General features: G+C 47.1%; 2 protein-coding genes across 6 annotated transcripts in view; both read right to left on the reverse strand.

The window, feature by feature from the left end:
- Positions 1-13,612: 13,612 nt before the first annotated feature.
- LOC127587025 (sorting nexin-32-like) lies at positions 13,613-56,645 on the reverse strand. 4 transcript variants are annotated; one of them, XM_052045157.1, is made up of 14 exons: positions 55,886-56,645; positions 53,943-54,007; positions 40,503-40,607; positions 39,175-39,285; positions 37,853-37,974; positions 33,616-33,739; positions 32,239-32,343; positions 31,457-31,562; positions 27,827-27,902; positions 25,765-25,804; positions 25,479-25,565; positions 20,816-20,975; positions 17,773-17,858; positions 13,613-15,021 (listed from the first exon to the last, which is right to left on the reverse strand). In XM_052045157.1, exons 2-14 carry the CDS (start codon positions 53,949-53,951, stop codon positions 14,968-14,970), a joined length of 1,185 nt encoding a protein of 394 aa, XP_051901117.1. In that variant the 5' UTR covers positions 53,952-54,007; positions 55,886-56,645; the 3' UTR covers positions 13,613-14,967. The 4 variants fall into 4 exon arrangements, with proteins under 4 accessions (XP_051901117.1, XP_051901115.1, XP_051901118.1 ...); XM_052045155.1 differs by lacking the exon at positions 53,943-54,007; XM_052045158.1 differs by lacking the exons at positions 53,943-54,007; positions 55,886-56,645 and adding an exon at positions 53,742-53,886.
- Positions 56,646-70,029: 13,384 nt separating this feature from the next.
- The window catches only part of LOC127587028 (putative transcription factor Ovo-like 1), an 18,291-nt gene continuing 16,231 nt past the window's right edge, over positions 70,030-72,089 (reverse strand). For both annotated transcript variants that reach the window (XM_052045162.1, XM_052045161.1), the window contains exon 4: positions 70,030-72,089. This exon is cut by the window's right edge and continues 251 nt beyond it. In XM_052045162.1, coding sequence (XP_051901122.1) covers positions 72,066-72,089 — 24 coding nt within the window. In that variant the 3' untranslated portion in view covers positions 70,030-72,065.

Here is a 72,089-nt window from a genome sequence, read left to right on the forward strand (position 1 = left end):
CCCTAATTTCATATTTCCATTGAATCCACTGAGACGTTGACTGCTCTCAGAGCAATCCCAGCTGTCCATTGCCCCCACCTCAGTTGTGTTGTTTGTAATATTAACTGATCTATGTTTAAATGAAATGCCAGCATGGGATTTAAGGCTAAACCCCTGGAGCCACTTCATAATTCGTGGCTTATCTGAGTTTTAACTCAACCTGATTGGCATTGAGCTCTGGTAACCATTCATCCTTGCCAAGAATCTATCAGTCTCAAAACATACTCAAAGCTTTCTGGAGACACAGGAGACGGCAGATGCTGGAGCGTGGAGCAGCCGACAAAATGCTGGATGAACTCAGCGGGTCGGGCAGCATCTGTGGAGGGAAATGGACGGTCGACGTTTTGGGTCGAGACCCCTCATCAGGACTGGATGAGTCCAGATCAAGTCCAGGTTCATTGTCACGGGCACACATACCCAGGGTATAAATATCACGAGGATTAGCTCTTTGCAGCACAGTACATTACAAACATGACAAAACATGAATTGCATAACTTAAATTTACATAAATTAGTCACAACTTGCACAACAAAAAAAAATAAACACAGAAACGTAGAAAACCTACAGCACAATTCAGGCCCTTCGCCCACAAAGCTGTGCCAAACATGTCCCTACCTTAGAAATTACTAGGCTTACCCATAGCCCTCTATTTTTCTCAGCTCCATGTACCTATCCAGAAGTGTCTTAAAAGACCCTATTGTATCCACCTCCACCACCGTTGCTGGCAGCCCATTCCACGCACTCACCACTCTCTGAGTAAAAAACTTACCCCTGACGTCTCCTCTGTACCCACTCCCCAGCACCTTAAACCTATGTCCTCTTGTGGCAACCATTTCAGCCCTGGGAAAAGCCTCTGACTATCCACATGATCAATGCCTCTCATCATCTTATACACCTCTATCAGGTCCCCCCTCATCCTCCGTCGCTCCAAGGAGAAAAGGCCGAGTTCAATCAACCTGTTTTCAAAGGCCTGATCCCCAATCAAGGCAATATCCTTGTAAATCTCCTCTGTACCCTTTCTATGGCTTCCACAGCCTTCCTGTAGTGAGGCGACCAGAACTGAGCACAGTACTCCAAGTGGGGTCTGACCAGGGTCCTATATAACTGCAACATTACCTCTTGGCTCCTAAATTCAATTCCACGATTGATGAAGGACAATACACCATATGCCTTCTTAACCACAGAGTCAACCTGTGCAGCTGCTTTGAATGTCTATGAGCATAATGACATTCGTGCAAGTTGAGGGAAATACAGTCCAAGGCAGTGTTGGGGATTTTCAGGTGGGTTCAGGAACCTGACAGCAGTGGGGAAGAAGCTGTTGTTGAAGGTGAAGGGTCTCAACCCGAAACGTTGGCTGTCCATCTCCCTCCACAGATGCTGCCTGACCCGCTGAGTTCCTCCAGCATCTTGTGTGTTGCAACTTAAACCTGTGCCCTCCAGTTCTTGATTCCCCAACCCTGGGAAAAAGTGCATTCACCCTGTCTATGCCCCTTGCGATTTTATTGGTGATGAACAGCGACCGTCAGTGTTGTTCTGACTTGCTGCATTATGATCCGATAACACCAGAGCAAATATTGTGTTCTGCTACTATTCAGGGTCTGCCTCTGAATTCTTCCTTTCTGGGCAGTTCAGGTCTTGACTGAAATGGTTCCTGCTTCAACACGGAGAAGCAACAGATGTGTACACTGCCTTCAGCATCTGCTCACCTGGGGCAAACTCCCTTACGGCAACCTCTCACAGATACTGTATATGCACACATGTACACTGCTCATTCCACCTCGAATCATTGCCTTCTGGTGTACTAATGGGGGGGGGGGGGAGTCAAACACTGGTTGGGGCCCCATTGGTGTGCTGTGGCAGTGTTCTCATAGAGCAGGGAAACAGGCCCTTCGGCCCAACTAGTCCATGCCGACTGTTTTGCCCAGTGAGCTGGTCCCATCTGCCCACGTTTGGTTCATAGCCCTCTAAGCCCCTCCTATCCATGGACTTATCTAGATGGCTTTTAAATGTTGCTAAATAGATGCAACTATTTCTGGCAGCTCATTCCGAGTACGCACCACCCTTTGCCTGAAGAAGCTGCCCCTGATATCCCTTTCAAATCTCTCGCCTCTGATCTTAATCCTATGCCCTCTTGTTTTTAGCACCCTCTCCCTGCAGAAAAAGACTGTGTGCTTTCACCCTGTCTATGCCCCTCATGATCTAAAGATAAGATTTCTTTATTAGTCACACGTACATCGAAACACACAGTGAAATGCATCTTTGCATAGAATGTTCTGGGGGCAGCCCGCAAGTGTCGCTACGCTTCCGGCGCAAACATAGCATGCCCACAACTTCCTAACCCGTACGTCTTTGGAATATGGGAGGAAACCGGAGTACCCGGAGGAAACCCACACAGATGCGGGGAGAACGTACAAACTCCTTACAGACAGTGGCCAGAATTGAACCTGGGCCGTTGGCACTGTAATAGTGTTATGCTAACCGCTACACTACTGTGCCTGCCTCTATCAGGTCACCCCTCCACCTCCCACATTTCAGGGAATGAAGTCCTATTCTACACAACCTCTCCTTGTAACTCAGGCCCCCAAGTCCAGGCAACATCCTGGTAAATCTTTTATGCACTCTTTCCAGTTTAATAACGCATCGGTACAGAGGAGGTTGACTAGAACGTTAATTATTTCGCCCGTCGAGTGCAGGTTTGCTTCTGGCCGAGCATTTAATTCTGGTTAGACTGCAACCGGAGTACTGCGTTCAGTTCTGGTTGCTCCATTACAGGAAGGATGTGGAGGCTTTGGAGAGGGTGCAGAAGAGGTTCACCAGGATGCTGTCTGGATTAGAGGGCGTGAGCTATAAGGAGAGGTTGGACAAACTTGGGTTGTTTTCTCTAGAGCGGCAGAGGCTGAGGGGAGACCTGATAGAAGTTTCTAAGATTGTGAGAGGCACAGATAGAATAGACAGCCTGTGGTCGAAATGTCTAATACTAGGGGGCATGCATTTAACGTTAGAGGGGGAAAGTTCAGAGGAATTGTACAGGGCGAGTTTTTCTTTTACACAGAGAGCAGTGGGTGCCTGGAATGTGCTGCCAGGGGTGGGGGTAGAGGCAGATACAATAGAGGCATTAAAGAGGCTCTTGGATAGGCACATGGATGTGCAGAGAATGGTGGCATGTGGACATTGTGCAGGCAGAAGGGATTAGTTTAATTAGGTGTCATTGGCTTAATTAGTTCGGCACAGCATTGTGGGTTGAAGGACCTGTTCCTGTGCTGTACTGTTCTATGTGCTATCCATTCGGCTTCACTGCACTCTTTCTCAGTAAATTATTTTTGTACTTGTCCAATCTTGTCTCCTTTGTAGTGAGTTCCAGGTAATAATCAGTTGATGTGGAAAAGCTGGAGAACTAGAAATGGTTCTCCTCAGGGGTTTGCCTGGGGCAGTTGAAGTCATGAGCAGTTTGAGGTGTTCACACTATGTAGGTGAACTTCACCAACAGCCTGTCCTGGTCCAACCACGTAGACGCCCATGGACAAAAAAGCGCACTGGCACCTCTACTTCCTCAGGACGCTAAGGAAATTCGGCATGTCCCCATTGACCCTCACCAATTTCTATAGATGCACCATAGAAAGCATCCCATCCAGATGCAGCACGGCTTGGTACGGCAACTGCTCTGCCTGGGACCACGAGAAATTGTGAATGCAGCCCAGCGCATCACAGAAACCAGCCTCCCCTCCATGGACTCTGTCTACACTTCCGGCTGCCTCGGGAAAGCAGCCAGCATAATCAAGGAGCCTTCCCACCCCGGACATTCTCTCTTCTGCCGTCTTTGCAGAAGATACAAAAGCCTGAAAGCACGTAACACCAGGCTCAAGGACAGCTTCTACCCCGCTGTTTTAAGACTCTTGAATGAACCTCTTGTACGATGAGATGGACTCTTGACCTCACAATCTATCTCGTCATGGCCCTTGCACCTTATTGTCTGCCTGCACTGCACTTTCTCTGTAACTGTAACACTTTATTCTGCATTCTGTTATTGCTTTTCCCTTAGTACCAGGCACTGATATGGTGGGATGATCTGTATGGATGGCATGTAACAAAAACATTTTTCACTGTATCTTGGTACATGTGACAATAATAAACCAACTACCAATTCGACAGAAACTATTTCCAGTGGCAGGAGGGCTAATAACGAGAGTGGAACAGATTTAGCACAGTGCCTCACAGCTCCAGAGACCCAGATTCGGTTCTGACCTCTGGTGCTGTCTGTCTGTATGTTCTTTCTGTGACCACATGGGTCTCCCCCGGGTGCTCTGATTTCCTACCACATCCCAACCATGCGCAGGTTGGTAGGTTAAGTAGCCGCTGTAGATTACTGTAGGGGTGAGCTGTAGACCCTCAGGGAGGTAAATGGGAAGTCGGGTAGGGGAATAATGAAGGAATGGGATTTCTCTGAGAGCTGGTCGAGACTCGATGGGGCTGAAATGACCTTCTCTGTCGTAATGAAGTATGAAAAGAATTTCACTCATCTTTTTCAGCCAGATGCAGTGGGAAGTGGTCCGTATCTGGAACGAGCTGCCAGAGGAAGTGGTTGAGGCAGGTACATTAACAACATTTAAATGGCACTTGGACAGGTACAGGGATAGGAAAGGTTTAGAGGAACGTTGTTGGTCAGACGGCAATTGGAATATTGAGAGCAATTTTGGGCCCCGGAAAGATGTGTTGGCCAGGGAGAGGGTCCAGAGGAGGTTCACTAGAATGATCCCAGGAATAAAAGGCTTAACGTATGAGGAGTGTTTGATGTCTCTGGGTCTGGAGTTCAGAAGGATGAGGGGGGGATCTCATTGAAACCTACCGGATATTGAAAGGCCTGGATCGAGCGGACATGGAGAGGATGTTTCCATCAGTGGGAGAGTCCGGGATCCGAGGGCACAGCCTCAGAATGAAGGGACGTCCCTTTAGGACTGAGATGAGGAGGAGTTTCTTCAGCCAGAGGGTGGTGAATCTGTGGGATTCGTTGCCACAGACGGCTGTGGAGGCCAAGTCATTGGGTGCATTTAAGGCAGAGGTTGACGGGTTCTTGATTGGTAAGGGGGTGAAGGGTTACAGGGAGAAGGCGGGAAAATGGGGTTGAGAAAAATTGAGTGGCAGTGCAGACTCGATGGGCCGAATGGCCTATTTCTGCCCCCCGTATCTTATGGTCATGGGCCAAACACGGGCACGATGGGAATCTTGGTCAGCATGGACCAGTTGGGCTGAAGGGCCTGTTTCCCTGCTGTGTGACTCTAGCAGGTCTTTGAGATTCGGACTCTGCTGTCTCAAGGGGTGGTTGAAGCAGTCATCTTTCGTAAGCTGATTTCATGATGCTTGGTTTAAAGTTTGGATTTCTGTGTGGGGAGGAGTGGAATCGATTGGAGAGATCCTCCAAAGCTGGCACTGATGTGATAGGTCACGTTGTGTATGCGTGCCAGTCATGAGACTTAAGAGACCATATTCACAAGCTTTGAGTGTGTGAGCTTTAATACTATGCATGTCCTGTAGAACGTGAGTCTACAGTGTTCTTGATCCAAACTCCTGCCTTAAATCCCAGTGATAATCTGTGCAAAACCATAAACGAGTCTTGGTTGCATGCACTTCCTGTTGATTACGAGGAACTGATTGTGGACTTCAGGAAGGGGAAGTTCAGCGAACACACACCAGCCCTCATTGACGGGTCAGCGGTGGAAAGGGTGAGCAGCTTCAAGTTCCTGGGTGTCAACACCTCGGAGGATCTATCCTGGGCCCAGCACACATATGCAACCACAAAGAAGGCTCGCCAGTGGCACGATTTCCTCCAAGACTGACAAACTTCTACAGATGTACGGTGGGGACCATTCTGACTGGTGTGGATGCTCCAACACACAGGAACACAAGAGGCTACAGAGAGCGGTGGGACCCAACCGGTTCCATCACGGGTACAGCTCTCCCCACCATTGAGGGACATCCACAAGAGGCGACGTCTCAGGAAGGTGACAGCCACCATCAGGGACCCCCACCGTCCGGGCCGTGCCCTCTTCTCGATGCTGCCATCAGGCAGGAGGTACAGCAGCCTGAAGACCCCACACCTCACGGTTCAACGACAGCTTCTTCCCCACTGCCGTCAGGTTCTTGAACCCACCTGAAAAACCCCAATTCTAATTCTTTTTCTCTCTCTCTCAACTTGCACTAATGTTGTTATATTGATTTTGTTGTGGAAGTTATGTGTAATTTATATTAAACTTAGGCATATGTTAACTTATGTTTGTCAAGTCCGTAACGTACTGTGCTACTGCTGCAAAAAGCTCGTTTTCATGGCCTTTATACTCTGGGTATGTGTGCCCATGATAATAAACTTAAAACAAATGGAATTATTTCAGCCCATTGTGCCTCTGCTTCAGAGAACTCTCTCCTTACAACCCCCTTCCTCTGACCTTGCCTCCAGAGCCTGCTAAATCTTTCCCTTCGAGCATTTACCTAATTCCCTGTTGAAAGTCCTTGTAGAATCACTTTTAGTCAGCATGTTCCAGATCATAGGAGCTGAGGGGTATTATTCTCATTCCTGGTCCTGTCCTGGTCTAACCACGTAGACGCCACAGCCAAGAAAGCTCACCAGTGCCTCTACTTCCTCAGGAGGCTAAAGAAATTTGGCATATCCCCGTCGATACTCACCAATTTTTATCGATGCACCATAGAAACCATCCCATCTGGATGCATCACAGCTTGGCACGGCAACTGCTCTGTCATGATGGTAAAAAACTGCAGAGAGTTGTGGACACAGGCCAGCACATCACGGACACCAGCCTCCCCTCCATGGACTCCGTGAACACTTCTCGCTGTTTTTGGAAAGCAGCCAACATAATCAAAGACCCCACCCACCCCGGATATTCTCTCTCCTGCCCCATCCCATCGGGCAGAAGGTACAAAAGCCTCAAAGCATGTACCACTGGGCTCAAGGACAGCTTCTATCCTGCTGTTATAAGACTATCAAACGGTCCCCTAGTACGGTAAAATAGACTCTTGACGTCACAATCTACCTCGTTATGGCCTTGCACCTTATTGTCTACCTGCACTGCACTTTCTCTGTAACGGTAACACTTTATTCTGCATTCTGCTACCCCAGTACACTGTTGTAATGAATTGACCTGTATGGATGGTATGCAAGCCAAGTTTTTCACTGTACCTCAGTACTGTGACAATAATAAACCAATTTACAATGGTATCTTCTGAATCTTTTGTTTTAATCCTGTGTCCTCTGAATTATCTGGGGTGGGGCAATGGTAACGTTGGTAGTTATTTTACTCCCTTTTAGATTTGATAAATTAGCCCTATCTCTGCATTTCTAAGTGCAGTCTGTACTCTCAATGCATTATCTGTCCAAGATGACTCCCAGCTTAGGAACGTTCTGTTTTTGTTCCTGTAACACAGATTGTGAGAGCATTCCTCCATTTACCCAAGTGTAGTCGGGAATGTGTCTTAAATGTCTTTCTACAGAGTCCACGAGCACATCGCTGCGCCCTTCAATAAAATGAAGGTTTTGTGAGACTCGCAACAAAGAGGAGATGGAGAGTGGGAAGGAAGCCGTTCTGTTTACAACGAACAGCAGGAGAGGAGAGCTTCGAGGGACCTGCAATGGGAAGGAGATTCGTTGTGGGCCAGGTTCTGGAAGGGAGAGCTGAAGGTCTGCCCAAGGAGAACTGCTGCCATTGCAATGATGCAGCCTTTGAAACAAAGGGGGCCAGGAAGGAGGAGCTGATCTTCATTTATTGGTAGGTGCTTTTGAATTTGTGACTAGAAATTTGTGCAGGTAAGAGATAGTGATAGGCAAGTGTGGGGGAGGAGGGAAGAACAGATCCACTGGGGGATGGGTCAAAGGTAAGGAGAGAAAGGGAAAAAGGCTAGGAAAGGGAAGAAGGGGAGAAGCATGAGGGGTGGGGTGTTACTTAAAGTGGGAGAATCCAATGTTCATGCCATTAGGCTGCAAGGTTCCAAGATGGAAAATGAGGTGCTGTTCCTCCAGTTTGTGCTTGGACTTCTCCTGGCAGTGGAGGAGGCCGAGGACTGACATATCAGTGATGGAGTGGGAGGGGGAGTTGAAGTGACTGGCAACGGGGAGATGCAGATTGTAGTTACGGACACTACCTCTTACCTGCGTCTACCTATCACCACCCTGCGCCCACCCCGCCTCCCCTCTTTTGTCCACCTGTCACTGCTCTGCTTTTCCCTCCTATATATCGGGCTTCCCCTTTATCTTCAGTCCTGACCTGAAACGTTGACCACTTGCTTTTCTCCACAGATGCTGCCCAGCCTGCTGAGTTCCTCCAGCATCGTGTTTTTCATCTAGATTGTGTTACTGATCAAAATTCACTGAGGCGATCAAGCAAGATTCTTGAAATCTCTGTTGACAGTTCAGTTGTTGGTCTGGTCTCTCCTTTTATATCGGGGTTCCATTATTTTCCCCTACCACCTGATGCTAAACTGACTGGTCTACAATCCCCTTAGCACTTTCTACCTTACTACTTAGGTTATATGTATTGGCTGGATTAGCAACTAGACAACCACTCTCTAATGATTATGAAGTTCATATTAATTGATTGTGTCATCTCTTCTGCAGGTTCAAGTCATTGGCGTAGGTTGTTGTTGTTTCTCCTCCTGGGTTTGAATGGCTCACTTAACATCCAGTCTTTGAGCCTTGCGCTTGTTTTATTTTAATCAGGGATCCAGACGGAGTATGCATCAGGGAAAAGATGATCTTTGCCAGTTGCAAAGATGCAGCAGGAAGAAATTTAAGGGAGATATCAGAGGAAGTTTTTTTTTTAAAACCCAGAGAGTGATGGGGGCATGGAATGCACTGCCTGGGGCAGTGGTAGAGGCAGGTTTAAAGGTCGGCACAACATTGTGGGCCGAAGGGCCTGTATTGTACTCTATTGTTCTATGGTTCTTGGTAAAATGCTTTACTCTTGCCTCTCATTTCCTTTTGACTTAGGAGGCCACTCAGGCTTTGAGTCTCTACTAGCTCTTGAGCAATCACATGTTCTAATCATTTTTCTGCAATCAACTGCCTCCTCTCACCTTATATACACGAGGGACAATTTACATCCAAAAGTGAGTCTCCCAACCTGCATGTCGGTGGGACGTGGGGGAGAAACCTTTGTAGGCACAGGGAGAATGTGCAAACTCCACTGCACAGGAGCCGTGAAACGGCTTCAACTACCTGCTGCACCCCCCTGGAATATTTCATTCCCTTGGGGCCTTTGCTTGCACCAATGTGAGCTCAGCTGGTAAGTACAGTGCAGACAGGCAGAGTATCTTTGAGCAGGGGTGAGCACTAGAGGTGGGGGTAGCTCACAGACTTGATGTTGGGTCACTGGTTGTAGAGAGTTGGGGCTTATACAGCACAGAAACTGGCCCAACCCATCCACACTGACCAAGATGTCCATCTGGGCTAGTCCAGTTTGGCCCAGATCCCACTAGGTCTTTCTATCTAAGTGACTTCTAAAATGTTGTAATTGTATCCCCCCACTACTTCCTCTGTTAAAGAATTGCCCCAAAACCAGGACTTTAAACATTTACCTATTCGAACAACAGAAGAAAAAAAAAATAGGGCACAGAATGTGAAAGGAACCCTCCTACTTAGCCCGAGAGTGGCTGAGCTGAATTCTTGCTGCCTCGTTCATTGGGAATACAACAGCCTGAGCTTTAATTCAAGACCGACCGATGCCAACAACTCGTTCCCCACACCCACCATCCTGTGTGTGAAGAAGTTGGCCCCAAAGACCCCTTAAACCTTCCCCTTCTCACCTTATAGTTATGTCCTCTAGTTTTAGACGACTCTGCACTGGGAAAGACTGACCATCCACCTCATCTGCACCCCTGATGATTTTATAAACCTCTACAAGATCACTCTTGCTCAACCTCTTGTGCACCAGGGTGAAAAGTCCCAGCCTATCCAGCTTCTCCTTATGACATTCCCCGTGAATCATTTCTGCACTCTGCAGCTTAATGACATCCTTCCCGTAGCTGGGCGACCAGAACCGCACACAGTGCTCCGAGTGCTGTCTCACCAGCTCCTGTACTTAATTGGACTGACCGATGAAGGCCAGCGTGCCAAACACCTCCACTGTCCTTTTTGCCGTTTTCAGGAAACTATGTGCCTGTAACCCTCAGTCCCTGTTTTCCATTTTCCAAGGCCCTACCGTTTATTGTGCAAGTCCTGCCCTGGTTTAACTGACCAAAAGCAAGACTGTGCACTTGGCCAAGTTAAATTCCATCTGCCATTCCTTGGCCCACTTCATCTGGATCCTGTTGTAACCTTAGACAACCTTCTTCACTGTCCACTGCACCAACGATTCCAGTGTCAACTGCAAACTTACAAACCATGTTAACAACCATCATCCAAATAGTTAGAGATACCAAACAACAGTGGGCCCAGCACTGATCCCTGCGGCACACCGCTGCTCACAATCCAGTAATTGCCTCCTTCCACTGAGCCAGTTTTGTATCCAATCAGCGAACTCACCCTGGATCCCATGTGATCTAATCTTTTAGACCAGCCTACCGTGCAGGACCTTGTCAAAGTCCATGTAGACAACATCCACTGCCCTGCCCACAATTTTCTTTGTTACTTCTTGAAAATTGAGATGCAATTTCCCACAAAGCCATACTGACTATCCTTCATCAGTCCTTGCTTTTCCAAATGCCACTAGATTCTGTCCCTCAGAATCCCCTCCAGTAACTTTCCCACCTCTGATGTTAGGCTCACTGGCCTGTACTTGCAGCCCTTCTTAAATAAAAGGCACCACATTCTTCTAGTACCTCATTAGTGGCTGAAGATGATGCAAGTATCTCTGCCAGGGCCCCTGTAACTTCTCCAGCCTCTCACAAGATCCTAGGGTACATTATCAGGCCCTGGGGATTTATCCACCTTAATATGCCTCAAGACTGCATATGGTAGGGAAGGTGATTGTCCCATTTTCTGTGGGAAAAATCTCAGTGGGCTGAAGCAGATTTTCTAGGTCTAACCTGTCAGTTTCCACAAGCTGGTGTTGTTTTGAGGAGCTGGATATCTGTACAGCAAAGCTGCAGACACTCAATGCATCTGTTCCCTGCTTGTCATTGTGTGTTCCTCGGACTGGCCCAGTCTTGTGCCCTGTTTTAGTTTGGCTTACAAAATATCTTCAGAATGTATACATGCCTTTGACTCACTATCTGATGCTTACTTTAACCCTTCATGCAATAGGAACCAGTTACTTAAAAGGACACCCAGACCAGTTATCAGGGGAGTTCTGTGGATCCCTGTCCTACTAATGGGTAAGTGGTACCATTAACCACCTAAATAAACCTGATTATCATTAAATACATTAAAACATGTTTAATACATTAAATTTAATGTTTAATGTTTCAACTCAGAACTCTGTAGTACCACAGTACTGCAGGATTAAACAAGTTTTAAGTAGGACTGGATCAAATTCAAGAGCTTTGCACTGATCTGACTTGGTAAATGCTTTCAGGGCAAGGATAACTGAACTCTTACACCCTCCCTGGAGGAGTTGCTCACTCCCTGTACAAAAAGCAGGAACTAAGAGGGTTTCTGCACATCTACTGAACTGGATACAGCACCATTACTGCTCAACGTTTCCAATAGTGTGGCAAGGTCTGTTGATAGGATGAAGAGAAGGTGTGGAGCCAAGATTCAGAGCCTCATTCCCAAAGCCTTGCTAAAAGGGTTAAATGCATCTGCCAGCAAATGCACAACGCATGTTATGCGAGAAACAGCTTGTGTGTCAGACAGCAAGCAGCAAACTGCTGGAGGAATTCAGGAGGTCAGGCAGTATCTGTGGAGGCAGCGGGATGGTTGACATTTCAGGTCAAGACCCTGCATCAGGACCCATCCCTCTACCCCCACGGATGCTGCTCGACCTGCTGAGTTCCTCCAGCAGATTTATTTTTTGCCTCCAGATCCCAGCACCCGCAGTCTCTTGCCTTTGTTTGTCAGGCAACCTGATCCACTGGGGGGGGGGGGGGGGGGGGGGGGGAGAGAGAAGAAAAAAATATTCTTGCAGGAGCACATGATAGGACGAACAAGCATAGCAGGCTGGGAGAGCTGCTGGTTGGAAACACTCTGCAGGTCAGGCTGCTTGTGTGAGGAGAGAAACAGAGGCAATGTTTTAGGTCAGACCCTTTGACAGACCCTATTTCCAGAATTTTGTGTCTTCATTGTAGATTTCCAGCATCTGCAGTTTTTGAATTACTCTTAACATAACCTCGACTGTTCAAAAGTCACCTGCGCAGATTACAACATAGGTCTTGTACTGGCTGGAGGTCTGTAACTAGGTGTTCCGCAAGGATCCATACTGGGACATCTGCTATTTATGATATACATTATATAACACATGGATGAGTGGGTTAGTAAGTTTGCTGATGATACAAGGATTGTGGATAGTGTAGAAGATTACCAAAGGATACAGCAGGATGTAGATCAGTTGTAGATATAGGCAGAAGTGATGGTGTTTAATCCAGGCAAGTGTGAGGTGTTGCTCTGTGGGAGATCAAATGTGAAGGGAAGGTATACAGTAAGTGGCAGGACCCTTAATGACATTGATGTACAGAGGGATCTTGAGGTCCAAATCCAGTGCTCCCTGAAAGTGGCCACACTAGGGTGGTAAAGGCGGTATACGGCATGCTTACTTTTATTAGTTGAGGCACCGAGTTCAAGAGTCAGGATAGAGAAACAAAAAGGACTGCAGATGCTGGAATCTAGATGAAAAACACGATGATGCTGGAGGAACTCAGCAGGTCAGACAGCACCCGTGGAGAAAAGCAGGCGGTCAATGTTTCAGGTCAGGACCCTTCAGGGCCGAAGAAGGGTCCTGACCTGAAATGCTGACTGCCAACTTTTCTCCACAGGTGCTGCCTGGCCTGCTGAGTTCTTCCAGCGTCACGAGTCAGGATGTTGCAGCTTTATAAAACTCCGGTTAGGCCACATCTGGAGTATTGCATTCAATTCCGGTCACCCCGTTACAGAAAGGATGTGGGGGCTTTGGAGAGGGTGCAGAAGAGGTTCACCAGGATGCTGCCTGGATTAGAGGGCATGTGGTATTGGTTGAGGTTGGATAAACTTGGGTTTTCTTCTCTGGAGCAGTGGGGGAGACCTGATTGAAGTTTATAAAATTATGAGAGGCATAGGTAGACAGCTGGTATCCTTTGCCCCTGGGGTCAAAATGTCTAATACTAAAGGGCATGCATGTGGAAAGAGTTCAAAGGAGATGTGGGGGGCAGGTTTTCGATTGTGGCATGCACTGCCAGGGGTGGTGGTGGAGACAGAGACATTTAAGAGGCTGTTAGACACATTAATGTGCAGGGGATTAAAGGATATGGAGTGAGAGCCTGAACATTTGCAAAAGCAGTTTCAATCCTGTTCTCAAATAGTACCTAATCGAGACTGAACCCCCAAAGGCAGCCCTGAGCTGGCTGGGGTTACAACCCTTGTGTACTGTCACCCAAGATCACTCCCAGCAGAACAGCTGAGGATTTGCAGATGCTTGGGTGGGTCATAAAAACACCCAAAACGTGTTGGAGAGTCAACACAAATTAAATTCAGCCATGTTTTATTTATAAATCAGAGAGGGTCAAAGTAACTGAGAGCTGGTTAAAGAATTGCCCCAAAACCAGGACTTTAAACATTTACCTATTCGAACAACAAAAATAGGGCACAGAATGTGAAGGGAACCCTCCTACTTAGCCTGGGAGTGACCGAGCTGAATTCTTGCTGCCTCGTTCATTAGGAATACAACAGCCCCAGCTTTACCTCAAGACTGACTGATTCCAACAACAGTGATAACCAGGCAGAAGGGAGAGCCACACTCCAAAATGGCCACGTCTGCAGCAGGAGAAAGGTCTCTTGTCAAGGGTGGTGTGTGTTTTGGTCCTTAATATTTTTTAAAACAAAATATGCAACAGATTGATGGTACCAGGAGGGGAGAACATTGGCACTTCAAACACTCCCTGAGCAGGGATAGCACAAGTCAGACATGAAAGAAAACTTCCTCTACACCAGAACATCAGACAATCCTAGGAAAGGGATAGTACAGAGTGGAGGCAAGAGTCCTGACCCAAAAACACAATTGATTGGAAAATTGCAGGTGATTCAGGTTCACACTGAACAGTTAACAGTGTTCATTTTCTCTCCTGTATCACGGGACTCTTTAACCAGGTATGGATATACTCAAGTACGGGGAAGCAATATTTCCGGTCGATGACCTTTAAGTTCCAGTGAACCAGAACATTAACTTCCCTTGCAGATGCTGCCTGACTAGCAATTTGTTTGGATTTAACTAACCCTGGACGATTGGCACAGGTTTTGTTTTGAAATTGCAGTGGGCAAAAGAGAACATCTGGGTTCCGAGGCCCATCCTTGGGGGGGGGGGGGGGGGGCAAATTTAGCAGAGAAGTTTCAAGTCATACAGGAGATCTCAGCAATCAGCACCTCCAATGATGTAAGGAGTCTGAGGCTGGGAGAGCTGGAAGTCAAGAAGGGGAGAGGGGTCACAGCAGAGGGTTCAAACAGTTATGACCCACTCCCTCTTCCAACACTCTCCCCACCCTACACAAATTCTGGGGATGGAGTGGGGAGGAAATGCACGGATCCTATCATGGATCTCCCCCCGTGGGGGGAAGAAAAAGGTCAGGACACAGGAACTCTTGACAAAACATTCCCTCCCCGTCCACACACAGGACACACCAAGTCTGTCACCAGCTCGGGGGCTGCTTAAGACTATAAATGGGTAAACAAAAAAAAATTCAAATCGGCAGCAGCACAGGTCTTCTGATATTCATCACCCCAGCCCTGGAAACAATTCTAACATGATAATAAACATGGAAGGAGAGTGGGGACACTGCATCTCAAAACACAGTGGAAGCAACTAACTACTGTTCCTCTCGCAACGTGCTCAGACAGTTCCTCAGGAGCAGCAGGTTGGCCTAGAAAGAAAAAAAAGGGGAAAGTTGCATGACCGAGTTTAAATATCTTGCAACATGTCGTGCAGGTGAAGCATTTTTCTCTCTGCATAGGCAGGACAGAAATCTAACCTCTGGCTATGTTTAAGTGCCTTGAAAGAGGCAGGAGAGAATTCCAGAGCTCAGGGTTAGAGGCAGAGCATGAAGGGAGGGGTGGTGATGGTGATTAAAGGCTCTGGAATTGGAGCACAGATCTAAAGAACAGCAGGGGTTTGAAAACACAAAAAAAGTGAGAATTTCCAAAGGGCAAGTCATTGCTGGATTGTGAGGCAGTGCAAGACAGCAAGCTTTTAAAACATTAACTTTTGGATCTGGGTGTCACCGGCAAGGCTAGCACTTATTACTCTAACTGCCCCGAGGTGGTGGTGGTGAGCAGCCACCTTGTACTGCCGTAGATCTTTTGCTGAAGGAGCAAGTTCCGAGATTCGGATGCCAGTGATGTTGAAGAGCTGGCGACATTTCCAAGTTGGGACAGTGCACTGTTTGGAGGACAAATTGCAGGCAGCAGTGTTCCCCTCCCCCCAAACAGTACATGCTAGAGCCACTGTGCGCTGGTGGTGGAGGGAGGGAGTGCTTAGTGTGCTGGATGCAATGCCAATCAGACTATTCTGTCCTCGATGGTGTCGAAGTTGTTAGAGCTGCACTCCAGGCATGTGGAGGGTGTTCCACTCTCCTGACTGGTGCCTTGTAGAGGGTGGGGTGTCGGGGGTGAACCACTCACCACAGGATACCAGCCTCTGACCTGCCCTTGTAGTCAAAGAGGTAGTGTGTGTGTGTGTGTGTGTGTGTGTGTGTGTGTGTGTGTGTGTGTGTGTGTGTGTGTGTGTGTGTGTGTGTGTACGTACGTACAGTAGAGTTCCTAGTCAATATTGGGGGATTGCAGTGGGAATGCATTAAAGGAGAGGTGGTTGGACTCTTCTGTCAGAGATGGTCATTACCTGGCACTTATCAGCTAGTTCCTAAAAGTTGCCCAGGTGTTGCTCCGTGTAGACATGGGCTGCTTCATTGACTGGGGAGTTGCAAATGGAATTGATGGGGGGAGGGAGGTGGGTAGATCTCAGGTGTGTTAGGATGCAGGAGCGCTGAGTGTGGAAGGGTGGGAGTAGACAGGAGCAGCACTAGAACAGCAAAGGGCAGAGGCAACAATGCCCGAGTTTCAGCAGAGAAGCCAATATCGTTTACATGGACTTAGCTCACTAACACAGCCCAGCCACATCCCCAGCTACGCAGGCGTTCCACATGCTGATTAAAAACCCCTCATTTCATAAACCTGCACAGCAAGCTCCCACAAACAGCAAATGTAGCGATGGAGAGTCTGTATCACTGGTGTCAGGGGGATCACTGACCCCAGAGAACTGCCAACCAAACAGCTTGCACCCCAGCACCTGTCAACACAGAGGCCATCTGGTGCAACTTGGAGGAGGGGGCAGGGGAAGGAATTCAGAATGGGGGCGGGGTGTGCCCATCATTAATCTTAGGCAGCCATTTCCCCCAGACAGTAGGCTCACTGAAAGTAACACAGCACATTATCCATTTCCCTAGCTTACCCCATAACCCTGTAAATTCAGTTGAATGAAAGACTCCTTGAATGCATCCTACTTGTGAACAGGACCCACTGCCCTTGTAAAGTTACAGCAGGGGGTCAGATTGTACCAACCATTAAGGGGAGATGGAAGGGGATTAGAACCAGAGGATCACAGGTTCAGGAAATGGGGCAAGACATTTAGGATGGTAAGGAGAGATCCTTCACACAGAGGAAGGTGAGTGGAGAATTCTCCACCCACAGAAGGTAGTGGTTGCTGAATATATCCATGAGGGGAATAGACAGGGTGAATGCACAGTCTTTTCCCCAGGGTGTCTAAAACGAGAAGTAGCATCACCGGTAGACAGGGTGGTGAAGGCAGCTTTTGGCACACTGGCCTTCATCAATCAGGGCACTGAGTATAGAAGCTGGGATGATATGCTGCAGTTGGGTGAGACGTTGGTGAGGCTCCATCTGGAATATTGTGTTCAGTTTCGGTCACCCTGCTACAGGAAAGATGCCATTAAGCTGGAAAGAGTGCAGAGGAGATTTATGAGGATGTTGCCAGGACTCGAGGGACTGAGTTATGGAGAGAGGTTGGGACTATTTTTCCATTGGAGTATAGAGAATGAGGGGTGATCTTATGGAGGTGTACAAAATCGTGAAGAGCATAGATTGGGTCAATGCAGACAGTGTTTTTCCCCAGGGCTGGGAAAAAAAATCAAGAACTAGAGGGCATAGGTTTAAGGTGAGAAGGGAGAGATTTAATAGGAACCTGAGGGGCAACTTTTTCCACCCAAAGGGTGGTCTGTATATGGAATAAGTTGCCAGAGGAAGTGGTTGAGGCAGGTACATTAACATTTACAAAAGGTATTTGGACAGATACACGGATAGGAAAGGTGGAGGGGGATACAGGCCACATGGGACTAGCTTGGATGGGAATCTTGGTTGGCATGGACCAGTTGGGCAGAAGGGTCCATTTCTGTGCTGTGTGACTCCAAGATAAATCTCTCAACAGAAAGGATGCAGGGAGGATGTGATAACACAGTATTGACATAAATGGTCAGCCATGATCACAATGAATAGGGCAGGAGGCTTAAAGAAACAGCTGAATGCACAGCAAAAGGTAGTTTGATTTTCCCCTTTAACACAACTTGGTGGAGCAGTGCTCCCTCTGGATGTCCAGTGCCTACCTTGGCGTGTTTCAGTTCCAGCTCAGTCATCTCAATCATGTTTTTTCGGAATGCAGAGACTCTGCGAACTTTGAAGTCTGTGAGTTCTGCACGGGAAACAGGAGGAGGAGGAGTTACGATTGGCAGAGAGAGCACATTTTACCTGGGGACACCACATTTTACATGTAGACACTCACACTATCCCACAAGGATTCTCCTGTCTTGACTCATTCTGCCCAGACAACCCTCATTTTGCGAGCTGCTTCAATGGAGGGGGAAAGCTGTTCTCACTTCAGCTGCCTACTATGCAGCCTAACTCAGCACAGCAAGCTGCCACAAACAATGCAGAGTGTTTCGCTGACATTAGTTGAGGGATCTATATTGACCCCAGGGAGTAAGCCGTTTAACCTCTCCCCCCCACCCCCCCCCAATAATATGGAAGGTTTACACCAACCCAGCTGATACAGGGCTATAGCTGATGGCTCAAGGTCACTGGACAGAAGCAAGTGGTGCAGCTGCCTCTTGGTTCCAGGTTCTATCCCAGCCTTGGGGGCTGGGAGTGTGGTGTTTGCATGTTCTCTTCACAAGGTAATGGTGCAGCTCCACAAGACTCTGGTTAGACCACAGAGTACTGTGTCCAGTTCTGGTCACCTCATTATAGGAAGGATGTGGAAGCATTGGGAAGGGTGCAGAGGAGATTTAGCAGGATGCTGCCTGGATTAGAGAGTACGGATTATGAGGAGAGACTAAGGGAGCTAAGGCTTTACTCTTTGGAGAGGAGGAGCAGGATGAGAGGAGACATGATAGAGGTGTACAAAATATTAAGAGGAATAGATAGAGTGGACAGCCAGCACCTCTTTCCCAGGGCACCAATGCTCAATACAAAAGGGCATGGCTTTAAAGTAATGGGTAGGAAGTTCAAGCGAGATATCAGAGGGAGGTTTTTTTTTAACCCAGAGAGTGGTTGGGGCATGGAATTCACTGCCTGGGGTGGTGGTGGTGGAGGCAGGTACATTGGTCAAATTCAAGAGATTGCTAGATAAGCATATGGAGGAATTTTAAGTAGAGGGATAGGTGGGAGGAAGGGGTTAGATAGTCTTAGGCGAAGTTTAAAGGTCAGCACAACATTGTGGGCCAAAGGGCCTGTATTGTGCTGTACTGTTCTATGTTCACCTGCACTGGTTTCCTTCCAAGGGTGTGGAGTTGGCACGGTGTGACCATGTCACAGTCACAGAGAATAGAGACAAGCCTTTCCAGCCCATCAAGTCCGTACCGACTACCAACCACACTTACGCCAGTCCCATTTCATTGTCCCCCTCACCCACACACTAGGACACGATTTACAGTGGCTGATTAACCCACCGACCCCGCACGTCGTTGGGATGCGGGAGGGAACGGAAGCACCCTGGAGAAGCCTACATGGTCACAGGGAGAACATGCAGACTCCACCCACACACAGACAGTGCCAGACGTCGGGATTGAACCTGCGTCTCTGGAGCTGGGGGGCAGCAGTGGCTTTACAACCCAAGTTACTGTGCAAGATGGGCTCCTCCCTCCTCCTCCCCCCCCACCCCCCCCCGGGTGCTCCGGTTCTCTCCCACATGCCAAAGACATGTGGGTCAGTGGGTTAATTGGCCACTGTAAATCAATTAAGTGGCAAGGAAGAATCTATGGGGAGGCGATGAACATACAAGGGGAGGATAAGGTGCAGGGATACATTTGAGGGCAAGGGGGGTAGAGAAGAGAACAGGATTGGTGGCATTGCCTGGGTGCCAATGTCTGTGTCATAACAAGTACGGGTAGTTCTGCTGTAACACGCATTTGTGTAACATGATTGATGAATTAGAGAACACTGCATTATCCAGACCAAGTTGATTATAACGTGATTTTGGTTGGGAACTAGAGAACCACTTGAGAGTTACTTTGGAAATTGACAAGTAGAAAAAAGTCTGGGGGATTAAAAACCCGTTTCCACGTAACCTCCCCACAGTGAACAGACACAGTCGTCACTTGAGAACACAGGCTGCCTGTTTAACGACAGGAGGCCACTGGAAACAGACAAGCAGTCGCTTCTGTTGACCCTTGTGCAATGTTACTCAATTAAACTATGTAATAGAACAGTTACAGCGCAGTACAGGTCCTTCGGTCCACAATGTTGTGCCGACCTTTAAACCTCACCTAAGACTATCTAACCCCCTTCTCCTACATATCCCCACATTTTAAATTTCTCCATATGCTTACATAACAATCTCTTGAACTTGACCAACTTATCAGCCTCCACCACCACCCCAGGCAGCGCATTCCATGCACCAACCACTCTCTGGGTGAAAAACCTCCCTCCGATACCGCCCTTGAACTTCCCATCCATTACTTTAAAGCCATGCCCTCTTGTATTGAGCATTGGTGCCCTGGGAAAGAGGCGCTGGCTGTCCACTCTATCTATTCCTCTTAATATTTTGTACACCTCTATCATGTCTCCTCTCATCCTCCTTCTCTCCAAAGAGTAAAGCCCTAGCTCCCTTAGTCTCTCCTCATAATGCATATTCTCCAAACCACGCAGCATCCTGGTAAATCTCCTCTGCACCCTTTCCAACGCTTCCACATCCTTCCTATAATGAGGCGACCAGAACTGGACACAGTACTCCAAGTGTGGTCTAACCAGAATATACAGCCTTTACTTGCAGTAACAAATAACTTCCAGCTATTAAAAACATTTAAATTCCTGAAGGGAAAAATAACTTATTGTGTGGCTAGCCCCCCCAACCCCCTTCCCCACCCCCACCACTTACAATGGTTTTTAGTAACACAATTTTCTATAATGCAAGGAACACAGCTATCACATTAATGCAGAACTACTTGTACAACACATGATGAATAGTGGAGGAACCCCTAAGCAGTCTTTCTCATACACACTGGCAAAAGAGGAGGCTGCTATTTGACTGCAGGAGGCTACAATCTTAGTCGAGGGCCAGGAGCAGAACATTGAACCCACTTGCCCCACCTGCCCAGGGACACCAGGGCCAGGCTTGAGGAATGTTTGCTGAGGGGGGCTGCAGCGAGTTACCTTGCTTGGCTGATTCAGAGAGCTTCTCGAACCTTTGACAGGAGAGCTGCTGGCTGGCTTCGGCCTGCTTCACATCCTTGTTCTTCATGCGGGCCCGGTCCAAGGCTTTGTTGGCGTTCTCGTAGTCTGACAGGGAGCGGGCTCGCCGGTACAGGAGGTCCTGAACAACAACAGGCAGCTGAATTCATGCAGCACTTTTGGTCTAGCAAAGAGACACTACGCCCAGAAGTTAACAGATGATAAAAATATTACTCCCAGGCAGGAGGGAATTCTAGGCCAGAGGCCACAATATTTTAATATTTAGAAGAGCACTTGAATTGCCAAGGCATCAAACTATGTGCTGGTAAATGGGACTCATGTGGACAGTACTTGTTCAGCCTGGACTTGGGCTGAAGTCAGAGTCGAGTTTATTGTCAGATACACAAGTGCAATGAAAAACTTACTTGCAGCAGCATCACAGGCACGGAGCATCAGGTACACAACATTCACAAGAAAAATAAGCAAATTATACAAGAATGAACACAATTAGAAAAAATACAAAGACCCAAGAGCAAGATTGCTTTATCAGAGGAAGATAAAGTACTCAATCTGCTGGAGGAACTCAGCAGGTCAAACAGCATCTGTGGGAGGAAAGGAATTGTTGACGTTTCAGGTCAAAACCCTGCAGTTCCTCACCCCCCACAGATGCTGCTCGACCGGCTGAGTTCCTCCAGCAGATTGTTTTTTTACTCCAGATTCCTGCATCTGCAGTCTCTCGTGTCTCCAATGGATATAAAGGGACTGCTGTGTACTGTTTCACAGAAACATGGCTCACCCCCAACTCTCCTGGCACAGCACTCCGGCCTGATTCACTGCGTGAACTGGATGGCAAGGGAAAAGGCAGCGGCAGCGGCATCATCTGCTTTACGACAAACCTGTGGTGATGCATGTTTCTGTGTTGTACAACTCTGGTGAGATTTAGGGAATTATAGCTACCAACAGTGGAACGATGGGAATTGGGGTTGGGATGATTGAGGAGTGTCGGGATCTGGGAAGATTGTGGTAGGGGTGAGGGAGAGAAATTTAAAAAACAAACAAAGTCGAGGCTTTGCTGAACTGGGAGCCAATATGGGTTTTGTGAGCGATGGGTGAATGGGACTTGAGTGAGGAGTTAGGATACGGGGCAGCAGGGTTTGGGATGAGCAGACTTAGAGTGGGAACTAGGGATGATGACAATGAGGAGCTGAAACAATATTTAGCTTTTGGGGGGTAGTGTCAGGGAACAAAATGGGTCCAAGCTCACCACCACAGCCCATTAACAATCCCAGGTACAAAGTGGGTCTACAAGAAAATGCTGATGATAAACCTCATACAGAGGCAGCGAACAACTCGGGAAATCCTTTAATAAATCCAATCAAGAATTCAGCAGGAGTTCCACTCGCCAGGGAGATTTGGAACTTTTCCTCCACAGGGAGGGGGATGAGCGAACAGCAACACAGCAGAACCAGGCCCTTTGGCCCATTGTGTCCATCTATACGAATCCCACTCACCGTCACTTGGTCTGTGGAAATCTCCAGCTTGGTAATTCAAGTGCTCTCCCAGATGCTTGTTAGATGTTGAGAGAGTCTCTGCCTCCACCACCTCCTCAAGCAATGCGTTCTAGACTCCAACCATCTGGGTGGGGGAGAAATTCTCTCTGGTCCCCTCCCTCTGGTCTTAGATGCCCAAGTTTATAGAGTCACACAGCACGGAAACAGGCTCTTCAGCCCAACTGGTTCATGCTGACCAAGATGCCCCATCCATGGTAGTCCCAGTTGGCTGCATATGGCCTACCCCTCTACACCTTTCCTATCCATGTACCTGTCCAACTGTCTCTTACTAGTTATTGTACCTGCCTCAGCCACCCCATTCCACCTTTTGTGTTTAAAAAAAAGCTGCTCCTCAAGTTCTTATTAACTCTCCCTTCTCACCTTAAACCTAGGCCCTCTGCAACTGGATTCGCTAACCCTGGGGAAAAAACTGTGCATTCACCCAGGTGAAGCAACGATTCGCTTGCACTTCTTCCACCTAGTGGACTGCATTGGATGTTCACAATGTAGTCTCCTCTACACTGGAGACACCAAACACAGAGTGGGTGATCCCTTTGCAGAGCACCCGTGTACAGTCCACAGGAGTGACCCAGAGCTTACTGTTGCATCCCCCCCCACCCCCATTCCAATCTTAGTCTGTGGGCTCCTATACTGTCACAGTGAGGTTGAAAGCAAGCTTGAAGAACAGCACCTCATCTTGTGTCTGGACTCAACATCGAATTCTAGTTCAGGCAACTTGATTTCTCAGTCTGCATCAGTCATCCATCTGTAAATGTTAGCTCAGTTATTGTTTTCTCCTCCCTCTGGCACTGCATTTCGCAACGGCTTTGTGTTCCAACTGTTCTGATTCACTCACTGAACAGATAACCTTGTTTACAGCTGATCCCCATGGTCATGCCAGAGACATCTCCCCTCCCTCCCTGCAGACGTACAAGCTTCTTTCGTCTCCTTTTCAGTTCTGACACAGGGTCTTCGACCCGAAACGTTGACCGTTTCCCTTCCCGCAGAGGTGGCCTGACCTGCTGAGTATTTTGTTTTAGATAACCTGCTTTTCTTATGAAAGGGGTGAATGCATCCAATTTACTTTCGTCACCACCTTCTCTACCTGTGGTGCCACCTTCCGGAATTCTTGGACTTTTTACAGAGATCCTCTTATTCCTCAATACTCCAAGGCCCTATCGTTCTTTGTGTACGTCCTACCCTAATTATTCCAGCCAAAATCCATCACCTTACACTATCAGGGTCAAGCTCTGCCGATGTAACCAACTGACCAATATTACCCCGTACAGTAGTACTCCCCATCAACAATATACTAATATTCATATCATCTGGCAGTGTGCTAATCATACCTCCCACATTCCTATCCGAGTCGTCGAGTCCTAGCACCAACCCTTATTGTACATCACTGGTCAGTGTTCCAAACAGAGAAACAATTCTCCACCGTCACCCTCTGCTTCCTATTACACATCCTCCCTGTGTTACAGCAGGGTTCCAATCCCATGAACTGTTTGTAACCCGAACTGTTGCCAAGTTGGAAATGTGGCCGTGAACAGTTGCCACACAGCGGATGGCTGCAGCCCTGGTAAATCCACAAAGCCGGTCTCCCAAACATTCAATCGTACGTATAGGCGGGACACGAGTTGGGTGTTTAAGCTGGGGGGATCTGTACCAGGTCAACTTGCCCTGGATTCCATGGGCTCTGACCTTTTGGATGAGTCTCCCGTGTGTGACCTTACTAAAGTCCACGGAGAATGTATCAACACTGCCCTCATCAATACATTTTGTTACCCCTTTTATAAAAATTGTCAAGTTAGTCAGACAGGATCTCCCCAAACAAGACCATGCTATCTTTGATTAATCCCTGCACAGGTTAATCCAGCCCCTCATTTCTCCCCCCCCCCCCAATAAATTTCCTTGCCACTGACATTACCAGATTCACAAACCTGTAATTACCTTATTGAAAGAGTGCATCAGGGGAAGAAGTACATTTGCAGTCCTCCAGCTGTCTGGCACCTTACCCGTGGCCAGAGGTTTAAAGATCTGTCAGGGCCCCAGCAATCTCCTCCCTTGCCTCCCCCAGCAGCCTGGGAACATCTCATCATGCTCTGGGGATTTTTCCACCTTCAAGCCTACTAAATATATCTAACTCTGCTTTCTTTTTATTGATAACTATTTCATTGCACCCCTCCCAGAATTTGCCAACTACAACGTCTTTGTCCTTGGTGAATACAGGTGAGAAGTATTCATTCAAAACCTCATCTATGTCCTCTGGCTCAGATTGCCATAGCGGTCCCCTGATTACCCCTTGTCCTTAATATATTCAAAATGTATTCTAACACTAAAACTTCTACAGATGTACTGTTGAAAGTATCCTGACCAGTTGCATCATGATCTGGGACGGCAATTTGAACATGCAGGAACGCAACAAGCTACAGAGAGTAGTGGACTCAGCCCAATACATCACGGGCACATCCCTCCCCACCATCAGGAGTATCTACAGGAGGCGCTGCCTCAAGAAGGCAACGGCCAAAGATCCCCACCATGCAGTCTTCTCCCAGCTCCCATCGGGCAGGAGGTACAGAAGCCTGAAGTCCCACACCACCAGGTTCAGGAACGGTTACTTCCCTTCAACCATTCAGTTCTTGAACCAACCGGCACAACCCTAATCACTACAGTTTAGCAACACTATGACCACTTTGCACTAAAATGCACTTTGTGCTAATTGTGTTCTTTCTTGTAAAAAATTATATATAGTTCATGTCCATGTTTTTCTTGTGAATGCTGCTTATCTGATGCTCTGTGCCTGTGATGCTGCTGCAGGTAAGTTTTTCATTGCTTGTGCATATGACAATGTAATCGACTTTGACACCTTGGAATTTTCCTTAATCTCGTCCGCCCATGATATTTCGTGTTCGGTTAAGGGGACGCTGGATAAGTGCAATGAGCAGGTGGTGAAGAGGCTGTGTAGCCAAATTCACTCGAAGCCCAGAGAGCCAGCACCCTGGGAGGTGGGGGGAGAGGGACCATGGAGTGATGATGCAGCAGGTGGTCAAAGAGACACTGGGTGGGGGGAGGTTGTTCACCAATACGCTTACCTTGGCTGCCTGTGAATCTCTCGTGTAGTATCGTAACAAGTCGGAAAGCTTCAAATCTTCATCAGATGCTACCCGTCCCTCCAATTTCTGGATAAAGCAACATCTTGGATTAATGTTTCACCAGGCATCTTAAAACATCTTGCTGTAAAGTTGGGGGGGGGGGGGGGAGAGAGAGCAGGGGGGTGGTGGAAAGGAAAGAGTGGACGGATTCAGGGGGGCAGAGGAAAGGAAAGAGTGGACGGATTCAGGGGGGCAGAGGAGGAAGGGGTGGTGAGAATTTACTTACCCGGAGCTTTTCAAAAAGCTCGGCGAGTTTGAGTAAGTTTCTGCAAAAGAAATGCAAAGATGGGAACATTAATATCAACGGAACTCAACATCAGCCCCCCCAGAGAATTGACAGCATAACTGGAAAGATCATTGGAGTACCTCTTCCCTCCATCCTGGACATCTATAACACACGATGCACACGCAAGGTCTGCAGAATCATAGATGACCCTTCTCATCCCTCCCACGACCTACTTGTCCCACTGCCATCTGGCAAGCGGTACTGGAGCATCCGGGGCAGAACTACTAGACTGTACAACAGTTTTCCTCCCCCCTCAGGCTGTCAGGCTCCTGAATACCCTGGAGGCAGTATCAAACAAATGCCACGTCAAAAGCCCTGGTTTGCACAACGGCATACAAGAACTTCAGCCACTGCTGAACATGTTATACACTTAGTGTAACAGAGTTCTGTATTTTCTTTGTCCAATTTGGTTTTGCACCAACCTTGCACTAATTTTGTATCCTGTATACACCATTTTTTGCACTATTTGCACTTGCACAACTTTTCTGTCTGAGATTATTGTATATCCTCTGTTGAGAGTCTGGGGGAAAATGACAATTCATTCCTCCATGTGTTTTCTAGCATATGGGTGAAATGACAATAAAGTATAACTTCAACTTGAGATCGTTAATCTACCCATCACACAGTCCCCACAGCCGTTGAGGAGACAACGACCGATGTCCCCTTGCTCCTGGATGGAGCATTATCAAGCTGAACCCATCAGCCCCAGGCTGAACCTCAGCACTTGGGCCACAGGGAGAGTACAAGCAGAGGGCAGCTTCCCATATTCCACCCCAGGAGCCTCAGGCTTAGCCACCACGCCCAAGCACCACTGCCACAGGGGTTAGCTGTGAGAAATCAAAACTGCAGATGCTGGATATTTGTGAAAACAGAAAATGTTGGAAACACCCAGCAGGTCAGGCAGCATCTGTGGAGAGAGAAACATTTAATGTTTCAGGTACAGGAACTTGAAAAGGGTCTGATGAAAGTTCCCCACCTTGAAATGCCAACTGTTCCTCTCCTCACCTGTTGAGTGTTTCCAGCATTTTAATGTTTTTTTTAAAATTAAAGCTCACCTTACACTATCCCATCCCAGGCATAGCACAGGCAAAATAAAACTCCCTCTACACTGTACTGTCAGAAGCTCCCAGGGATAGCACAGCTTAGATGCAGAGTGAAGCTCCCTCTACACCATCCCATCACACAGTTGTGGACACAGCCCAACACATCACAGACACCAGCCTCTCCTCCTCGGACTCTGTCTTTACCTCTCGTTGTCTTGGCAAAGCAGCCAGCATAATCAATGACCCCACCCACCCAGGACATTCTCTCCTCTTCCATCGGGTAGAAGATACAGGAGCCTGAGGGCACATACCACCAGACTCAAGGACAGCTTCTACCCCACTGTGATTAGACTATTGAACGGTTCCCTTATACAATGAGATGGACTCTGACCTCACGATCTACCTTGTCACCTTGCACCTTATTGCACTGCACTTTCTCTGTAGCTGTGACACTTTACTCTGTACTGTTATTGTTTTTACCTGTACTACATCAATGCACTCTGTACTAACTCAATGTAACTGCACTGTGTAATGAATTGACCTGCACGATCGGTAGGCAAGACAAGTTTTTCCACTGTACCTCAGTACAAGTGACAATAATAAACCAATACTTATGCCTGCTACAGTGTGGCACCCTCCTCCTTCTACATAACACCACCCCATAAAGGGTCTCAACCCAAATCACCCACTGTCCATTTCCCTCTCCAGATGCTGCCTGACTCACCGAGTTCCTCCAACTTTTTGCGTGTTGCTCCACAATGAAGTCTTGGCCTGTATTGTGGGTCACTGGGAGTGGGACTCAACCCGTGGACCTCTCACTGTGGGGAGAGTGAGACACCCCTGCCCCCTCCATTCCCTTTACGCTGAGCAGTGGGTGCCAATACCCCACCAATACCCCAGCACACATAACCAGAAACAAAAAAAATCAGGAACAATATTCAGCACTTGCACTTCCATACTTGCTGAGTGGGCTCGCGTCCAAGGTTCCCAAACTGGACAAGGCAGAAGAGATTGGAATATAATCTTCAGCCACATCTGTGGAGACAAGAGTCAGCGTTTCAGCTCATCTCCCCTTCTGATCATTCGGATGCAATCCCTGTGACCCCAGAGCAGATCATTGCTGACCAGGGTCATTTCCCAGCCCAAGCCTCACCCTTTGCAAATAAATTCAAGGGAAAGTGAAGATGAGGACTGAGAAACCAAGGAAATTCGAAGCAGACTGATGGAAGTTCAAAATAGTGGCTCCGTTGGTGGTGAGAAGACTGCAAATGAAGATTATTGCTGTTTCATGCACAGACACCAATAAAAAGCCAGGAGAGAGAATTTGAATCCAACACTTATTGCCCATCCCCAAATGCCCTCAAGGAGGTGCTAGCGAGTCATCTTCTCACACTGCTGCAGTGATAAATGAATGAAATCAGGAAGGTAGGTCCTACAGAGACAGGAGGATAATGAGAATGGCATAGAAATTACACAAATATTTTCTGCCCCTTCTTCATGGAAGGCACAGGGACAACAAAAAAAAATCACCTTGAAATAGAGGAAGGTTACAGGTCTAGAATCAGAAGCTCAAAAAAAAATATTGGGACTGAAAGGGGATAAATCCTCAGGAGCTGATTATACACTGCCCAGGGTGCTGGAGGTGGCTATAGAGATTGTGGCTGCAAGATGATTGCCACCGATTGGAAGGTGGCAAATACAAATCCACTATAAAAAGGAGGGAGAGAGAAAGAGGGCCAGTTAGGATGACATCAAACGGGGAAAATGATGGAATTATTACTAAGCGGCAATAGAGCACTTGGAAAAATAATAATAGTAGACAGAACCAACATTAAATTTATTAAAAAGGGATATCAGATTTGACATATGTTGGACTTTGAGGCTGCCAACTAGAGGGACACACCGGTTGATGTGGTAGATGTAGACTTTCAGAACAGCTAAGGTGCCACACAAGAGATTATGAAACAAAGTTAGAGGGCTTGGTATGTGTGGGTGGGGAGGAGAAGAGAAAGAAATATACTGGCACGGATTGAGGGCTGATTAATGCAGAGTTAAAAAACTGCTGGAGGAACTCAGCGGGTCAGGAAGTATCTGCGGAGGGAAATGGACAGTCAACGTTTTGGATCGAGACCCTTTATCTGGGCTGCCTGGAACGTCAACTATCCATTTCCCTCCTGACCTGCTGAGTTCTTGGCAGCCTTTACCTCTATCAGTCCACCATTAGGTAACACTGGATTTGGAAGGTTCTGACCAGTGGACTGTTACGGGGATAACAGCAACTCACAAAGTATATTCGATAACTTGGATGAGGTGGATCAAGTGTCACACATGCAAGTTTGCTCATGATACAACAGCTGGGCTGGCAAGGAGGAGGATACAGAGAGAATTTCGGTGGGGGCGGAGGGATACAAACAGGTTGCATGAATGAGAAAGGATCTAGCAGGTGGAATGATGCAAGGTCATCTGGTAAAAAACAAAACATTGTTTCCACCAGTGGGAGAGTCGTGAACAAGGAGACATAGCCACAGAATGAGGGCTGATTATTTAAAACTGAGGTGCGTAGAAATATCTTCCCTCAGAGGGAGGTGAATCTCTGGAATCCTCTGCCCCAGAGGACAGTGATGTATTTATGGTGTCGATCAACACTTGAAAGAAGGTAGAGGAATGGGGATGGGGAAATGGCACAGAAGAGGAGTTGAGGCCAGCATAGGTCAGACACTGAAAGGTGGGGTAGGTTTGATAGCCTGAGTGGCCTTTTCCTGCTCCTATTTCCTTGTGGAATTGAAAGGTGGTGTGCAGAGGGACCAGGGTGTTCTTGTTCACAGATCACTGAAAAGTTAACATGCAGGTACAGCAAGTGATAAGAAGGTAAATAATAATGAGGACCCTCACTGGAAAAAAAAACTTGAGCAGGGAATGTCTTGCTCCAATTATATTGAACCTCGGCAGCTCTGTCCCTGTACAGTCTGATCTCCCTACCCGTATCTGGGAGGATACACTTGTGACACAGAGGGAATATAGCGAAAGTTCACTCAATTGATTCCTGGGGTGCTGAGTTTGTCACAGGAGAGATTAAAGAGACCAGGCTCGTGTTCTCTACAGTTTAGAAGAGCAAGAGGTCTCATTGAAATGAGAAATTCTTAAGGGGTTGACAGGGTAGATGTGGGGATGGCATTTCTCATGGCTGGGGTCTTGAGAACCAGGGTCGGTGTCAAAATAAGGGAATGACCATTCAGAGGAGAGATCGTCAGAGGGTAATAAGTCTTTGGAATTCACTATCTGGGGAGTTTGTGGAGGTTCAGTAGCCAAATATATTCAGGATAGATTTTTAAGATATCAGGGGACATGGGGTAAGAGCAGAAAAGTGGTGCCAAGTTGAAGGAGCAGACATGATCTTATTAGATGGCAGAGCAGGCTTGTAGGATCAGTTGGTCAACTCCTGCTGTTATTTCATGAGAACACAGAAAAGCAAAATAACACTGGAAAGAAGAGATACCATTTCAGATAAGCAGCTGCTTCAGCCTCGAATGTAGAAGGCTCAAATGGGTCTGTGCGTCACAGTGAGTAGGGCTGCTGCCGCCTCACAGCTCCAGTGGGCTAGGTTCAATCCTGGCCTCTGGTGCTGTCTGCATAGAGTTTGCTAGTTTCCCCCCGTGGATTTCCTCCCACATCCCAAACAAAAAAAAAGTGGAGCAGGGAGGTTAATTGGCCACTGTATAGTGCCCCTAGTGTTTAGGCAAGTGGTGGAACGGTGGGGGGGGGGGGGGGGATGTGGGGAGAATAAAATGGGATTGGTGCAAGTGGATGATTGGTGATTGACACAGACTTGGTCAGCCAAAGAGCCTATATCTGCCCTGTCTGACTACAAGGTGCAGTTCAGATGGGGTTGGACTCCGTTGGAAGAGGCCAGTGGGACAGAGAATTAGAGAGACAAGCAACTGGGAACTCGTGGTCACATCAGTGGACGGTAAAGCAGTTACCCAACTTGCGTTCGGTCTCTTGACATGGAGATCAGTGAATATAATCAGATCAACACTGTGCTGGGAAAGTGCTGGATAACAGGAAGGGAGCTGCAAAATGGGAAGTGAGTGTTGGTGTCCATCCCTGGAGATTGAAGGGAACTTTCTCTTCAGAGTGCTGAAAAAAAGGGGAGAGGAGAGCAAAAGTGCATTGGGTGATGGAATAGACTTAAAATTCAAGGCAGCTGTTTAGTGGTGATATCAGAAGGCTTTCCTTAAGACAAAGGAGATCAAAAATCTGGAATCACCCCCCACCCGACCCCCATTAAGAGCTGTTAGGTCTGCTGATCAAATGGAAGCGTCAGTACAGAGGGATGAGATGGTATGAAGGGCACAGGACCAAGGCAAGAAAATGGTGAGAGGCTGCAATTAGCTAGAATCTAATTTTGTTTTTAAATAAACAATAGCACTAGGTTCAAATCAGATATGGCAAGGTGATGATGGTGGTGGTGGGTGTGGAAGATGGAGAGCAGGGTCATGGAGACGCAGAGCCCAGGAGCTGTGCAAAGTGGGATTAATGAATGAACAAAAGAAATAGTCAACTTGGCCCCAGGCGCGGTGGGAACGCACTTTTGTGAGATCGAGTCTTGCGGTCCGCTTTCAGCGTGGCGTCCTTGACCCGATTGTGATACTCGATCAGAAAGGTTCTCTCGTGCTCAAAGAATTCGTCCACTTCCTGTAGGAGAGAGTTGCGACAGGAGCAAGTAAAACACTTCAAACACTACCTACCAACACAACAGTTTCATCTCTGCAATAGTATTAAGGGCAGCTTCACTCTGTGTCTAACCTGGGAGTGTGTGATGGGACAGTGTCGAGGGAGCTTCACTGTGTGTGACCCTGGGAGTGTGTGATGGGACAGTGTCGAGGGAGCTTCACTCTGTGTCTAACCTGGGAGTGTGTGATGGGACAGTGTCGAGGGAGCTTCACTCCATGTCTGACCCATGCCCTGGGACTGTGTGACTGGATTGTGTAGAGGTTAGATTTACTCTAAACACCATCCATAGGATCAGCTGCTTGCAGTGCCAATGGGAAACATAATTCAAAAAAGGTACAGCAAAAGTCTGGTAGTCTGCTATTGAGAAAACCCAACATTTGGACATCTGCCTCACCAGATGTTTGCTACATTCTGCTGAAACTCACCAGGACTCCACTTTTCAGTCTCCCTGAAAAATTTGTTATATTGTGAGATTGTTATATTGTTATAAAAAGCGAAATAAAAACATGTTGGGCATTAAGAGAAACAAATGCAATTGTCTGGAAAATCTGTCAGTCCAGCACCAATGTCGAGCACGCAGCAGATTATTGGAGTTTTACTTTACAGAGCACAACAGGTAAATAAGTTTCAACTTTACCTTAATCCCAGAGATGCCGGTTATTAATGCTTCATCAGCACTCTTCACAATGTTCTTCAGAAACCCACCCAGGATCTCCTTCTTGTTCTTTCCACGGACACTCAGCTGTTGAAAGAAAGTTAACTCACACTCTGCCCAATACATCACGGCACATCCCTCCCCACCATCGGTAGTATTTGCAGGAGGCACTGCCTTAGGGCAACATCCAAAGATCCCCACCATCTGGGCCATGCCATCTTCTGGCAGCTCCCATCGGGCAGGAGGTACAGAAGCCTGAAGTCCCACACCACCAGGTTCAGGAACAGCTACTTCCTTTCAACCATTCAGTTCTTGAACCAACCGGCACAAGATCACTACAGTTTAGCAACACTATGAACACTGCACTAAAATGGACTTTTTTTTTGTTCTAATTGTGTTCTTTCTTGTAAAAATTGTGTACAATTTATGTTTAACTTATGTGAATGCTGCTTATCTGATGCTGTGCCTGTGATGCTGCTGCAAATAAGTTTTTCATTGCACCTGTGCACACATGGACTTATGACAATAAACTCAACTTTGACGTTGGTCCTGTGCCTTTCACCAGCAGGAGGCTCACAGGAGAGAGGCACAGTCCCAGAGACACCATCTAATGGAGCAGCTGCTCCCTCTGGTGAGCTGCCCGTACCATCACCAGTAACTAGCCTGGACCAGGACAGAATCCTCAAATTAAAACCACAGGCTGTCATTAAACAGGCCGCATATCCCAGCAATGCTGGATTAGGACAGTGGCAAAGTTGTGATAATCACAGCCCCTAGAATTCCTCAGTTCCTGTTATAGAGGCCAAGGGAAAGATGCTCATAATTGTATACAAAGCTAAGGAAGGCTGGTGATTCCACCCTCCCATTGGAAAATGCTTCGAAAGCACGTACCACCAGCTCAAGGACAGCTTCTATCCTGCTGTTACAAGACTCTTGAACAGTCCCCTAGTATAAGAATGCACTCTTGACCTCACAATCTACCTCATTATGGCCTTGCGCCCTGCCTGCACTTTCTCTGTAACTGTAACACTTTATTCTGCATTGTTATTGTTTTCCCTTGTACTACCTCAATGTGATGAATTGATCTGTATGGACAGCATGCAATACAAAGTTTCTCACTGTACCTCTGTACATGTGACAATAATAAACCAATTTAACCAATGCTAAGGCTGCCTCCGAATCCTGCCATTAAGATGATACGACTCTCCTCAAAATCTTCCTCCCCCCCTCCCAATGGGAGATGGAAAGACCATTCCCAAAACTCTCCTTCCCTTCTCATTGGGAGAGAGCAAGGCCCTCCACGAACAACCCCCTCCCACTGGACGACGGGAAGGCCCTCCCAGGAGAAGCCAGACTTACGTCCTGATCGTACTCCAGAAATACGTAGAAGTTGTGATCCTTTCTGAGCACGGGGTGAGCAGCCAGTCGCTGCAGGAAGACCTCGTGCATGGCCACCGTCTTTTTAAAGATAGCCAGGTACTCACTGTGGGGAGAAGGACAAAACATCATTGCAGGAGTACACACACTGTACCCATCAGCACAGCCAAACTGACCTCTCCTGAGCAGAAATAAACTGTTGGATGAACTCAGCGGGTCAGGCAGCTTCCGAGGTAGGAAATGGACAGTTGACGTTTCAGGTCAAGTCCAGATGAAGGGTTTAGAGAGGATGCATTATGAGGAGAGACTAAGGGAGCTAGGGCTTTACTCTTTGGAGAGGAGGATGAGAGGAGACATGATAGAGGTGTACAAAATATTAAGAGGAATAGATAGACTGGACAGCCAGTGCCTCTTTCCCAGGGCACCAATGCTCAATACAAGAGGGCATGGCTTTAAAGTAATGGGTGGGAAGTTCAAGGGAGATATCAGAGGAAGGTTTTTTACCCAGAGAGTGGTTGGGGCATGGAATGTGCTGCCTGGGGTGGTGACAGAGGCAGGTGCATTGGTCAAATTCAAGAGATTGCTAGATAAGCATATGGAGGAACTTAAAATAGAAGGATATGAGAGAGGAAGGGGTTAGATAGTCTTAGGCCAGGTTTGAAGGTCGGCACAACATTGTGAGCCAAAGGGCCTGTATTGTGCTGTACTGTTCTATGACCTGTCCATTTCCCCCCACGGATGCTGCTCGACCTGCTGCGTTCCTCCAGCAGTTTGTTTTATGCCCCAGATCCCAGCATCAGCAGTCTCTTGTGTGGCCGCTCCTGATGTGGGCAGGCAGGTACCTTCCAGGTGGCGCTGATGGAGCTGGAATGGGAGCAGGAGCTTGGTGGCTCATAGTCACACTGACCTCCTCCCACAATCTTCCCACCTGCACACAGAATCAGGAGCTGGAAAGCAACGGTATTACGACCTGCCTTTTGATCTCAGAGCCACACTACTTAGTAAAAGTTTGAAACAGTCACTTGTAATGTAGGAAAATGCTGCAACGGAATTTGCCCATAAGAAGCTCCTGCAAAGAGCAGGATGGTTGTGGACAATTATTGCACTTCTGGGAGTAGTGTAAACTGGGGCACCAAGAAATCTCCCCAGTTCTTCAAAATTAACCCTTTCAGCACTTCACCCAAACTATTGCTCCAATGGCAGCAAGTTATTTAGAAAGTGTGGGGGGATTAAAAAAAGTGAAGAAATGAAGGGAAAAGTTCCTTGAAATAAAGTGGCTTGATTGTGCACAATAACTCCCAGCGTGGGATAACCGTCTTGATCTCCATATCCCAATACTGGGGAGTTACTGTGTACAGTTCTAGTCTCCGTATCCCATGTAGGGAGAGAAACAGATCAAACTCAACCTTCTGAAGAGAGATCGTTTACCTGAAATGTAAACTGCTTTTTCCTCTACAAATGCTGCCTGACCTGTTGAGAATTCAGTTTTCATTTGGGAATTCATGAGAAACTTTCCCCCACCCCAGAGATTGGATTGGACTGAAGGAACACATGAAGTGGGTCACCTGGCCTTTGGAGCCAGCTCTGCTAATCACAGCCAATAATTCTGTCTCTGCCCATTTTCCTGCATTGTCACCATACCCCTTGGTATCCAGAATTCTATCAAGAAGCCCATGACCAGGACTCCACAGGCAGAGAATTCCAGACTCTCCACCCTCTGAAGCAGCTTTTCCTCACCTGTCCCAAATGACCCATTGTTCAGACTCCTTAGCCAGGGGAAGCATCCTCCCAACTTGTCCCGAATGGATTCTGCAAGTTTCAATGAGATCTCCTAACATTCTAAACGCCAGAGAGATACAGGCCTACTCTACTCAATCTCTTCCCATATGGCAACACCACCACTCTTGGAACCTGTCTGGTGAATCTGGCTGAAGTCCCAGCTCTGGCAAGATTAAAAAAAAAACAGCAAGGAGACCAAAACTGCACGCAATACACAAGGCACCATCTCACCAAGGCCCTGTATAAATTGCAGCAAGATTTCCTTACCCCAATTTTCTTGTAATGAAAGCTAAGATACTACATCCCTTCCCAACTGCTTGTGGTACCTACACATTGGCCTTCGGAGACTTGTGTAAAAGGACCCTATGGTCTTTGAATATCAATGTTACCCAGTCTCTCACCATTTAAAAAATGTGTGCAAAGTGGTTAATTTTACATTTTTATATACAAGCCTGACATAATATATAAAAATGTAAAATAAATCACTGATAGTCCTTTTTTTAAAAATATATATCCTCTTCACAAACTCAGCTGGTTTTGTATTATCAGTAAATATTTTATTTTATATTCATTCAAGGGATTCACAGGCTGAGGTAGCATTTAATTGCCCATCCCTGGTTGCCCTTGAAGGTGGTGGTGAGCTGCCTTCTCGAATTGATACACAATTCGTTAGGGAGAGTGTTCCAGGACTAGCAATACATTTACAAGTCAGGATGGTGTGGGGCTTGGAGGGCAACATCTGGGGGGTGGTGAACTCCATGCTTTTGCTGCCCTTGTCCTTCTAGCTGGTAGAGGTGGTGGGTTTGCAAGGTGCTGTCTAAGGAGTCATGGTGAGCTCTGTAGTGCATCCTGTAGATGGTACAAACTGCTGCTACTGTACATCAGTGGTGGAGTGAGTGAATGGCTGTGGATGGGGTGCCTATCTAGCAGGCTGCCATGTCCTATATGATGCCAAGCTTCTTGAGTGTTATTGAAGGTGCACTGATCCAGGTAAGTGCAGAGTGTCCCATCACACTCTTGACTTGAGCTTTGTAGATGGTGGACGGGCTCTGGGGAGTTAGGAGAGGAGTTGCTCAACACAGGATCCCCAGCCTCTGACCTGCTCTTGCAGTCACATTGTGTAAACAGCTACTCATGCAAATAACATTGTCCCCTCTGCCAAATCATTGGTAGATTGTGAAGAGCTGAGCTCCCTCCACCCCAAACTATAGGACCCCACAAGTCACAGCCTGCCAACCCAAGAAAGATCCATTCAATCCCACTCTGCGCTCTCTTTCAGTGAAGAAAGTACTTGAATTCTTCTGCCCAATTCCTTATTCCCCACTACAAATTCTCCCAACTACAGAAGGGTGGGGGTGAACAGGAAAACTGGACAAAGATTGACAAAAAAATGGGAGAGAGGGGAGGGTGTGGAATCTAGTGTGGAGCAGAAATGGCAGCACAGGGAAGAGTTTAACTGGCAGAAGTGTGGGCTTCCCAACTTGCAGAGCAAGATAGGGAGACCCAGGAGTGGTTCAGGTAATGCAGCTCAACCAGGAGATCCACTCCAGGAAATGCCCAGAAGTAAATCCACGGCAAACAGGCACTTTCAGTCTGTAGGAGTAACCCCAACTTTCCAATCCACTCTCATCTTTGGCCTCCCACACTGTTGCAACAAGGTCCAGCACAAGAGGTACAAGTTGGTGGGTAAATCATCTCTGGTGTGTGGGCAAGTGGTAGAGTCTAGGGGGAGTTGAGGGGCATGTGGTGAGAATGAAATGTGGGACTAATATAGGATTAATAGATCAATGGCAGATGTTCAGCATAGATAGACTGACGGGCCCGTTTCATCTCTCCAATAACAAGCCCAACCTAAATCAGGGAAAGTGGGACTCAATACTGAATTCTCCGACTTCAGGCAACTTGCTCCTTCTTTCTGTATCAGAACTGCCCGTTTCTACTAGTCTTGCTTTGGTTCAGTTTTTCCTTTTTAGCATAGTTTTGCCTGCTGGGCATGTCCCATGACTTCACAACATATTACAGATAACACTGGGATACAGCACCAGTGGGGACAAGCCCACCACTGTACAACACCAGGGTACAGCATCGGTGGCGTAACCTGACGTTAAGTGCTACTTAGCCACCATGTTATGTCATTTGGTCTCTCCCTATCAAAGATACTCCCCCTGATCTACCCATCCTTCCCCCCTCACCCCCCCCCCTTCTCTGCTACCCAAAACTAACTTGTTTTCTCTCTTCCACCGTTTCTGTGGAAGTGTCCCAGACCCAAAATACTATTCTTCTCTCCACAGATACTGCCTGAGCTGCTGAGTGTTTCTGGCATTTCCCCATATTTACTTCAGATTTTCAGCATCTGCAAGACTTTCACCAACTAACGTGTTCCCCACCACCCCAATCAATCCCCGCACCAACCAACGACCTCCCCTGACACACTGCTTACGACTCGAGCTCTTGTTTCATTTTGGCAAATTCTTCACGGGTCATGGAGCCATCGCCCTCGCCGAGTTTCTGCAGCTTCTCCCGCGACGCGTCAAAGTTGGGCTTTGGGGGTGCAGGTGGGATCTGTGAACGGGGAAAAGAGCTCAGGCATTCCAGTAACCAGAGACTCATGCCTCTCCCAGTACCTGTACTTCTGAAGTCGAGTCACCATTGTAATGCATAAAACGCAGTAGCCAACTTGCACACAGCAAGAGCCCACAACCAGCCAAGTGATAGCAATGTGGTTCAGGGGTGGCAGAGCAGGTAGAGCCACACCTCACAGCTCCAGAGACCTGGGTTCGATCCCAATCTCGGGGGGGGTGGGGGGGGCGTGTGCGCATTCCCCCATGACTGCGTGGGTTGCCCCCCTCCCGGGGTGCTCCAGTTTCCACCCACATCCCAAGCACATGTGGGGTGGCAAGTTAAATGGCTGTTATAAATTACCCTCAGTGTAGAGGCTGGTGGTACAATCCAGTGGAGTTGATAGGTATGTGCAGAGAATAAAGTAGTTCAGGATTAATGTAAATGGGTGCTTGATGGTGAGCAGGGACTTGGTGGGCTGAAGGGTCTGTTTCTGTACCATGTGATGCAAATAATCTGCTGCAGTGATGCCAGTCAAGAGATCGACATTGGCCCCTCGACGACAGAGACATTTTACAATAAACTAACCCAATTGTCTTTGCCTTGGGAGTGTGTGATGGGACGGTGTAGAGGGAGCTTCACTCTGTGTCTGACCCTGGGAGTGTGTGATGGGACAGTGCAGAGGGAGCTTCACTCTGTCTGACCCATGCCCTGGGACTGTGTGACCAGATTGTGTAGAGGTTAGATTTACTCCAAACACCATCCCTAGGATCAGCTGCTTGCAGTGCCAATGGGAAACCACATCATTCAAAAAAAAAAGGGGGTACAGCAAAGGTCTGGTAAACTAACGATAAGCTAACCCAAATGTTTTTGCCCTGGGAGTGTGTGATTGGACAGTGTGGAGGGAGCTTCACCCTGTGTCTGACCCTGGGAGTGTGTGATTGGACGGTGTGGCAGGAGCTTCAACCCATGTCTGACCCTGGGAGTGTGTGATGGGACGGTGTGGAGGGAGCTTCACCCTGTGTCTGACCCTGGGAGTGTGTGATGGGAGCTTCACCCTGTGTCTGACCCTGGGAGTGTGTGATTGGATGGTGTGGCAGGAGCTTCAACCCATGTCTGACCCGTGCCATCCCTCCCCTAGGAGGATTGTATTGGAGCTGGTATCTGAGGGATACCAGTACATTCCAGCCTACAGTCACTCACTATGATCCCAGCATAATCCTCATTCTCCAGATAGGCATCGTGGAGCCAAATAAACTCTTCGTGCTGTCGAACCACTGAGAACTCTGGTTGCTTGAAGTGGGAGAGGTTTGTCTGAAACAGGTAAGAGACAAAATAAAGAGCAGCATGCCAATTACACTGCGCAGCAAGATCCTACAAACTACAAGGCAGAGACCAGATGATATTCTTAAAAGAATGATGCTCCTATAAACTAGACTGGTTCTGAGAGAACTCCCCTTCTCTTCCACCAACAGCTGGTCATTGACTTCAGGAAGGTGGAGCAGTGCACGTATATCAACGGTGCAGAGGTAGAGATGGTTGAGAGCTTCAGGTTCCTAGAGGTGAACATCACCAATAGCCCATCTTGGTCCAACCACGTAGACACCATGGCTAAGAAAGCACACCAATGCCTCTACTTCCTCAGGAGGCAAAAGAAATTCAGCATGCCCCTGTTGACCCACACCAATTTTTTTCTGTTTAAAAACACAAATGCACCATAGAAGGCATCATACCCAGATGCATCACGGCCTGCTACAGCAACTGTTCTGCCCGTGACCACAAGAAACTGCGGAGTTGTGGGCACAGCTCAGTCCATCTCAAAAACTAGCCTCCCCTCCACGGACTCCATCCACACTTCTCCCTGCCTCGGTAAAGCAGCCGACGTAATCAAAGACTCCACCCACCCCATCTCCTTCCATCGGGCAGAAGATACAAAAGCCTGAAAGCACGTACCACCAGGCTCAAGGACAGCTTCTATCCTGCTGTTAAGACTATTGAACAGACCTTTTGTACATTAAGATGGACTCTTGACCTCAATCTACCTCATCATTGCCCTTGCAATTTGTCTGCCTGCACTCTGTAACTGTAACACTATATTCTGCATTCTGTTATTGCTTTTCCCTTATACTACCTCGATACACTGATGTGATGAAGTGATCCATACGGATGGCATGCGAAATGGAGTTTTTCCACTGCACCTTGGTACATGTGACAATAATAAACCAATTTTTCCCAATGGGCTTCTGTTTAAACCTCTCCCATGCACTGCCCCACCCCACACCCAGAGCAGCTTCCCCATCCCCCTTCCCCAGTACTTGCAGGGGGAGTATCAGTCTGGATTACAGAGCTTCTGTCTTAAATGAGAGCTCAAAGACATAACCTTCTGATTCAGTTGACAGAGCCAGAACATATGACTCACACTTGTTTTCTGGTGACCCAGCAGGTAATGTTACTGCGTCACTTACAGGAAAGGCAGCAAGCTGCCAACCTTTAAAGTCCAGGACCCATTCCTGCCTCCTCTCCTCCCATACCTTGGTGTGGACGGTGAACTTCACTTTGTCCCTCTCACTGACAGCATCTGAGATCTCAACCTGGAGCGAGGAGTCCGTCTGTAGATCTACTGACATGGTCCTTGACTGCATTTAAAAGACACACACACAGGCCTCAGTGATTCATCAAACTGCCAGTTACAAGCACAGATTGATTTTTGAGTATACGATACAAATTGTTAGCACTCCCTGGGGAAGAGTTCGATGGTACAGTGTTGAGGGAGCCTTGCAACTAAACAATTTAAGTTTCAAAATATGCTTTAAAAATTCTAAAATACAAGTGGAGAATATGTCAGCAATTTTATAATGGATGATAGTTCTTGTGTTAATACATCTACATTTATTATCACCAACTTAGATAACATTAAATTTGTTTGGCAGCAGCAGTACAGAGCAAAGACAAAATTACAAAACATAAATGGTGCAAAAAAAAAGGAATAACAAGATAATGTTCATGGATCACTCAAATCTGATGGCGGAGGGGAAGAAGCTGTCCCTGAATCGTTGAGTGTGGGTCTTCGGGCTCCTGTACCTCCTCCCTGATGGTAGTAATGAGAAGAGGGCATGTCCCAGGTGGTGAGGGTCCTTAAAGTAAATAGTTCATGAGGTTTTAAAAACACAAACTTTAATTAGTGTTCAATGTTAGGAGGGCCCTGAATTATGGCCCTTCTTCATGGAGTCTCTACAATTTCTTTGATAAATAAGTTACTTTTTTTTAAAAAAATATTTAGTGCTGTCCTTGCCCTGAGAGTGTGACAGTACAGCATACAGGGAGCTTTACTCCATACCTAACCCATTTTTATAATTTCAAAATATGATTTATTCAAAAAAATTCTAAAACCTACAGATACAGAATGCTCAAGTCAACACTTCCATTACGTGTTATTACTCATCAATGGCGATGCATTAATGTTGAGAGCAAACATTCTCTGGTCCAGATCACGTTGTGATGAAGTCCCTAATTCAAGAAGTGTGTTAGTGAGTAAGTTGTTGGTAAATAGTTCTGGTTGCCCAGCTATAGGGAGCACATCATTAAGCTGGAAAGGGTGCAGAAAGGATTCACGAGGATGTTACCAGGACTGGAGGACTTGAGTTGCAAGAAGAGACGGAATAGGCTGGGATATTTTTTTTTCTCTCTGGAGTGTTGGAGGCTGACAGGTGATCTTTTAGAGGTTTATAAAATCATGAGGGGCATAGACAAGGTGAATGGTCAGGTTTTTTTTCCCCTACCCAGGGTAGGGGAGTCTAAAACTTAGAGGGCACAGATTTAAGGTGAGAGGGGAAAGATTTAAAGAGGACCCGAGGGGCAAATTTTTCCCCCCCACCCACAGAGGGATGTGTGGAACGAGCTGTCAGAGGTGGGTACAATTCCAACGTTTAAAAGACATTTGAAAGGTGCATGGCTCGGAAAGCTTTAGAGTGATATGGGACTGGCTCAGGTAGGCAACTTGATCGGCATGGACAAGTTGGACCAAAGGGCCTGTTTCTGTGCTATATAACTGACTAGGAATAACACACCAGTTATTGCCCACTTGCAAACTTAAAGTAAATAGGACTGTACCCATCCCAGAGTGTTAAATGGGACATCATAGCAAGAATAGAAACACAGAACAACTCAGCGGGTCAGGCAGCATCAGGGGAGAGAAACTTAACTAATATTTCAGATCAATGACCTTGCATCAGTTAAACATAGAACAGTACCGCACAATACAGGCCCTTCGGCCCACAATGTTGTGCCGACCTTTAAACCTCACCGAAGACCATCTAACCCCTTCCTCCCACATATCCCCCTATTTTAAGTTCCTCTATATGCTTATCTAGCAATCTCTTGAATTTGACCAATGCACCTGCCTCTGTCACCACCCCAGGCAGCACATTCCATGCCTCAACCACTCTCTGGGTAAAGAAACCTTCCTCTGACATCTTCCTTGAACTTCCCACCCATTACTTTAAAGCCATGCCCTCTTGTATTGAGATTTGGTGCCCTGGGAAAAAGGCACTGGCTGTCCACTATCTATTCCTCTTAATATTTTGTACATCTCTATCATGTCTCCTCTCACCCTCCTTCCCTCCAAAGAGTAAAGCCCTAGCTCCCTTAGTCTCTCCACATAACGCAAAGTTCTGAGTGCAAGATCAGGTTGGATGGCTTGCTCCTGGCAGAACCAGCTTCTACCAGTACCCACACCAGAGAATCACTTCAACTGTGTACGTGTCTCTCCTCGTGCCAGAGGCTTAATCTCTGTGGGGATACCGTCATCCAACACTGGCACTCAGCTGGATCATACACTCGCTGCTCTTTTGGAGGCAGCAGACACACACAGCTGACAAATGTCAGCATGGGACTGCAAATTAATTAGACAGGATTGAAAGATGTGTTTCATAGCAAAAAAAAACACACACATACCCAATCAGTTGCTCTGAGTACATGATACGCTGCAGCTAACTCGTATCCTACCTGGGTAGTATACAACCCGATGGCAAGATTGAATTCTCCAATTTCAGGTAATCACAAGACAAAGGAGCAGAAGTAGGCCATTCGGCCCATCAAATCTGATCCACAACCTCACCATTGGCTAAACTATTCTCCCATCTAGCCCCAATTTCCCCATATCCCCTGATACCCTGACTAATTAGATACCTATCAATCTCCTCCTTAAACACCCCCAGTGATCAGGCCTCCACAGCTGTATGTGGCAAAGAATTCCATAAATCTATGACCCTCTGGCTAAAGAAATTTCTCCTCATTTCTGTTCTAAATGAGTATCCTCTAATTCTAAGACTTGTGCCTTCCTTCTTTCTTTTTCAATCTTTTTATTAGTTTTCAAATTAATACAAATATACAACATCAGTGTTTGTACATGTAATACACAGATCAGGAGAACAATCATGGCATGGATAATCATAAAGAACAAGTATAAAAAAATCTGTAGATCCAATGATCTCTTAGTAAATGAATATAATATAAAAGAAAGGGAAAAAAAAGGATTATACAAAAAGAAAAAATCCCCAAAACAATAAGAAAAATTATGAACAATATATCAAACCAAACTAAGCTAAGCAGAAAAAAATTTTAAAAGACAAACAGAAAAAAACTGGACTAAAATTTCTCAGTAGAAACAGAGCAATATTACATCATCAACTCCATTCCTTTAAGTTGAAAGGTTATTATAAGGGGATCTATATCACGTGAGACTATTGAATAAATCAAACTTCCTCAAATTTAAGTGAAGGATCAACAGTACCTGATTTTTTCCAAGTTTAAACATGATGTAGTTTGAGAGAACCATTGAAAAGTAGTAGGGGGTATTGGATCCTTCCATTTAAGCAAAATGGATCGTTTGGCCATTAATGTAACAAAAGCAATCATACAGTTAGCAGAAGCAGATAAATGGCCAGACTCTATCCTTGGTCATCCAAAAATTGCAGTGATAGGGTGAGGTTGTAAATCAATCTTCAATACAGTTGAGATAATGTTAAAAATGTCTTTCCAATATTTTTCCAAAAGGGGACAGGACCAAAACATGTCAAAGAAGCCACATTCAATTTACACGAGTCACATACAGGATTTATATGGTTATAAAAACAGGCTAGCTTATCTTTTGACATATAGGTCCTGTGAACTACCTTAAACTGTATCAAAGAGTGTCTGGCACACATTGAAGATGTATTAACTAAATGAAGAATTTTCTTCCAAGTCTCTGTAGGTAAAGATGTCTGGAGTTCACTTTCCCATTCATTATTAATTTTGTCCAGTGGTTCTGGATGAATTTTCATAATTAAATCATAGATTATTGCTATCAAACCCTTCTGACAAGGATTAAAACCGAAAATTTTTTCCATAATTTCAGTTCTGTAAGGTGTCAGAAAAGAGGGTATAGTAGCTTCTAAAAAATTTCTAGTCTGCAATATCAAAAGTACGATCTAGGCAAATTGTATTTGTTAGGCAATTGTTCAAAAGATGAAAAACAGTTATCAACGAATAAATCACAAAAACATACTATTCCCTTCTTTTTCCATATGGAAAGAGCTGAGTCAACTCTGGATGGATGAAAGAAAAAAAATTAGATTGAATAGGACTTGATAGATTAAATTTATTCAATCCAAAAAATTTACAAAATTGAAACCATATTCATATTGTATGTTTAACAATTGGGTTAATCATACGTTTAGCTAATTTGGTAAGTGCAAAAGGGAGTGAAGCTCAAGACTGTGCCCTCGTCCTGGACTCACCCACCAAGGGAAAACAACTTGGCCACATCTACTGTGTCCAGTCCTTTCAACATTTGAAATGTTTCTATGAGGTCCCCTCTCATTCTTCTGTACTCCAGTGAGTACAGTTCAAGAGCCGACAGACACTCCTCGTATGCAAGCCCTTTCATTCCAGGAATCATCCTCGTAAATCTTCTCTGAACCCTCTCCAACATCAGTACATCCTTCCCAAGGGGCCTAAAACTGCACACAGTATTCAAAATGAGGCCTCACCAGTGCCCCATAGAGCCTCAACAACACATCCTTACTTTTATGTTATACCTCTCGAAATGAAAATCTGCTCCCTTTGTCTCCTGATCTACCCAGATCCTCCTACACACACCCTTCTTTCCAAGTCCCAACACCCATCACCTAGTTTCTTTCCCCTCCTCCACCTGCCCATCACCCACTGTTTCCACTCTCCCCACTGTTCCCGTCTACCCTCCCCACCTCCCTTTCTTGATTCCATGCTCCACCTTCTCCTTTCCTGTCAGATTCCACCATGTGCAGTCCTTTGTTGCCTCCACCCATCACCTCCCAGCCTCTGCTCCCATCACCACCCTTCCCTCCCTCACCTGACTACATCTGCCCATCACCCCTCCTCACCTGGATCCTCCTAATCACTTGCCAGCTCATGCCCCACCCTGTTTTACCGGCTACCTCGCCTCTTCACTTTCAGTCCAAATAAAGGGCCTCGACCCAAAACATCGACCGTCCATTTCCCTCTGCGGATGCCGTCTGACCCACTGAGTTCTTCCAACGGTTTGGTTTTCTCTGCTCTGGATTCCAGCATCTGCAGTCTCTTGCACTTCCATACCGAGTACCGAAGACAACAGCTTAACCCAAATCGCAAGATACAGTCAGAGAACAGACGCAACTTTAAAAGAATCTCTATACAACGACAGAGATGGATTCCTGAGGGACAGAGATAGGAGTAAATAGCTTCTGTTGCAATATAAATACATAATGCAGGATTTTCTCTGAAGTCCATTGTTCTGGGGAACTCAAAGCTCCCATATACTGGCACTCAACATTTGTGAAGCGGGCAATTATTTATTAATTGCTCTAGATCATGGAGGCGTGACTGATGAAGCTCCTGGACAAATTCAAGAGTGACACCCAACCAGCCAAATGTGCTGATGGATATTTGGTAATGAGGCATCACATTTGGCTGATGTACGTTCTCCCTCCTCGTCCAGCCTCCATGGTTGGAGCTTGACTAGTCCTAACTGGCACCACCATTCTGTTACAACTTCATGGCTTCTGCCCATCACCCCTTCTCAGAGGGAGATTCTAAATGTGTCTGGCTGGGAGAGTTCCAACAACCTGGATTCGACGCTGACCTCCAGTGCTGTCTGTATGTGGAGTTTGCATGTTCTCCCCGTGACTCTGTGGGCTTCCCCCAGGTGCTCCTGTTTCCTCCCATGTCCCAAAGACATGCGGGGGTCGGTGGGTTAATTGGTTAATGTATATTGACCATGTGGGCAGAGTCAAAGGGAATGTGAGGATTGGCACAAATAGTTGGCAATAGACTCAACGGCTGAAGGGCCTGTTTCTGTGCTGTATAACGATGGCATTCATAAATCAAAGTATTAAGTATAGGAGTTGGGATGTTATGGTGAGGTTGTATGAGACATTGGTGAGGCCAAATTTGGAGCATTGTATGCAGTTCTGGTCACCGAACTCTAGGAAGGATATCAGTAAGATTGAAGAAGTGCAGAGAAGATTTACTAGAATGTTGCCAGGTCTTCAGGAGTTGAGTTACAGGGAAAGATTGAACAGGTTAGGACTTTATTCCTAAGAAGAGCGTAGAAGAATGAGGGGAGATTTGACATAGGTTTACAAAATTATGAGGGGTATAGACAGTAAATATGAGCAGGCTCTTCCCACCTACATTAGGAGAAATAAGTATGAGAGGACATGGCTTTAGGGTGAAAGGGGAAAGGTTTAGGGGGAACTTCTTCACTCAGAGAGTGGTGGGAGTGTGGAACGAGCTGCCATCTGACATGGTAAATGTGGGCTCATTCTTAACTTTTAAGAATAAATTGGATAGATACATGGACAGGAGAGGTCTGGAGGGTTATGGACCAAGTACAGGTCAATGGGACTAGAGGAATAAAATTTTGGCATGGACTAGAAGGGCCAAATGGCCCATTTTCTGTGCCGTAGTGTTCTATGACACCAGAATGAATGGCAGATTCACTCAAGCACAAGTGGGGAACCATGCATGCTGGAGAGCAAATGCAGAAACGAAAAATGTACTGGTCCCATCCAAGATGTTTGATTTTTAACATCATAAACCTGCCTCCCCCACCTTTACCTTCTTTGGCTACCAAAAATGTCTCAACCTTGGGTTTAACATTAACTGATCCAGTCACTTATGTTGTTTGCAGAGAGAAAAAAAAAAGAAGTTTCAAACTTCAGTCAGCCTGTGTGTAGAATTATTCCCCCCAATTCACTCCCCAACCCTCACCAATTTTTAAATCGATGCACCACAGAAAGCATCCTATCCGGATGCATCACGGTTTGGTACGGCAACTGCTCTGCCCGGGACCGCAAGAAGCTGCGGAGTTGTGGACACGGCCCAGCACATCACGGAAACCAGCCTCCCCTCCATGGACTCTGTCTACCCTTCTTGCTGCCTTGGTAAAGCAGCCGGCATAATCAAAGACCCCACCCACCCCAGACATTCTCTCTTCTCCCATCGGGCCTGAAAGCACGCACCACCAGGCTCCAGGAAAGTTTCTATCCCAGTTATAAGACTATCGAACTGTCCCCTTGACCTCAATCTACCTCGTCATGACTTTACATCTTATTGTCTGCCTGCACTGTACCTTCTCCATAGCTGTTAAACTTTATTGTGCATTGTTATTGTTTTACCGTGTACTACCTCAACGTACTGTGTAAGGAATTGATCTGTATGAATAGGATACAAGACAAGTTTTCCACTGCACCTCAGTACGTGTGACTAATGAACCAATTCCAAATCGCGACACCAAATTTTTTAAGACTGTAGCATCAATCCCCCACACCTCCCGAACCCCAGAGTCTCAACCAACAGAAAGCTAAAAGCCTCAGATTAAATATTTCATGTGATAGATGCCACCTCCAACAGTGCAACATTACAAGCAAATGGAGCAGCAGGTGCAGTGTAATTGGCATGCATTACAAGACTCGAGCCTCTGTAGGAATGATGAACGAGAGCGAGATAATGAAATGGTGCTGGCCAACACCATCCTCTCCCTCCACGGGCACACCAGACTTGGCCAAGATCACAGGCAGGACCTCCCGTCAACCGCCCAAGGCATCATGTACAGAGACAATGAACAGGACAGCAAGTGCTTATCAATACTGACACCACACAGTGCTCGGATTTGAACATCTTCACCCTTGCAGGTCTGAATTTCTGGGTTACCTCAGCTCTTAGGTCTCTGCTTACAACTTGACACTTTGGCAGCGGACTACTTGACTTGCAGAGGCAGTGGGCATCAGAAGCTCTCCCTCACAAGCTGAACTCTCAGCAGCTGCCCTGATTAAACCAGTGCACAGCACATTAGGAGACTGTAGTTAGAAAATATACTCGAGCTTGTGGCCCTGGCTAATAAGCACAGTGAAAGGCCAAGCCAGAATCCAGCTGCTGGAGGGATAGCGCCAAGAATTACAGTAAAACTCTATAATGGATCATCTGACTACAGGTCTCCACAGCTTATGAACACCTGACTTGTGTACAGCCCGTACATACAGATAAGCATTTGGGAGTCTGGTGGGATGGATTTGCTGGCTGCTGCAGGCATCTTCTGCTGTGGAGGAGCTCTGTTTGCGGATGCATTTCTGAACAGTTCACAGGAATGGAGCCATGCTATAACCTGTATTCAGAAACCCCCACTGTTCGATTTCTGGCTCACTGGGTAATGTCTGCTCCTTTTCCCCCCCACTCACTGGGGCCACAGTTCTTGCCCTCTTTTTCCATTCACTCAGGATCCATCTCAATTTACCTAGATCATTGGAAAATGTGTTATCATACAGTGTTACATCTTCAAAAAAAAGACGACTAAAATGATTGTTGGACTATTAACAGAAATAACATCTAAAAATCCTGAAAGTCTGCCACCAAAGTCCCAATTGTGCCAGATTATTAGAGCTTTACTGCAAACCAAGACCCCTCAAAGGTTGGCAGCCAGTACAGGAACAAACTCCCCCAACTCTTCCAATGTCTGGGGGGATTATATGTAACCACTCCCCCCCCCCCAATCCCACCCCCTCGGAATAAAACATGCAATGCTTTGTGGGAGGTTGCAAAGGACAAGGAAATTGTTGCATTTTCTGCAAGAACACCACCATTGATATAGATGGGTACTTGATGGTTAGCATTGACACAATGGGCTGAAGGGCCTGTTTCCATACTGTATAACACTAGCTACTTCATTGAAGCTGAGTTGTCCTGGGGTGGAAAGTTGGTTATGAAAGACAGGCTTCTGTTTTTTTAACAAGTCTTTAGCTGCCTGGCCTCCCAAGTGCTGGAACACCCATCTTAATTCTCTCCCACTATCCAAGATGTCCCTTACAACCTCCTTCTTTAACCGAACTTACAGTCACATCTTTGTGGTAAAGTAGCAACTTCATTCGATTACATTCCTGCGAATCCTACTGGAACACTTTCCTGTGGTAAGGGTGCTGTATACACAAGAGTTGTCAACCTGGGTTTAAAGTTCACAAGGCAAAATATACAAAACTAACTGGGGAAAAAAGGACCAAAGTTCAAACTTTCAACTCTTTTACAAATAGAAACAGAAAAACCTACAGCACATACAGGCCCTTCGGCCCACAAAGCTGTGCTGAACATGTCTCTACCTTAGAAATTACTAGGCTTACCCATAGCCCTCTATTTTTCTAAGCTCCATGTACCCATCCAAAAGTCTCTTAAAAGACCCTATCGTATCCGCCTCCACCACTGTTTCTGGCAGTCCATTCCACGCAATCACCACTGAGTAAAAAAAACTTACCCCGACATCTCCTCTATACCTACTCCCCAGCACCTTAAACCTGTCCTCTTGTGGCAACCATTTCAGCCCTGGGGAAAAGCCTCTGACTATCCACACGATCAATGCCTCTCATCATCTTATACACCTCTATCAGGTCCCCCCCTCATTCTCTGTCGCTCCAAGGAGAAAAGGCCGAGTTCACTCAACCTGTTTTCATAAGACATGCTCCCCAATCCAGGCAACATCCTTGTAAATCTCTTCTGTACCCTTTCTATGGCTTCCACATCCTTCCTGTAGTGAGGTGACCAGAATTGAGCACAGTACTCCAAATGGGCTCCCCACTTCTTCTCTTGTACTCGCACCTAACTCGACTGGATGAGACTGTAACCAAGCCAAACTTGCAGATGGTAAACTCAATGAGAAAAATTTAAGCAGATGGTCATCAAGCAGAGATGAACGCTCAGACTGATACCGAGTACAGTTCACCAGATCCAACTGCAAGTTAACAGGTGCAAATTAATAATCAGCCAACTCCCATCGAACCAGTGATCGACTCCCAGTCATCCAAGAACTCAATGAGCAGAGGCTACAAGCCCTGAGCCTGTGACAACATTCAATTATGTCATGGTTGACACATACCCAAACTTCATCTATCCAACATTCCTGTGCACCCTCAAACTGCCCATTAACTCCTGGCCTCAAGAGCTTCCACAGCAACCAATTAACTTCACAGCCCCCACATCATTGGGATGTGGGAGGAAACCGGAGCACCCGGGGGGAAACCCACACGGTCACAGGGAGAACATGCAAACTCCCCACAGACAGCATCAGGGGTCAAAATCGAACCCAGGTCACTCTACTTACTGCGCCACCTTTTATTCATATAGTTTCCTTAAGACACAGGATGCTGCCATTTGGCCCATTGAGTCTGTCTCTTCTCTCAGAGGACACCCTTCCCCCCCACAACCTGTTCTCTCTCACGTGCTCAAGTCTCTCCTGCCACCCACCTGCAATAAAAGGTCATTCACAGCAGCCAATTAACCTACCAACCCCGTCAGTCCTGGGGATGAGAGGGGAACTCAGAGCACCCGTGGGAAACCAACAATGTCACAGGGAGAATGTGCAAATGCCACACAGACAGCGCCGGAGGTCGGGATCGAACCTGGGTCTCTGGAGCGGTAAGGCAGCGGCTTTACCCACTGTGCTGCCTGGAAATTGAACCCAGGGCGATTGCTTGGAAGGCAGTGTTGCTTATTGCTATACCACCACTACGCACTGATGAATGAATACACAAGCCCAGGTTAACAACCAATTTATAGACACCCCTACACAAGCAAGCTCCCATAATATTATCAAATTCAGAAGCCCAACATGCGTTCATTCATAAGAACAGCAGAACTGGTTTCCTCTCTCTCCACCTTAATAAATTCTCTCTCTCATCAGTCTGAAGCGTTTTCAATGCCATTCATTAGAACACCATGGAAGTATGGTTACCACATTGATGCACTTTCCGACGTGAACAATATCAGTTCAAGGACACCTGCAAAGACAGAACCCAGGGACAACCTGTGCAAGTGCTTCCTGGTTTCACTTTGCACTACATGAAAGATACACTGCTGTCAGATTAGCTTTTAGATGCTCAGATAATTGGCAGAAGCCCAGATTACCTGATTCAGCGCTGTTCATTGAGAAATAAATATTGGACACAGGAAGAACACCCATGCACTTTTGCAAATAACAGGCATGGGATGTTCTGCACCTTGCCGGAAAGGAGACACGTGAATGGTAGGGCCCTGGGGAGCATTGTAGAATAGAGGAACCTAGGAGTACAAGATTCCCTAAAAGTAGTGTCACAGATAGACGGGGTGGTAAAGGTAGCTTTTGACACGGTGGCCTTTATCAATCAGGGCACTGAGTATAGAAGTTGGGATGATATGCTGCAGTTGTATGAGACGTTGATGAGGCTCCATTTGGAATATTGTGTTCGGTTTCGGTCACCCTGCTACAGGAAAGATGCCATTAAGCTGGAAAGAGTGCAGAGGAGATTTACGAGGATGTTGCCGGGACTCGAGGGACTGAGTTATGGAGAGAGGTTGGGACTCTCTTCTTTCATTGGAGCGTAGGAGAATGAGGGGTGATCTTATGGAGATGTACAAAATCACGTAGAGAATAGATAGGGTCAATGCGGACAGCATTTTTCCCACGGTTGGGAAAAATCAAGAACTAGAGGGCATAGGTTTAAGGTGAGAAGGGAGAAATTTAATAGAAACCTGAGGGGTAACTTTTTCAACCCAAAGGGTGGTCAGTATATGGAATGAGCTGCCAGAGGAAGTGGTTGAGGCGGGTAATATTAACAACATTTAAAAGGAGCTTGGACAGATACATAGACAGGAAAGGTTTAGAGGGATATGGACTAAAGGTAAGCAAATGGGACTGGCTTAGATAGGAATCTTGATCAGCGTGGACCAGTTGGGCCGAAGGGCCTGTTTCTGTGCTGTATGACTCTATGACATCTCTGAGTGTGGCAAACCTTCTGTCTGACTCCTCATACCAGGCAGCACGGAGCTGCAATTTTGGGCTCAAACCTTCAAGTGCTTGCACCCTACGTCTCCAAATCCATGGGAAAAGTGCCAAGTTTAGGTTGGCTTTAATTTGTTCATGGGGGTGTGTACGTCACTGGCATTGCCAGGATTTAAAGCTCATTCCCAGCTGCCCTCAAACTGAGGAGGCAGAACTGGAGTCAACTATATTGGTGGAGACACAAGAGACTGCAGATGCTGGAATCTACTGGGGGAACTCAGTGGGTCGGTCATATTGCTTGGCCTGGAGTCACATACAAGCCAGACTGGGCAAGGACAGTACACTTCCTTGCTTGAAGGAAATTTAGGATCTTTGAAAACAATTCAGTGGTTTCATAGTTACGGATCGCAAAAAACTCTAGATTTAAATTACATGAAGGGGGATCTCACTGAAACCCACTGAATACCAAAAGGCTTGGATAGAGTGGACGCTGAGAGGATGTTTCCATTAGTGGGAGAGTCTTAGGATCAGAGGGCACAGCCTCAGAATAAAAGGGACATCCCTTTTGAACTGTGATGAGGAGGAATTTCTTCAGCCAGAGGGTGGTGAATCTGTGGAATTCGTTGCCAAAGAGGGCTGTGGAGGCCAAGTCATTGGGTGTATTTAAGGGAGAGATTGATAGGCTCTTGATTGGTGGGGGGGGGGGGTTGGAAGAAACAAAATCAGCCACATTTGAATGGTGAAGCAGACTCAGTAGGCCAAATGGCCTAATTCTGCTCCTATATCTTATGGAATTTAAAAGCTCTGGAAGCCATGGCGGGATTTAAGCTCACTCCTCTATATCAGTGGTCCAGAAGTCCAGCTGTTAGTCTACTAACTTAACCACTGCACCAGGATACCCTTCCACCAAGCTTTAACCTCCTTTCACAGCAGAACAGAATTTGCAATCACAAGCTTAGCCACGTTAGGATAAGACGAAAGGGGAGGACCGTGTGCGTCTTCGCCATCCACCTCATGGCCTCTCATCTCCATTCCTCTGCTGCCCAAGTTTACTTGAGCACAATGCTGGACTGGGGCAGAGAACCACAATGCACGCTACAGTCAAACTGCCTCAAGCTAACAGGGCAATTTGGGTGAAATACACACAGTCGCTGCTTATTTATAAAACAGACTCAGAAGTCAGGACAGTACTAAGTAGACCAAAAAACAAAGAGCTGTCGATGTGTTTTCAACATAAAACTGACCCATCTCGCATCAGGAGTTTAGCAGCAAAGAAAATGCTTTGCCATCTTATGAAAGTAGGGCATGCCGAACACATGACAGTTTTGCTGAAATTCAGATCCGGAAGCATGTTATTTACCGATGTCCCAGTTTCCAAAATTCAACCCACATATAAATAGAATATCTATCAATCTAATACAATAATTAAAACAAAAATTGAAAAGGATCTGGAGAAATGCAAACAACTTGCCTCTCCCTGTCAGGAAGTACCAAGACATTATTCCTATTTCTCATGAAATGGGAGGGTATTTGGCCCATCAAGTCTAGTTCAGCTCTCAGAACATTTCTATCAGCCAACAAAGTATCAAAGATAGAGGTGAAATATTGGAAAAGTTGCAACCAGTTTGCACACAGAAGCTTTTCCCAGGTAGAAAGGAAATTTAAAAGTGACCTGGATCATTCAGTGCTGGTGGTTGAGGACAACTAGCTGGAGGAACTCAGCAGACCGAGCAGCATCTGTTGGGGAGGAAAGGAATTGTCAATGTTTCCAGTTAAAACCCTGCATCAGGGCCGAGAGGGTAGATGACCAGTGGCAAAACAGAAGCTGGAGGTGATTGGTGGACTGAGGAAGGGTAAAGGACAATGGGCAGGTTGAGCCAGGTAGGTGGCATTGGGAGATATAGGCAGGACTGGACATCCAGTGAATCAGATTCCGACTTATTATCACTGACTTGTATGATGTGAAATTTGTTGTTTTGTGGCAGAACAGTGCAAAGACAAAATTACTATAAAATTAAAGAAACAAATAATGCAAAACAAAAAGAGGTAGCGTTCATGGAACGTTCAGAAATCTGATGGCGGAGGGGAAGAAGCTGTTTCTGAATCGTTGAGTGTGGGTCTTCAGGCTCCTGTACCTCCTCCGCGATGGATAAAGGTGGGGTGGTGGGTACCGAGAAATTGGAAGTTGTTAAAAGGGGGCATGTGAGGTGTCTCAGATGAAGTGGGAAGGGATTGGACAAGAGGAGACAGGATAGACTCAAGGTACGAGGAGATTTTTTGACAATTCTTTCCCACCCCAGCAGATGCTGCTCGACCCACTAAGTTCCTCCAGCAGATCGTTTGTCGCTCCAGATTCCAGCATCCACAGTCTCTTGCATCTCTGTGATGGTTGAGGGGAAAAGGAGAAGTTCCCAGCCATCATAGAGACATTCAGCATGGAGACTGGCCCTTCAGCCCAAATCATCCACATCAATTATGTTGCCTAGCAAGCTAGGCCCATCTGCCTGTGTTTGGCCCATAGCCCTTTAAACCTCCCCCATCCACGTACTTATCTAGATAGCTTTTAATCATTGCTAAATTTGCCCACCTCGACCACTATTTCTGGCAGCTCATTCCAAATATGCACCACCTTCTGTGTGAAGTTGCCGCCCCTGATGTCCCTTTTAAATCTCTCTCCTCCGATCTTAAACCTATGCCCTCTTCTTTTTAGCACTCCCTCCCTGGGAAAAAGACCGCACACTTTCAACCTGCCAATGCCCCTTCTATAACTCTACCAGGTCACCCCTCAATCTCCTACCTTCCAGGGAATAAAGTCCTAGTCTACGCAACCTCTCCCTGTAACTCAATCCCCCTCCACCCCCCCCCCCCACCCCCAAGTCCAGGCAACATCCTGGTAAATCTTTTCTGCAGACTTTCCAGTTTAGTAACATCCTGGTAAATCTTTTCTGCAGACTTTCCAGTTTAGTAAATTCTTTCCTGTAACAGGGAGACCAAAACTGTAACTCTTCTACCAATGGTGGCCATTGCATCTTTCACATCCACCCCCAAGGGAAGGCAGGGCTTTGGTTTAACACCTCCCCATTAAACAGTACCCCACTCCAAACACGTAGCTCTCCCTCTGCACGGCCCCTTCTGACAGTGGCCTAGTTTATGGGGCTCAGCTCCCTTAAATCGGGTGGGGGGGGGGCTGTCAGGAGGCAGGAATAGTACTCGGTGATTCCATTCATTAGATACAACAACAGGAGGTGTGGGAACAGGAAAAAAAGGACAGAGGCACAGACAGACAAACAGAACAAACGCAGACTGAAGATAAGTCGGGGGGGGTGGAATTATCAAATGTTAAACAAAAAACAAATTGCAATTGACTGCAGGCAGCAAAATGCAAGGGAGGGAGTGCATAGACTGGAGGATTTAATGAGTAAGAGGTTTAAAAATGTTAAAATAGAGTTGCTTCTTTGCAAATGAAATTAAAGTGCAGATTACAGAGCACTGTCTCTCCCTCTCAGCACGACTGCCTGCATCAGCTGACCCATTTCTTAACAGGTCTGCTGATTTACGGACGAAGGCAAAAGGGTTTTACTTTGTTTATTCGGGTTGTTCGTTAAAAGACATTACCTTGTAGTCTTCCCCCTCGAACAGGTGAGTGTGCTCCTCCATGGCTGCTTGTGCTCTGCTGACCTGGGCTCCTCCAGTCCAGGCTGGGAGGATTCCTCAAACGGGTGGGAGGTCCAGACTGCCCGCGAACAGCCGCACGCCCTCTTGTTAACGCGCACGCCTCTTCGGTTGCTCGCCCCGTCGCTTCTCCGATTGGCTCGGCCGCTCGCCTCTCTGCCTCCCATTGGTCTTCCCCACCCGTCAATCAAATGCGGTCCGCCCCGTTCTTAAGGGTAAACAGGTATCACACAGTTTTGTATTTGGTAATAATTATTATTTTAACTCTCTACCCACCCGCCCGGCTTAACGTGACTAAAGCCATAAAAAAAGCCTTTCTTTTCAAAACATCACGGGATTCAAGAGGATGATTTTCTCCTTTAATGGGGGAAGTGAAGTTAAGAAAAGTCTATGTAATATTGTTAACTAAATATGTGGTTTAAGAGTGGGAACCGAACATCCCGATAGTTTTACTTCGATTTCTGACGGAGAGACTGTTTGACTGAACTCCGGGGAGAGAAATTTCCAGACTGACTGCCTCCTCCAGCGGCCCCGTCAGCTGACCGGCCCAGCTCCCGCCAGCCTCCGCGGAAGATTCTCGTTTGGGCGGGAAGTTTGAGCAGCGCTTCGCGGAGCCAGGAGAGGCGGTGTCGTCACGGCTCCGGCGTGGGTGACGTCACGGCTTCGGTGGCGCGAATTACGAGCGGTGACGTCGGGATCCAGGTGTTGCGATGACGTCACGGGCGTGCTATCAGGTGAGGGTGACGTCGGGATCCAGCTGTTGGGATGACGTCACGAGCGTGCTATCAGGTGAGGGTGACGTCGGGATCCAGCTGATGGGATGACGTCACGAGCGTGCTATCAGGTGAGGGTGACGTCGGGATCCAGGTGTTGGGATGATGTCACGGGCGTGCTATCAGACAGGTGAGGGTGACGTTGGGATCCAGGTGTTGGGATGACGTCACGGCTTCATTGGCGCGACTTACGAGGGCTGACTTCGGGATCCAGGTGTTGGGATGACGTCACAACTTTGGTGGCGCGAATTACAAGGGGTGACTTCGGAATCCAGGTGTTGGGATGACGTCACGGTCGTGCTATCAGACAGGTGAGGGTAACGTCGGGATCCAGGTGTTGGGATGATGTCACGGGCGTGCTATCAGACAGGTGAGGGTGACGTTGGGATCCAGGTGTTGGGATGACGTCACGGCTTCATTGGCGCGACTTACGAGGGCTGACTTCGGGATCCAGGTGTTGGGATGACGTCACAACTTTGGTGGCGCGAATTACAAGGGGTGACTTCGGAATCCAGGTGTTGGGATGACGTCACGGTCGTGCTATCAGACAGGTGAGGGTAACGTCGGGATCCAGGTGTTGGGATGATGTCACGGGCGTGCTATCAGACAGGTGAGGGTGACGTTGGGATCCAGGTGTTGGGATGATGTCACGGCTTCATTGGCGCGACTTACGAGGGCTGACTTCGGGATCCAGGTGTTGGGATGACGTCACAACTTTGGTGGCGCGAATTACAAGGGGTGACTTCGGAATCCAGGTGTTGGGATGACGTCACGGGCGTGCTATCAGACAGGTGAGGGTGACGTCGGGATCCAGGTGTTGGGATGACGTCACGGCTTCGGTGGCGTGAATTACGAGGGGTGACGTCGGGATCCAGGTGTTGGGATGACATCATGGGCATGCTATCAAACAGGTGAGGGTGACGTCCGGGTCCAGGTGTGGAGGTCAAAGTCAAAGTCAAGTTTATTGTCCCGTGCATAAGTCCATGTGTCCACAGGTGCAATGAAAAACTTACTTGCTGCCACATCACAGGCACATAGCATCATATAAGCAGCATTCACAAAAAAACATGAATTAAAAATTAAAATATGCACAATTTTTATAAGAAAGAGCACAAGTAGAATTTTTAAAAAGTCCACTTAAGTGCAAAGTAATAAAAGTGGTCATAGTGTTGCTAAACTCTAGTGATGAGGGTTGTGCCACTTGGTTCAAGAACCGAATGGCTGAAGGGAAGTGATTAACATAGAACAATGCGGCACTGGAGAGGCCATTCGGACAACGATGACACAAGCAATTCTGCAGATGCTGGATGTATCTGGAGCAATACACAAAAAGTGCTGGAGGAGCTCAGCAGGTCAGGCAGCATCCATGGAGGGAAATAAACAGTCGATGTTTTGGGCCGAGACCCTTCATCGGGACTGGAAAGGGAGAGGGCAGAAGCCAGCATGAGGAGGTGGGGGAAGGGTGAGGGGGAAGTGGAGGAGCACACGCAGGCAGGGGAGAGGTGAGATCAGGTGATGGACATCCAGGTGAGAGGGGTCTATCTTCCCACGATGTTTGTGCCAAACATGATGCCAAATTAAACGAAACCCTTCTGCTTACACATGATCCATATCCCTCTATTCCCTGCATATTTTTTATAAGATTTCTTTATTAGTCACATGTACATTGAAACACACAGTGAAAGGCATCTTTTGTGTCGAGTGTTCTGGGGGCAGCCCGCAAGTGTCGCCATGCTTCTGGCGCCAACATAGCATGCCCACAACTTCCTAACCTGTACGTCGTTGGAATGTGGGAGGAAACCGGAGCACCCGGAGGAAACCCACGCAGACACAGGGAAAACGTACAAACTCCTTACAGACAACGGCCGGAATTGAACCCGTGTCGCTGGCACTGTAATAGTGTTACGCTAACCGCTACACTACCATGCCTGCCGACTTTTCATGTAGGTATCTAAAAACCTCTTAAGCACGACTATCGTATCTGCCTCCACCATTTCCCTGGCAACCTGTTCCAAGTACCCACCACTCTCTGTGTAAAATAAACTTGCCCTGCACATCTTGAAACTTTCCCCCTTTCACCTTAAACGCACACCCTCTAGTATTTGACATTTCTACCCTGGGAAAAATATTCTGACTGTCTACTCTATCTATACCTCTCATAATTTTATAAACTCTGCCCAAGACTTTATTTTTGCTCTGTCCAAGACCGCAAGAAGCTGCAGAGAGTTGTGGACACAGCCCAGCGCATCACGGACACCACCTCCCCTCCTTGGACTCTTGTCTTTACCTCTCGCTGAAGCAGCCAGCATAATCAAAGACCCTACCCACCTGGGTCATTCTCTCTTCTCTCCTCTTCCATCAGGTAGGAGATACAGGAGCCTGAGGGCACGTACCACCAGACTTAAGGACAGCTTCTACCCACTGTGATAAGACTATTGAACGGTTCCCTTAGACGATGAGCTGGACTATGACCTCACGATCTACCTTGTTGTGACCTTGCACCTTATTGCCCTGCACTTTCTCTGTAGCTGTGACACTTTACTCTGTACTGTTATTGTTTTTACCTGTACTACCTCAATGCATTCTGTACTAACTCAATGTAACTGCACTGTGTAATGAATTGACCTGTAGAATCGGTTTGTCAGACAAGCTTTTTACTGTACCTCGGTACAAGTGACAATAATAAACCAATACCAATAAACTTCTATGATGTCTCCCCTACACCTTTGACGCTCCAGAGCAAATAATCCAGGTTTGTCCAACCTCTCATAGCAGAAACTTCTCCTGAATACCCCATTCAATTGTATCTGTGTTTGCCTTCCATTTATGCGGCCACTTCCCAAGTCTAAAGATCTCTCTGTCAACCCCCAGTGAACTTTAGTATAATTTACAAAGTCCTGAACAGGGACAAGAGTTGGAATCACACCAGGGCAGCTGGGGAATTTTAATTCAAGTAATTAAATAAATCTGCTATTATATGTGTGAATTAACAGTGAGACTGCAGGATTGTTATAAAAAACACATCTGGTTCATTAAGGGACGGAACTCGCTTTACTAATCCAAAGGAGGCTTGACAGAATAGGTGTTGAGATGTTTTCAGTAATGGGAGAGTAACGAATCAAGAGGACATTGTGACAAAATAATGGTCATTTAAAACTGAGGTGCAGAGAAATTCCTTCTCCGGGGAGTGAATCTCTGGAATTCTCTGCCCTTGAAACCAGATCATTAGATAGAGTCATAGAGCAAAACAGCACGGATACAGGCCCTTCGGCCCAACCAGTCCATGCCGACCACGGTGCCCACCCAGCTAGTCCCAATTTCCTGCGTTCAGCCCATATCCCTCCAAGCCCCGCCCCTCCATGTACCTATCCAAGTGCTTCTTAAATGACACTATTGTACCTGCCTCACCCACTCTCTCTGGCAGCTCGTTCCATATACTCACCACCCTCTGCATGAAAAAAGTTGCCCCTCAGGTCCCTTTTAAATCTTTCCCCTCTCACCCTGAACCTACGCCCCCTAGTTTTGGACTCCCCTACCCTGGGGAAAAGGCTGTTACCGTCCACCTTATCTCTGCCTCTCATAATTTTAAACACTTCCATAAGGTCGCCCCTCATTCTCCTACATTCCAAGGAATATAGACCCAGCCTGGCCAACCTCTCCCTATACCTCAAGCCCTCCAGTCCTGGCAACATCCTCGTAAATCTTCTCTGTACTCTTTCCAGTTTAACCACGTCAGGGTGAACAAAACTGTACACAGTACTCCAACTGCGGCCTCACCAATGACTTATATAACTGCAACATAATGTAAGGATGTGTTGATGAGGCTCTATGGGGCACTGGTGAGACCTCATTTGGAATACTGTGTGCAGTTTTGGGCCTCTTACCTTAGAAACGATGTACTGATGTTGGAGAGGGTTCAGAGAAGATTTACGAGGATGATTCCCGGAATGAAAGGGCTTGCATACGAGGAGCATTTGTCAGATCTTGGACTGCATTCATTGGAGTACAGAAGAATGAGAGGGGACCTCATAGAAACATTTCGAATGTTGAAAGGACTGGACAGAGTAGATGTGGCTAAGTTGTTTTCCTTGGTGGGTGAGTCCAGGACAAGAGGGCACAGTCTTAGAATTAGAGGGTACCCGTTTAAAACAGAGATGAAGAGAAATTTCTTTAGCCAGAGGGTCGTGGATTTATGGAATTCGTTGCCACATACAGCTGTGGAGGCCCGATCGTTGGGGGTGTTTAAGGAGGAGATTGATAGGTATCTAATTAGTCAGGGTATCAAGGGATATGGGGAAAAGGCCGGGAATTGGGGCTAGATGGGAGAATAGTTTAGCTCACGGTGAAGTGGCGGAGCAGACTCGATGGGCCAAATGGCCTACTTCTGCTCCTTTGTTTTGTGATCTTGTGAACTGTGCTCAGTGCCCTGGCTGATGAAGGCCTGCCTGATGATGTACTTAAGGTGGAGATGGATAAATATTTGAAGGGTCAAGGAATTGAGGGCAATGGGGAATTGGCGCAGGAGTTGAGACCAGTATAGATCAACCATGATCATATGAATGGCAGGGCATGTTTAAGGGGTCTGGTTGCTTACTCCTGCTCCTATTTTCCTGTGTTCTGTATGTGACTCCAGACCTACCACTGTAGAAGACAATGGGAAGGGAGCTCTGGTGAACAGCTTGAACCACCTGCTCGTGTAGTCTGCTTGGCGTGATAAGGAGCTGCTGAGCTGTGGGGGCTTCAAGGCCACAAGGAAACAGGGTTGTTTGTGACTAACTGTGAAAGATGTGTTAACCTGTCTGGCTGCACACAGCAGCCTCGGCTTGACCAATGGTAGCATGAGCTGGTCAAGCATACCCAAATATGGGTATGCCTGTGCAGTAGGTGAACACCCACCAGAGAACAATGTATTTAAGTTTGTTAGCACCCTGTATTCTTTGAGTCGGACCACATGCAGGGAAGAGCAGCACTGACTGTTTGCTTCTCCATGTACCCCCACAGCCGCTAGCGTTAAACTAATTAAGCATTAACTGTAAGTTCTTTGGTTCTGCTGTTGTCTGATTTAGTACAGCACGGGTCGACTTTCACACCATGCTGTGGATCACTCTACACCGCATTACTTCAGAGGCAATGAAGGATGGACAATATTTTTCTTAGATAAATTTTTGTGATCATTGTTGCCAGCAAGGCTAGCATTTATTGCCCATTCAAGATTGCCCCTTGAGAAGATGGAGGTGAGCTACCTCTTCAAATGCTGCAGTTCTTCTGGCGAAGGGGCTCCCTTTATTTCCTTTCGACAGAGAAGGAGCCCATTTGGCCCATCAAGGCTCTGCTGGCTCATATAGCAATCCCATTCCGTCACTAGCTTTCCCTGATATTCTCCCCAAATTCCCTTCAACTCTCCCCCAAGATTGGCCAGTTAACCCCACCAAGCAGTGGCCAGTTAACCCCACCAAGCTGCATGACCTTGGGATATAGGAGGAAATGGGAGCACCTGGGGAGAAACCCACGCAGTCACGAGAAGAACATGCAAACTCCATACGCAGACAGCACCGGAGGTTGGCATCAAACCGCCGGGTCTGTGCTGCTCAGAGGCAGCAGATCTACTGGTTCTGCCACCCTGCTGTGCTATAGGGAGGTAGGATTAAGAACCAGCCGTGTATTTCCAACAACTCCAACTCAGGAGGGGAACCTGCAGGTGGTGGTGTTCCCCTGCTGCCCTGCCCTTCTCGGTGGGAGAGGTGGCGGGTTTTGGAGGTGCCGTTGGAGTAACTGCCGTGTATTTTGTGGATGATACACACCGTGCACTGGTGATGGAGGGAGGGAGTGTTTAGTGGGGGGTGGATGGGGTGCCGATTGAGCGGGCTGCTTTGTCCTGGACAGTGTCGAGCTTCTCGAGAGTTGTTGGAGCTGCACTCAGCCAGGGAAGTGGGGAGTGTCCCGTCACACTCCTGACCTGTAGATGGTGCAGGGATAATGTGGCGGATGTGGAGTGCATGGACTAACCCCACCCAGGCAAGTGGGGAGTGTCCCGTCACACTCCTACCTTGTGCCTCGTACATGGTGGAAAGGCATTAAGGAGTCATATTTTCACATATTTTCTCAGAATGCAACCATTTGGCCCATCAAGCCCATGCCAGCCCTCAGCACTGTTCCCCCACATTTCCCTGTAACCTATTCTCTCTCACATGCTCATCAACTCTTTTCCCCACCCCCCGATCCTCCAACCACCAAACTACACTCGAGGTGGGTATTATACAGTAGCCAGGTCTTTAATCATTAGGATCTTGAAGGAAACCAGAGAACCTGGGTAGGTGATTCAACACAGTCACAGGGAGAACATGCAAACTCCACGCACACACGCAGCACCACAAGTCAGGATAGAACCTGGGCCTCTCAGATCTGTGAGGGAGCAGCTTTCCCTCCACATGGATGGAATCACAAAGGAGGCACGCCAGCAGCTGTACTTGGTTAGGAGTTTGAGAAAGTTTGGTATGTCACCAAGGACTCTTACAAATTTCTATAGATGCACGGTGGAGATCATTCTGACTGGTTGCATTACAGCCTGGTACGGAGGCTCCAATGCACAGGATCGCAAGAGGCTGCAGAGGGTTGTAGACTCAGCCAGCTCCATCACGGGCACAACCCTCCCCACCATCGAGGACATCTTCAAGAGGTGGTGCCACAAGAAGGCGGCATCCATCACTAAGGACCCTCACTGCTGGGGATATGCCCTCTTCTCGTTACTCCCATTGGGGAGGAGGTACAGGAGCCTGAAGACCCACACCCAATGATTCAGAAACAGCTTCTTCCCCTCCACCATCAGATTTCTGAACAGTCCATGAACCCATGAACACTACTTCGTTATTCCTTTTTGTCTTGCACTATACATTTATTTTTGTAATTTATGGTAATTTTATGTCTTTGCACTGTACTGCTGCCGCAAAACAACAAATTTCATGTCAAATAAGTCAGTGATAATAAATCTGATTCTGATTTAACTGGTGCACCACTGTGCTGTCAGAGGTAGACTCATCACAGTAATTGCAAGGCAACATCATTATGAACTAATTTTAAAAAAAGCCTTCTCTTTTTTTCCCCAGTTGGAGAGCCCCACCTCTCCACCTCATAAGCCACAAGCTCTCATTTCTGCTATTGTTCCTGTAGATCTGTCTGCCTCTTTTCGGGTGCCTTTGGTGAGACGATAAGCACTGGTTCTTGGGTGGAGGTACAGAGAATGTGGCTGGAATCACTGGGGGAGGTAGAAGCTGGCAACCTGTTCTGCTGGTGCCTGTCACGGTATGCAGCCAGTATCTGATTGCAACTCCTCCTTTTATCCACTAGCTATTCCGTTGGCAACGGTACTGGAGACATGACTCAGGGCCAGATAACTTGCTGCTATTTCTTACCCCTACTTCCCTCGTGTTAGAATTTAACCATACGTGTGCCAAAGCACCTTTGGTGTTCCAGTATGGAGACACAACAGACTGAAAACGCTGGAGGAACTCAGCGGGCCAGGCAGCAGCTGTGGAGGGAAATGGACGGTCGACGTCTCAGGTCATAGAACATGGAACAGTAGAGGCCATTCAGTCCACGATGTTATGCCCATCTTGATGCCAATTTATATTAAATATCCTCCTCCTGTGTATCATCCATACCCCTCCATCCCCTTCATATTCATGTGTCCATCTAAAAGCCTCTTAAGCTCCACCAAACTGCCTGCTTCCACTGCCGCCCCTGGTAACCCACTCCAGGCACCTACCACTCTCTGCATGAAAAAACCTTGCCCCTCACCTCGACTTTAAACTCCTCCCCCCCCCCAACCTTAAAAGAATGTCTTCTAGTGTTTGACATTTCTACCCTGGGGAAAAGATTCTATCTATGCCTCTCATACTCTTACAAACCTCTGTCAGGTCTCCCCTCAGCCTCCGATGCTCTCGGGAGAACGACCCAAGTGCGTCCAACCTTTCCTGATAGCTCAGACCCTCTAATCCTTCAGCATGCTGGTGAACCGCTTCTGCACCCTCTGCACAGTCTCCACATCCTTCCTGTAATGGGGTGACCAGAAATGCACACAATATTCCAAGTGCGGTCTGACTAAAGTTTTATACAGCTGCAAAGATCGAGACTCTTCATCTGGACTGAAAGAGTTGAGGGGAGGTAGCCAGTGCGAAGAGGTGGACCAAGAGCTAGCAGGTGATAGATGGATCCAGATGAGGAGGGGTGATGGGCAGATGGTGGAGGGGTGACTCCCTCCGTAGATGCTACCTGACCCGCTGAGTTCCTCCAGCATCTCGTGTGCTGTGGTTCCAATATGTTGCAGCATCAGTTCTGTTAGCAAGCCTTATCTTGAGGCATGGGTTTGGGAACCAAGTCTCCAATCCCTCTGCTGCAGATGTTTTGAACCACTTTGCTTCAACCTCTTTGTGTTCCTCCCTTTCTTTGTGTTTACTGAGCTTCCTCGTAGACACACCTATGCTATTTACTTCTGCCACTCCTTGTTGGAGTGAGCCCCACCTTCTTGCTGCTTCCTGGATGACAGATTGTATCTCTGCCCCTCCCTCCTACCTGAAAAATATTGTTGAAGCCACACGTCGTTTGTAACATTTCAAAGTTTAGATTGATAACATTTTAGTTGTGTGAGGCTGTAAAAGGCTTGGGGGGAGGCAAAATCGGTTCAGTGAGTTTTTCAATGGGCCTCCAGCATAACAGAACCGAGTGGCCAAATATCCTCCTGTGGGATAGGATTGAGAGGCTGAATGGCCTCCTTGTTTCCTGTAATGACAGGTTCAGGGGGAAGGGTTCTTGGTAGTGTGGAGGAGCAGAGGGATCTGGCAGTTCATATCCACAGATCCCTGAAAGTTGCCTCACAGGTGGATAGGGTAGTTAAGAAAGCTTATGGGATGTTAGCTTTCAGAAGTCCTGGGATCGAGTTTAAGAGCTGCGAGGTAACGACGCAGCTCTACAAAACTCTGGTTAGACCACACTTGGAGTATTGTGTCGAGTTCTGGTCGCCTCATTATAGGAAGGATGTGGAAGCGTTGGAAAGGGTGCAGAGGAGATTTACCAGGATGCTGCCTGGTTTAGAGAGGATGCATTATGAGGAGAAACTAAGGGCTTTACTCTTTGGAGAGGAGGAGGATGAGGGGAGACATGATAGAGGTGTACAAAATATTAAGAGTGCCAGTGACTCTTTCCCGGGGCACCAATTCTCAATACAAGAGGGCATGGCTTTAAAGTAATGGGTGGGAAGTTCAAGGGAGATGTCAGAAGAAGGTTTTTTACCCAGAGAGTGGTTGGGGCGTGGAATGCGCTCCCTGGGGTGGTGGTGGAGGCAGGTACATTGGTCAAATTCAAGAGATTGCTAAATAAGCATATGGAGGAATTTAAAATAGAGGGATATGTGGGAGGCAGGGGTTAGATAGTCTTAGGCGAGGTTTAAAGGTGAGTACAACATTGTGGGCTGAAGGGCCTGTATTGTGCTGTACTGTTCTATGAATGTCCTATTCCCATGTCACTAGCTCGATAGGCTGAATGTCCTCCTCTCTGGTACTGGCTTCTACACCAGCAACTACACAGACTTCAGAACAGAGCAAACAGTTCTTACATAGACTGGGTTTGTGGAGCAAAGGAGGCTGGGGCAGGAGGGTACCTACACAAAATTATGAGGGGCAAAGTTATTAGGAAGCTTTCCCCATCTCAGCAGAGTTTCTAAAACTGGAGGGCATTTGGTTTAGCATAAGGGGTAAGAAGTTTAAAGAGGAATCTGAGGATTTTGTTTTAAACACAGAGAGCTGTTTGGAATCTGGAACACATTGCCCAAGAAGTGGAGACATGTACTCTCGTGACATTTAAAAGTATCTGGACGAGCATTTGAATTGCCAAGGAAGAGAAGTGCTGTTACATGGGATTGTTGTAGCCAAAGTTGAGTTTATTGTCCCATGTGTGCATAGGTGCAATGAAAAACTTACTTGCAGCAACATCACAGGCACATAGCATCAGATAAGCGGCATTCACAGGAAAAAGCTAAATTAAACAAATTATACACAATTTTTACAAGAAAGAACGCAATTAGAACAAAAAAAAGTCAATTTTAGTGCAAAGTGGTCATGATGATGCTAAACTGTAGTGATTAGGGTAGTGCCGGTTGGTTCAAGAACCGAATGGTTGAAGGGAAGCAGTTGTTCCTGAACCTGGTGTTGTGGGGACTTCAGGCTTCTGTACCTCCTGCCCAACGGGAGCTGTGAGAAGATGGCACGGCCCGGATGGTGGGGATCTTCGATGATGGATGTTGCCTTCTTGAGGCAGCACCTCCTGTAGATACTCCCGATGGTGGGGAGGGATGTGCCCGTGATGTATTGGGCAGAGTCCACCACTCTCTGCAGCTTCTTACATTCCTGCACATTTGAATTGGATCAGACTGGACATTGTGGGCCAAGGAGCCTACGACTGTGCTGTAGAACTCTTATTACTAAACAACAGCCGTCCTTTCCCTCACTTTATGTAACGGCAAAAAGATACATGGGAGTTGTGATGATCTGGAATTCACTAACTTTATGGGTGACAGTAGTAGTTATTCAGGGTGTTCTAAAGGAAATCCAATGGGCGCTCAAGGGAAACTAATATACGGAGCCAGGAGCTGCAGAGAGTAGACAACTTAGCCCAATACATCACGGGCACGTCCCTCCCCACCAGAGGTAGTACCTACAGGAGGCGCTGCCTCAAGAAGGCAACATCCACCATCAGAGATCCCCACCATCTGGGCCACGCCACCTTCTTACGGCTCCTGTCAGGCAGAAGGTACAGAAGCCTGAAGTCCCACACCACCAGGTTCAGGAACAGCTACTTCACTTCAACCATTCGGTTCTTGAACCAACCGGCACAACCCTAATCACTGCCTCAGTATAGCAGCACGGTGACCACTTTGCACTACAATGGACTTTTATATTGTTCTAATTGTGTTATTATAAAAATTGTGTATAATTTATGTTTTTCTTGTGTATGTTGTGCCTCTGATGTTATGTGCCTATGATGCTGCTGCAAGTAAGTTTTTCATTGCGCCTGTGCACACATGGACTTGTGCATCTGACAGTAAACTCGACTTTGACTCTGACTTCAACATGTGAAAGGATCAGGGAACTCATGCTGACCAGATTGGTTCAGAGACCCCACAGATTTGATGGACCAAATGGTCTTATTCCAATGATTTTGTTCCACTCTATAGAACATTCCCAGGCAGTGCATCATAGTGTTACCAAACTAAATTTAACATCCAGCCACACAAGGAGAAATTAGGATAGGGACCAAAAGCAAGAATTCAGCTTTATGGAGCTTCTTTGGAGGAGAGGGGCATAGGGAGGGAACTCCGAAGCTCGGGGCCCCAGGCAGCTGAAGGCATGGTCGCCTGTAGCAGGACAACAAGAATCAAGGAGCGCAGAGACCTAAGGTTGACGGGGGCTGGAGGAGGTAGCAGAGATGGGATGAGGTGAGGGGAAGCAGGTGAGATTTTTCTTAACTGTACGAAAAATTCTGTGAGAGAAATCACGGACTGCAGCACAAGCTGAAGATTTAATTTCTACTCCATTCTCAGCGGGTCTAGCCATATACAATAGGGCACCCAACCTCCTCTGCAGAATTTATAGTTATTTACAGTCCCCTGCCCATCCCATTTAAGGGCAGGACAGCCTAACTGAGAAGGGAGCAAACTCCAGGCTTTTCTTTGACATTCTCCTGGACTTTGATTGTTCATTGCACTATGAGACCAGATCAAATTAAATGCATATTTTTAAGCTCAGCATATCACCACCACAGCTCAGTTTCAGACCAGCACACTACTTCAAAACGCAGTGAGAAGTACTTATCCAAGTACACGGAGGTACCAATCACATGGATGGCAGAATCCTGGCAGTGTGATTTTTTTTAAAGTGAATAGTCTTAGTGCCAGGGTATTGAGTTTGGGGGTGGTCATCTCCCTATTCTTTCTTCCGAAAGCATTCTCTGTTATTTTTTTTACAACCAGTGAAAGGTTTACTGCGCAATTCAGAAGACTGCACCCCTGACAATGCAGCGATCCCTCAGTGCTGACTTTATGACAGTGGGCTGCACCCCCCCCCCCCCAACAGTTTGGCACCTCCTCAACAGGGCAGTCCGAGTTAACACTTCTTCCCCCCACTTTTCCCGTTCTGATGGATCTCAACCTGAAACATTAACTCTGTTTTACTCTTTCTCTGCAGATGCTGCCTGACCCGCTGAATGTTTCCAGCATCTGCAGTTTTTTTTTTGCATTTCTATTTGAGAGATAGAGACACTTATGATGCTTGTGCAGGTGTGTGTGTGTGCCAAACACCAGCTCCCACACAAGCTAGTCTGGGTCCAATGGGAGATCCAAAACATGCAAATGGACCTGTGTTGGATCTCCCGTTGGACCCAGACTAGCTTGTGTGGGAGCTGGTGTTTGGCTAACCGTTGTCTGCACATAAGCATCTTCTACTCAGAAATGGAGTGGACTCAAATCATTGTTGATCTTGACAGACTGCTAAAAAGCTGATTCCCTTCTTGTCCAATGACTGCACTCCCTCCCTGTCACCAGCAGCAGCACTGCCTGGCCCCTTCCTCCCTTCCCTCAGCTCTATAGTCAATGTAGTGATGGAGTCAGACAGCATCGAAGCAGGCCCTTTGGCCCAACTGGTCCACACCGACAAGATGCCCATCTAAGCTGGTCCCATTTGCCCTCGTTTGGCCCATATCCCCCTAATCCTTCCCTATCCATGTACCTGTCTTTCAAATGTTGTTAATATACCCACCTCAACCACTTCCTCTGGCAGCTCATTCCATATACTGACCACCCTCTAGGTGAAAAAGTTGCCCCTCAGGTTCCTACTAAATCTCTCCCCTCTCACCCATGCCCTCTAGTTCTTGATTTCCCCAACCCTGGGAAAAAGACTGTGTACATTCACTCTGTCTATGCCCCTCATAATTTTATACACCTCTATAATGTCCCTCGGTCTCCTACGTTCCAAAGGAATAAAGTCCTAGCCTACTCAACCTCTCCCTATAACACGGGTCCTTGAGTCCTGGCAGCATCCTCGTAAATCTTCCCTGCTCTCTTTCCAGCTAAATGACGTCTTTCCTATAATAGGGCAACCAAAACTGTACACAATAAAGTTAGGTCCTTATTGTCTAATGTAGATCAAATCTGACCTGCTACACTTCAAGGTCTATTGTTAATTTTTTTTATATATAAAAATAAATTCCACCACCAATAATAATCAAAAAATAGTTTAAAATACATTTAAAACATATATTCCTCAAATTCCAAAACATTTTTCCTGTACACCTTGAATTTATACAGTGCTGTAACAATAGTAAAGTACCATAAGCTGTGCCTGCAGGAGCGCTCTGTCAAAACTACAACATGGATCCACATTATTACTGCAAGGTGGGTTCCAAGGAGGACAGGGTGATGGGGGGGGGGGGGGGGGGCAGGGGAGGGGAATTCAGAGTTCCAGACCCAAGGTCCTCAAAGCATGGTCCCCACTGGTGGAATGATAAAGGTAGAGGCTTAAAGAACTCAGTGGGTCAGGCAGCATCTATGGAGTCAACGTTTCAGGCAGTCCAGATGAAGGGTCTCAACCTGAAACATCACCTGTCCATTTCCCTCCTTAGATGCTGCCTGACCCGCTGAGTTCCTCCAGCTTTTTGTGTGTTGCTCCAGATTCCAGCACCTGCAGTCTCTTGTGTCTCCAGGGTTACAAGAGGCTGGTGGTTAAGGATTGAGGAGGTCTCATAGGGCTGTAGCACCTCAGGTATTTGCATCACACTGACTATCCCCAACTCATGGGGATGGAACATTACGTTATTTCCAAACCCTGCAAGATCAGATGGCTGTTTGGGTTCATTCCCCACCCACCCACCTGCCAAATCAAGACCTAATCCACCCAGTACATTAGCCATTTTTTCATTCTTCACAGCTTTTTTTTTGCTAACCTGTGTTGACCTGTTGCCTGGGACTGTGTGACAGGACAGTGTAGAGGGAGCTTTACTCCATATCTGACCCATAATATCCCTGCCGTGGAAAAGCGTGAGAACGTAGAGAGAGCTTTACTCTGTATCTAACCCATACTGTCCCTGCCCTGAGAGAGTGTGACAGCTCAGTTCAGAGAGCTTTACCCTGTGTCTAACCCATGCCCTGGGAGTGTGTGACGGGAGAGTGTAGAGGGAGCTTCACTCTGTGTCTGACCCTGGGAGTGTGTGACGGGAGAGTGTAGAGGGAGCTTCACTCTGTGTCTGACCCTGGGAGTGTGCGATGGGATGGTGCAGAGGGAGCTTCACTCAGTGTCTAACCTGTGCCCTGGGAGTGCATGATAATACAGTGCAAAGACAGCTTTAATCTGTATCTCAGTCACACTGTCCCTGATTGGAATCTCACCCAGAAACCCCACTGATGTGCCTTTACATTCTGTACCTGTTGATAAGACCCGTTGCACAATGTCCCTGAGCAGGAAGTTTGATACTAAATTTATCTGCGAATCAATTCCAAATATCAGAACAATAAAAGGTCCAGTTAGTTAAGAAATTATACATACTACCCCACAAAATTATTCTTTTCTCCACCTTTTGTCAAGAGAGCAAGAAACTAAATGTTGCTTTTCACAGTTCTCTTCCGAAATAAAAGTGCTTAATGCCACAGATACCAAGCAGCGTCAACCCGACTCCGTTCCCCCAGCAGCCCCATCCCCCCCTCTCTATCCTATCCAAGTCTCCAGAAGCTTAAAGCTGATAGCACCAAGTGTCAGTATCTCCAGGTCCATCGTGACCACGTGCCAACGATTCCTAATGCAAGTTGGCCTCGGGAAGAGAGGACAACTGTGGTCAGTGATGCCTATGAAGTTCACTAGCCTACTTGAGCAGCAGCAGTACAAATGTGCCATTCTGAGTGACCTTCTCTTGTTGCTATGGTGCCAAAGGCTGGGGGTGGATGCGTGGAGAATCCGGAGATAGCTTCGGAGATGTCAATACAATCCTTGCGGTTCTGAAGTGATTGGCAGGACGCATCTTGACCGCGGCTTCAGGACCGGTTCCGGACTGCAGCGTGTTAGAGTCTCAGTGGATAATGTGATCCCTTAGTCTGTCCTGCCTGAGACAATTCCCTCTGGCACCCTCTGCCTCTCTCCACTAGGGTAGAAATTGATGGGAAGCAACTGGCTGAAACACTGCAGTCAATGTGAGTGTACTGGCCAAAGCCAGGTTGTATAACAGTGATGAGGCAGGCCAGGATGGTCCCCAATCCCCCACCAAGCCCACCTCACACCTGCCCCACCCTTGAAGGGGAGGGGAGAGCAGGGATCGCATCAGGAAGACGAGGCGAGACTAGA

This window comes from Pristis pectinata, chromosome 38 (genome assembly GCF_009764475.1).
Source record: "Pristis pectinata isolate sPriPec2 chromosome 38, sPriPec2.1.pri, whole genome shotgun sequence".
NCBI lineage: Eukaryota > Metazoa > Chordata > Chondrichthyes > Rhinopristiformes > Pristidae > Pristis > Pristis pectinata.

Coding starts and splice junctions, on each gene's coding strand:
- LOC127587025 (XM_052045155.1), bottom strand. CDS start 55,927: ATGGAGGAGCACACTCACCTGTTCGAGGGGGAAGACTACAAG. Junction 27,903..31,456: donor CAAGACTCGATCTCACAAAA/GTGCGTTCCCAC, acceptor TTGTCTCCACAG/ATGTGGCTGAAGATTATATT. Junction 25,566..25,764: donor AGCTTTTTGAAAAGCTCCGG/GTAAGTAAATTC, acceptor TGCTTTATCCAG/AAATTGGAGGGACGGGTAGC.